Below are 71634 nucleotides of genomic sequence, written 5' to 3' on the forward strand. Positions count from 1 at the left end.
CATGTGAAGCCAACTGAGTGGGAAAATAAAACAGCAAGGAGAGCCTGACAGTAAAATAAGTCCCATGGCAACAGGACAGGAGAGAAAACCCAGCATCCTGGAACTTCTCAGTGCACAGTATCTGTGCCTTCATGGCACTGAGTTCAAGTTTAGAGGGCAAGGCCTCGTTTCTCACATGGATATGATCTTGGATCAGAGTTCTGCAAAGACCAGGAACCTCCTTGATGTGGGTGGTCCGAGACTGGGGTTTCCTCCTCTCGTGCTGAATCCCCATTTAATGCCAAACAGCTTTTTTTTTAGCTGTTTCCTTAATTTTTCTTAAACATGTTCAGACTCTTATCGTATTGTCCTCCTCCCTTTGAAAATATGTACTCTGCAGGTGCCTGAAATAATATACTGCCAGTAATTGCAGTTTTGCAAAAGTAAAGTTTATTTTATTCAGTCTAAACTCAACGGAAATTTGTTGCCCAACAAGGAAATACCAAATTTTATAAGCCGCTGGAGGGCAGCCATCATGTCGTATATGACTTTGTTATTGCCTGCCTCCTGTGCTCTCTGTCTACCTTCTCCATGTACTAATTTTAATAAGTAACTTGAATTGTTAGCAATATACTCTGGTGCCATTCTTTGACACAGAAATGTCATTTCATAATGTCTCTGCATATTCCATGTCAGGTTCACTGTAAATCACTTCTCCTGAGCTTGTTGTTAGTGTGCAGATCATTTTGCGGGCTTCTCACTTAACAGCTGAAAGTTTAATTCAAATTGAAGAAACTTACTTCAATTACAAGCAATTAAGTTAGGCTTCACTTACCTTAAGAAATATTCGAACATATAAATCAACAGGTAAGTCCTGGGAGGGTCAAATTATGCAACCAAGAGAAAGTAAGTTCTTTGCAGCTTTGGGGGCGTTGGTCTGCCGTAGTCAGGCTTTTATGGTTTTCTTTTTCTTTTTTTGGCGTCAGGTTTTTGAATGAAATAGTAAAACCAGTGCCAGATACTGTCTACTCCACCTGGTTTTGCATAATTCGAAGAAGTGATAAACTGAAAATCAGGCTTGTTAAAGAGCTAGAAAGAGTGCTGTTGCATAAGAGAAAACAAAACTAAACCATTTCTCTATTCTTTTTTAAATCATACGATTTCACAATATTCCTGTTTTCAAGTACTTGAAGTTTGCTCTGGGCACTGACTACTTTTTAAATAATTGTTTTTAAGGTGCAGTGAATAATACACATTTATCGTAGATTTAAAACATACTTAAAGTGACAAAGAAAAATCATTCAAGGTCCTGCAGCTATTAATATTACTAGTAATATTTTGAAGAACTTTTTTTTTTCTAGGTACATGCTTTCACAGAACGGGTCCATACTACACAGTTTTATAACTTGTTTTTTCCGTTTTTGTTTTTAAAATCGTATCCTGAGTACGTGAAAACTTTTAGAGGTTATGACACGTTTGTAATATCGAATAGGGTTAAAAATCGCCATCTATGGTGTGGCGTGTGCACTCTGGTGGGAAGAGAATGCTCCGGATGGGCAAGCTCGACCACTCTCCGATCCAAAGAGACTTCTCCATTCGCCCTCGGGGACTGAAGCCTGGCCAGAGTGCAAGGCGTGGGAGTAAGTGGAGGGCGATCAGGGTGACCGAGCACGAGCTCCCCGCGCGGTCCACTCTTCCCCCGGGCCAGTCTCACTGGCTGAGCCGGAGCGAGAGGGCAGCTCGCCGTGAGCTGGGCCCAGGTCCCGGCTTCCGGCCCCCACCCCCCGGGCTGGCGCCACTCTCGGGCGGTGGGGAGAGAGAAAGCCGGGCAAGGTTCTGCAAATCCAAAGCAGGGAGGCGCAGCTCCGATACCATCGCCTTGGCCGAGTCTCCAAGCATGTTTGTTTCAACTGTTTAAACTGTTTCAAAGCACCCGAACCCCAGCGACCTTCGGCAAACAACTCAATCCCACGGGCGGGGAGCGATGGCTGCATTCGCCAGAAGGGCAAACTGACAGCGGAGACCGGGGAGCTACGGGGGCCTTCCTCCGGCACTCTGCCTGCCCGCAGCCGCCCCTGAGACCCCCGCCCGCAACTCTTTCCCGCCCCAGGACGGCCAGCTTCTTGCGTCAGCCCCGGCGAGGGTGGGGGATTTTCGGAAGGTCGGCCCGGGCGGCTGGCTGGGGAAGGAAGGGCCTTGGGCTCTCGCCCCGCCCTCGCGGGGCGGGAGGCGGAGCGGGACAAGAGCCCGATCGGCGACTCCGGCCAAGTCAGGGAGAAGCGAGTTCCTAGGATCCCCCAGGAGCCGCCGCCGCCACCAGTACCGCCGTGTCCGCTCCAAGCCTCGGCAGCCGGAACAGGGCCGCCGTCGGGGAGCCTCAAAGCACCGTCCCCAGCTCAGCATGATGGACTTGGAGCTGCCGCCGCCGGGACTGCCGTCCCAGCAGGTGGTGCCAGGACGGGAGCAGGGGCGCGAGGGAGCCGCGGCCCGGGGGGAACAGCCGCATCGGCCTCTTTCCCCGTCTGTGGCCGGAGCTCGGACTGCAGCTGCCGCGCACACACCAGAGCCGCCGCGCTTGAGCTGGGGCCGGGGGAGGGGAGTGGCCACCCCAAGGGTTGCGAGGGGTATGGGGGCGCGGGGAATGGTGTGACTGACAACGCGCCCGCAGCCCCCGAGGGCGGTAGGGTTGGGGTTGGGGGGCTACGCCAGCGCGCGTGGGGGCGAAGGGCGTCTCTAACCGCGTCCCCGGTCGCCGGAGCCGAGATGCTAGAGCCGCGGCCGGCCCCCTCTCCGAGTTCGAGCGGCCGGGAGGCAACCGGGTAGGAGAGGGCGGACACTGGCGGTCTGAGCCGGCGCGGCCCGGCCCTTCCGGGGCTGCGCGGCTCCCCCGCCTCGGAGCCGGCAAAAATGTGCCTAGTCACGGGGCCACTCTCGGGGGAACTGAGGTCTCCGGGCTGGGACCCGGAACCCCTCCTCTGCCGCTGCCCCCCTGCCCAAGACCTCCGCGGGCGCGAGCCGCGGCGCTCTTACCCTGCTGAGGGTTCTCTTAGGCAGAGTGATCAATCACTCCAGCCTTGCGATCGCCCTGAGGCCGCTTGGCGAAAATGCCCAGCTCCCAGGGTGGGGGCAGGAGGAGGTCACCAAGCGCCCAGCGCACTCGGTTTCCCCGACGTACGGCGATCGAACCCTGCCCTGTGCGCCGCCTCGCCCCGAGGGAAGGGTTCGGGCTCTTAGAACTCTGAGTCGGCCCCTAGCAATACGCCGGCAAGGGCGGGTGGGGCGGTGGACTCTGAAGTTCGACGCGGCTTCGCCCCCCACCCCACCCCAGCTCCCCGGGGCTTCTCGATCCCGGCGCTGTGCCTCCCGGTGGCGCACGCCGCAAGCGTGGTCCCGGCGCCGTGACAGTGGCCGGTTGGCTGTCACGGCGGCCCTCAGTGGGCCCTTTCCTGCTTTGTAGCGTGCAAACCTTGCCGCGCCGGGGCCAAGGGACAAGTTGGAGCTGTTGATCTGTTGCGCAATTGTTATTTTCCCTAGGGCGGCTTTGTCTTTGGATTTAGCGTTTCGGAATTGCAATTCCAAAATGTGTAAGGCAGGATATTCTGTTCTCTGCTGTCAAGGGTAAGAATTTCGAGTGTATATTAGCATTTCTGTTGTTTTTAGGCTGTTATTAAATTTTGTGCTTTCATACATTGTTTCTCTTTTGGGTGCTTTATGTAGTTTTCCTTTTCTGTTTGAGAATTTGCCTCAATTGCTTTCCTAGTATGTTGCTTTTGAGAAGGGCAGAGGGTGGGACAGCTGTGTCTCATAAAGCTTTGCTAACAAGTTCTGTAAATGTCGCAAATGTGGAAACAAGTTTCTGTATATATTTTGTAGGGACTTTTTAAAGGAGTAGATAGTTTTATTTCCAATTTGTGCGTGTGAATGCGTTTTTTGGGAAAATATTTAGTTCAAGGAAATGTGTAACCTAATAGGAACGGTAAATATATTTAAGCTCTTAAACATCAAGCTTTAGACTAATCCTGAAGTAAGGTTTTGATATGTTGACAATGTAGTGATTGTGCCTTTTTTTTGCCTTTGAAGCTGTTTGTCTTGAACTTTCCCCCAGTAATGATTAAGATTGTATTCCTTCCTCCCCACGATATGAAGAAATAAATTGTGCTTTCCGATTTAGCTGCTGTTCAATCCCTATAGCCATTTCTTTAATAATCTATATGACCAAAGGATATATGATGCTAATGGACTTTAGTTTTCCCAGATTCAGGAATGTAGCCTAGAGTGTTATATTACTGAAGTTTTTATTTCTTTCTTAACTATATAATTTAACATTCCATATACAAAAGTGGGTAAACATCTTTACTGCTTTTTCTTTTAAATGTGAACTTTCCAGTTATGTTTGTTAAGGTAACTACCTTTCCACCCTTTGTAATCAGACCTCAGTTTGCATATGCGAAGAGTATAAAAGAAAATGGAACAAAATTTAGAGTTAATGTCATGCCTGTAACTAAGATTCATATTAAATCTTTGTAGTCCAGGAAGATTTGGACAGAGTCATAAGTGGATTCTAACCTTTTGTCAAAGAAACACCAGGCGTGAGGTGGTACAGGGGTAAAAGTTCTTCCCCCTTTGTGCAGAGGAGGTGTTGATGAAGAGCAGTAGAGTTTTACATTCTGAATTTCCATTAGCTTCTGGAAGGAATCATCCACCCTTTTCAAAGCTGTCTTGGAGAAAGTATTTTTGCATATGAGGAATGAAGTTGATCTTGGACTCAGTAGGTAACTTCCAAAGAAAAATAAGGCATCCCTCTCATCTCCAGAAGGTTGAGCAAAGAACAACTTGACTTTTTAGATATTTGGAAAAAAACCTCTTGAGAGATTGTGAAAGATTGTAGTAGGATAAAAACGTAACTCACATCAGTCTGCATTAAAAGTAGCATGGGTCATTTTGGACTCTTTCTTGTCAACCTGGGTTTTTATAAACAGTGCTGGGAGGGGAAACCCCAAAATCTGACTTTCTTTAGGATAATTGGGAAGAATTGAAAGCTAAATACATTATTTGTCTTTATTTTTACTCAGGACGAATTTTACTTAAAGAGCTACATGAGAAAAAGAAACCTCTGTGGGCTAGAAGCACTTTTTTTTCCCCTGGGAATTTCCTCTCTACTGGCGGAACACATTTAAAGGGGGGTTTGTGTAAATATTTCCTCTTTGATTTTTCCTTCATCTGGGGTTAACTCGTCAGTGCATATTCTTGGATTCAGGAGTTCGGCACTAAGATAATCGTAGATGAGTTATTGGACACTTACTTGTGTGCCAGGCAGTACAATAATTGCTTCACATGTATAATTTCACAGTCACCGTGTAGAAAATACTGTCTCCGGTTTCTAGGTGAGGAAAGAGGCATAAAGCAGCCAGGGTCCTGGGTCCTGGTTAAAGTGACTCAACTATTGAGTGGCAGAGGTGGGATTCAAACCCTGGTAGAAGGACCCCACTTCCGAAGTAGACCAAGACTAGTTAACTTTAAACAGAAGGAAACTCTTACACTTGAAAAAATGGACAAATCGAGAAAAACTACAAGAAGGACAGGTAGGAATTTAAAAGATTAATCTTTGCACCTTTTCCAGTTACCAAGAAATTTAATAAGTGTGTTTGTGAGGGGTAAGTTCGACCTTGAATACAGTGAAAGTAAATACAACCTGAAACTTTTAAGAAAGACTAAGAGGCCTATCGGGGTTTGATTTAGAGAGGCAAGACCATTTCTTAATTTAATGATAGTTTTTAAAATTTCTGATATTTCAGCAGTATCTGAGATTCTGCCTTACATTTTTCAGGGACTGTTTTTCAAATCTCTTAGCTCCTGGTGACTTTAATTTTATTTGCCTTTTTAGTTGGTACATTCTCCTGTTCCACTGGTTCTTTTTATCTGGAAATAGTGGTCAAAAATAAGTTTCGTAGTGAAGATGTTTGGTAGTGAATATGGTGAAGAGTGGGACAGACAGGGTTAAACCTGGTTGAAGGAAAGTGGAGAGAATGGGGAGAATTTGACTTGAAAACAACTAGTGGAAACCTGTTGGTTCAAATTAAACACTCATCTCCTGTTTCGGCATTTCTGAACTGAAGCAGGCATAAGGGCTCAAATCTGTCTAATTGAAGCCTTCTTGGGGTTTTGTGACTAGTACATTTCAAAGTTTAATACTTTATTTCTTAGTCTTTATCTTTAAACTGGAGAAGGAAATGGCAACCCACTCCAGTATTCTTGCCTGGAGAATCCCATGGACAGAGGAGCCTGGTAGGCTACAGTCCACTGGGTCGCAAAGAGTCGGACACGACTGAGCGACTTCACTTTATCTTTAAACAGGTTGTTCTCGGAATTATTATTGTCTTGTTTGTCTGATTTAAGGATGCTTCAGGGTTTTTAGGATTCAGTGGATAATTTGCCTAAAAATTAATGTGACAACTCCCAGCATATTTAAAAGCCTGGCCCAGCCACTTCTGAAAGTTTGCTGGAATCTGTTGTTGCACAGCAGGGTTGTTCGTTCTTTAGTTGCTAAGTTGTGTCCGACTTTGCGACCCCATGGACTGTAGCCCGGCGGGGTCCTCTCTCCATGGCATTTCCCAGGCAAGAATACTGAACTGGGCTGCCGTTTCCTTCTCCAGGGGATCTTCTTGATTGAGGGATCGAACCCCTGTCTCTTGCATTGGCAGGCACATTCTTTACCACTGAGCCACCAGGGACGCCCACCCAACATGGTATAGGAAGTTGAATGTACTAAAGGCAATATTCAGCCAGCTTCCTTCACCAATGGCTGTATGTTTAAGTGTACTGTAGAATGGAGACCAGAGTTTATATTCTGATAATATGATTTCTATGAGTTTTAAAATGTAGTTACCAGCTGCTTTTCAATATGCTCTAAGAAACATTTATTAAAGGGGCTCTTAAGATACAGACCAAGGCTTCTTTCATTGATAATGGTATGTTTTCTGGAAATGAGAGCAAAAAATACTTTCAAGTGTATAACATTCCCAAAAAGTATTAGCAAAATACAAGTGTTCTTATACTAACTTTCCCCGCCAAGAGAAAGCAAGATGGCTAAACAAAATCCTATCTTGCCTAAAGTTGGAGTTTTCTCTGGGTCAGCCCCTGCCACAGTAAACACTTTTAAACTATTATTATGAAGAATTTTAGGAACATTGAGGATTGGAAGCACGTTTTTAAAAACTGGAGTGTAATTGCTTTACAGTATTGTGCCAGTTTCTGCTGTACCACAGTGCGAATCAGCTACAAGTAGACATATGTGCCCTCCTTCTGGGACCTCCCTCCCATCTCACCCCTGGGTCGTCACAGATCACCAAGCTGAGCTTCCTGGCATATGTCCTATAACACCTTCAAAGCCTCATAAAATCTTTCTCTGTGCGTGAGCATGTAAGTTTATTTGGCCCAAACTGTGGTAGAAGTGAAGACAAAGCCAGGACGTAAGAGATACTTAGAGCACCAAATCCATCCTTCAAAGACCTTGTTGGTAATTGAAAGTCACTATCATTCAGCAGCAACCTGTATCTTGCTTTTGCTGTTGTTATTGTTGTTTGGGTGTTTTTGGATCTCTGGATGGCTTATGGGGATCTTCCCTGACCAGAGAGTGAACCCAGGCCAGCAGCGAAAGCCCTGAATCCTAATCACTCGGGCCACCGGGGAATTCCCAACAGCCTGTATCCTGAAGGATTAAAAAAAATGCCCTGGCAGTGCTAAGTTAGTCATTCCTTTTCTCACAAACTTCGATGATTGAGACTCCCAGCCCTGTGACATCGACAGCATACTGATGAGATCCAGCCTCTCCGTTGCTTTTCTTCAAATCAGAGAAGAATGATTGGGTAATAAAAGAAAACTGTCAGATGATTTTGGCTTTGAAGCCTTCTTCCAAACTTAAAGAGTTTATTTTCTGCATTAGGCAGTTCTCCTCAATCACTTTTTAAAATCTCCGATACCTGTCTTATATATGCAGCTGTTCTTTCCCTCTACAATTCGATTGTAAGTTCCTTGAGAGCTGGGCAGAGAATTTATATTTGTCTCTTCTTTAAATAGATTTAAGAGATGTAAGCCCCATACAGTCCACCCATTTAAAGTGGACAGTTCAGTGACTGAGTGTATTCAGACTAGTACAGCCATCACCACAGTCAATTTTAGAACATTTTCATCACCCCAGGAAGAAACAGACCCATTAGCACTCACCCCCCATTTCCCTTCAGCTCTCTTAGTTCCCCACTCATTATACTCTTATCTCTATGGATTTGTCTCCTGGATATTTCATAGAAATGAAATCATAGCCTGGCCGGTTCTGTGTGACTGGCTTCTTTAACTTAACATGTTTACATAGTTTGACCGTATTGTATCGTATATCAGGACTTTGTACATTTTATTGCTGAATACTATTCCATTATATGGATACACTACATATTATTTGTTCCCTCTTCAGTTCATGGCCATTTGGGTTGTTTCTACTTTATATATATTTTTGCTCCTGATAGCAAAAATATATGGTTCTTAAAATGTGCTATATGTTAGAGTCACCACCCGTATTTAAAATACTGATGCCCAGGCCATATGTCTCGTTAAATTAAAATCTCTGTGGGTGGGGCATCAGTATCTTTTTCAAACCTCTGAAGGAATTCCATCATGCAAGCAGATTGAGAACTAGTGTTCTGGAGGAGTTGGCACGGTTCTTGGTACCCGTGAAAGGTATGTCTGTAGGGATTTAGAAAATCTGGTTAGGATGTTGCTTAATTCATGAAAGGAAGTGTTTTTATGTTTGATCACTGACCTTCACAGCCTTAAGATTAATAACCTACATCTGAGAACTGTGTTAAAGGCACCTGGTGAATGTTTGAAATTCAGTAAATATAACTTGCACTCTGTAATCCCTCATGGAGATTTGGGTGATAATTTTAGTAGAATTCCTCTGTTTGGTCAGGAGTGTGGTGACTGATAACCTGCAGTGTAGATTATTTGGGAATCATGTAGAGAAGGCAGGGAGGACCAGTGCGAGGCACTGGGGAGGATGGAGAGCCTGGAAGCTGGCGTGCAATACTGCCTCCGCCCACGAAGCTCCGAGCTCTGCATTCCTGGGCCTCCTTATCTTCCTCCAGTAAAAAACAAAAACTTCAGTCTGGGACTCCCCTGGCAGTCCAGAGGCAAAGGCTCCAAGCTCCCAGTGCAGGGGGCCTGGGGCTAGTCCCTGGTCGGGGAGCTAGATCTCACCTGCCGCAACTAAGACCCTGCGTGCTACAGCTGAAAGATTTCTCTGTTTCAGAACTAAGACCCAGTGTGGCCAAATAAATATTCAAAAACAAGAACTTCAATCTGCAAGGCCACTTTTAGCAACTCGGCTTCTTGATTCTCTGTATATGCTTTGTAAAGTCAACTTTATATTCTGACCACAGTGGCTACCATTTGTACTTACCTGGATGGTTTCTGGTTTACACATTTGGAAACTAGGGCTAACTTCTGAATTGTTTGCGAGGTTGTGTGTGTGTGTGTGTTGTGCATCACACTCGAGGGTATGTCTCAGCCCTGCCTTGTGACAGCATGGGAACAGGCCCAGCAGGGAGTGGGTGCTCCAAGCCGGCACCCATTTCTTTCGGTCTTTGGGCTTCTCTTTTGTGCGGCCCATATCCAGTCTTTCCCGGGCCATCACCCACTGGAGGGGTACATTCAGTCTCCCTTTGAGAGCTGTCTGCTTTTCTAACTCTAGTCATCAGTAGTTTGAAATTCTTTTAATATGTCCCTCCTATTATTGCTTTAAGATTTAAAAAGCAGTACACGCTTTCATTTATTTTGTGCTGAATGACATACATATGTGTTTAAAGTATTGATACCTTAAAACAGAAGAATTTTGGTGTTAACACTTAGGCTATATGCAGTGCAGACTTGTATTTCAGTGAGTGATCCTTCCTGTTAAATGCCCTTTCCCTCCTTTGCAGGATGGAGCCGATGTTCAGGGTGGGTAATGCCACTTCACCCCTCGTGTTTGTGTGGGAGGCATGGGCACTGTTAACTGTGTATGGAGGTGGCCTGCTGAGAAACAGTATAGACATTTGCTTCACTTCAGATTTGACGGCCTTTTGTCTGCTCCGCTTCACCCGTGCAGGCAGAGCCCAGCCTATCCCCAGGGAATTCTGAGGGATTAGACTGCAGGGAGCAAGGATTGATCCGGTTCTGTGGCCTTCTGGGAACAGAATAGGAACAGAGGTGTGTCCCAGTGTCAGGAGGGTCAGCTTAAGAACATGTGCGATTTGCTGCTTGGTTTTACAGTCCTAGAGCAAGGGAGCCTTGCTACTATGGCTAGAGAGTATTGAAGGACCTTGAATTTTTTTTGACCTAGCCCCTCCAAAATTATTTTATTCATTACAATCCTGGCAATGAAAACCACCATAAATCAAAACTGTCATTTTTTTTCTTGCACCAGGAAAAACTGTCAGGTTTTGAAGACATCATTTTATTCTTGGGGCTTCTCAATGAGACGTGATTGAAACGTCCATTGAGAAACCAACTCCGGAGGACAAGAGCCGGGGCAGTGAATTTAGTGTTCGCCTGGCTCCTCTCCTACCCCCAGCTCCTATGTTTTTCCTGCTTGGGTTCCCAAACTGAGACCAGGCCGAGAGTAAGAACCAAACTGTGGGATCAGGTTTCACCATGTGCTAGAAACTTCTTTACCAGGCTGTATGTTTGGGAGGATCCTTGGGGCAGTGGAGATCCCAGGTTACCTTTCACTTGGGAAAAGGTTCTGGAAGTAAAGGCGGAGAGGTTTAAGATTCCTTGTAATGAAGAGATGCGGCTCTTTGGTCTCTTCTGTAACTCTGATTTGCTCCTCAGTGTGCACCTCGTGTTTGGGTCCCTCATGTGAGGAAAGGGAAAAGCATTTGGGACATTTACTTGTGCTGTGTTTATGCTCATTGTCTTTAGTTCTTTAAACCACCCTGTTAAGGTAGGTTTGTTGTTGTTGAGAAAATTCTTTGGAGAGGCTAAGAAGCAGTCCAGAGCTTGGTTTAAGAACTAGAAAGCACAAGTATTTCAAGCAGAAGGATTTTATATAAGAAATTAATTATCCAGGTGAGCTGAGAAACCAGCCAGCCAGCCTCAGGAAGCCACCTGCCAGTCCTGGGGCTGGAGGGGCATAGAGAACAGGCGGAATTCAAGGAGCTGGGACCACGGAGAGGGGGCTCTGCCTCCCATCCTCACCCTCTCTCCCTCTCCCAGAGCCTTGGTGGATTGTAGTTGGGAAGGGAGCCTGGGGACGGAGCAGGGGCAGGATGGGGAAGGGATCTGGAAAGTGTTAGCCGGTCAGTCATGTCCTACTCTTTGTGACCCCGTGGATCGTAGCCCACCAGGCTCTTCTGTTCATGGAATTCTCCAGGCAAGACTACTAGAGTGGGTTGCCATTCGGCAAATGACCAGAGCAATCACGTAGCTGGTAAGAACTGGAGCCGGGATGGGAACATTCTTTGCCATCAAAGTCCTTGGACTTCTCTCCAAATCGTCTAGTGCTTTGCCTTTGGGGCACCTGTCATGCCTGCTTAGGGGCAAGTGGCATGGGCATCCCGTAGACCACAGTGCCTTCTGTATTCTGACTTCCACAGCGCATTTGTGCTGTGTACTCCTTCTGGTGAGTGGAGCGCAGCACGAGTGACCACAGAGTAACTCAAAAAAATGGAACGTTGGAAACTCCTCTCAAGAGCGCACAGGTGGAGGGTCCAGTCGGGCAGTTCCCAGACTCGACAAGCATCCCACCGTTGCTGTTTCTGTGCCCCTCCCCCCATGAGGTGCCTCCGAGATGCCACGGCGGGATTGATTATATATACAAGTTTTTGGTGTTGCTGAAAGACTTGGGCCTCTGGGTCTTGAGCTTGCGGGGAGGAGGTTCAGAAAAGAGGGAAAGTATCTAAGAGCAGAGGGAACCTCGCATCTCTTCCTTTGCTCTGGATAAATGAAGCCTTTTCTCCCCAGAGAGGTGTGGGTGGATGTGGTCCCCTTTCCTCTGCCCCCTGGGACTCTGGGAAGCCTGCGGCCCGCAGGGCGTGGCGCTTGCCCTGTGCTGGGGCTTCCAGAGTTCACTGGATAACCACATGTTGTGCCTTCAAGCTGCAGTGCTGGTGTGGGTGCTGGCCAAGATGATAATGGAGACTGAGGGGACAGTCTTTCCCCCTTCAAGTCACAGTGCACTTGCAATGTCGTAAAGAGAACCCGCCTTTAGATGTTTGAAGACATCGGAATGTAGGCAACTGGCAGTTTCAGGAGGAAGAAAAGGAGAAAAAAATGAACATTTACTGAACAGCTGTTAGTACTGTACTAGGTCCTGGACACGTTCTCTCTTACCTGGTCTTGATAAATCTGTGTCGATGGCGGCTGTTAACCCTTTTACAGACAAGGAAACCTATTCCAAGAGGTAAGGTAACTTGTCCGAGGCCATGCTACTCTCGCTGGCAGGACAGGGATTTAGAAAGTGTAATCACTGCCGTCCCTCCTTTCTTTCTTTCCTTCCTTGTCTCATGATTCTGGGTGTTTTGTTAGATGCTGAAGCATGAGGGGCTGCTTTACAAAGATTCATTAGCTCTCAGGAAACCTCAGGATATTCCTTGTTCTTTGCAGGGAGGCCCACAGCCTCCTCAAATGGCAGGCTGTTCACACCTCCTTTTCTGAGCTGGAAGGGGTTAGAGAGAATGCAGAAAGTGATGAAAGTTCTAGAAACCAGAGGGACCAAGTATATTTGATTTATTCAGTGTCTGTACCAGCTCCTTTAAAACAGAACAGTTTTATTTGAGCCATTGACGGTTACCACTGATATTTACCCTTTCTCCAGCCCATGGCTGCAGGGGACTGGTCCTAAAAGATAAGCTAAACGTTTTTAAAAATTTCAACGTGACATTAAAAGTCCTATGCCATCTCTCTGGGTCTTGACTGTCTTTTCTGCCCAGTACTTTTTGAAGTAGTTTGAGAAGATAGTAAAGGAAGCTATAGAAGAGCTGAAGAGGTTGAGCTATTGTGATAGATTGATGGTTTAGAAACAAAGTCTAGAATAGGGAGGGAGGCAAGGTTGCCCACTTTCTTATCCTTTTCCTGACCATCAGCTTGAGGGAAAACAGCTTAGTGTCCTCTAAGAAAATACACTTAATCAGCATTTATATTGAATTAATTGTTATATTATCCAAGTTACAAAATTCCTTAATGCTTATTGGCGAGTCCTTTCGTATCTGTTCTCTCAAAATCAGTTTTATTGTTAACTTGAAGGAGTGTGTTTTCCAGATTCTTGAGGCATAATATTTTTGTTTTTAATCAAGTACCCAAAGAATAATTTGAAGTTGATTTTTCTGCGACTAGTAGCTGTGGTCATAAGTGATATTAAATATGAAACCTTTGTTAACATAAGTAATTCTTTAACCCCAGACACCTTAGATACACAATGAAAATGCTGAATTCTAAGCCTTACTCTAACTTACTCATTCCACAAATATTTATTAGGTGGTAACACGCCCTAGGGAACTTTCAGGGCATGAAGTTGTTTTAATCTTCCAAGATAATGTAGCAAATATATTGTCCTCCTTGAAGGACATTTGCTTCTCAAACTGCCCCTCCTCCTAATTAATCAGTCCCTTTGTTCTTTGTACACCTGGATTTTAGGGCAGGGCATGTCTCAATACTTCATGAGTATAAATTAATCTCTATCTCTCCTGATTAAGGTATGACCTCCTGTAGGGTAGGGATTGTGTCACAGTCATTTTTGTAACTGGTGGCTGGCACCATGCCCGGTGCTTATTTAATAGTAGCTGCTCAGCAAATGTGAGACCGTGTCTGTTACTGCCCTCTCGGAACTTGATATTTTTAATCTGTGGTAGGTGAAAGGACAGAGGAGAAAATGTCGCTTCCAACTGAGATGCTCAGAGGACATCCTGGAGGAAGTAGCAGTATATCTGGTTTGTTTTTTTGTTCTTTTTTTAAGCCAGTAAGATTTGTTTTGGTTCAAACTGCAGTTGGAAGCCAGAGGAAGCATGCAGGCATGAACCGGCCTGTGTCAGTGTGTTGGGTCACTAGGGCTAAAAAGATGAACGGGCTGAAGAGGGCCTTCGGTGCCCAAATGTGGTGTTTCAAATGTATATGAGGCATCTGGAAATCACCGGAGGTTTTGGAAAGGGTAGGACACATGAGCTGGATGTGGACAGGAAGTTTATTATGGCCTCTGCTGGGGCAGGTTAGGGGCGGAGAGATGCTGATGCCTTGGCATCAACCCAGAACTAAGGATCTGTAATCAATACTCGTTTGTGCCTCCTTTGTTAGCCTTTTAAGGAGAAATGTTCTAATCCCCCCATTTTAAAGGAGGGAGTCGAGTTTTCTCTTAACATTAGCTCCATCGTGAAACCATTTGTGCTCAAGTTTGCACACCCTGCAGTTCCTGGGCTTTAACAGAAACTCATCGCCAGCGTATCCATCACTCCACTGAAGAAAGGAGAGGAAGGAGTCAGAAGTTGCCGGGTTGCCTTTAGGATGGATTGTTTTCTTCCCTGGTGACACAGGGGGACAGTTTCTCTCTTCTTGCCCTTTCCCACGATCCATTTGCTGTCACCATCTTCATTCAGAGGGAAGAGCGTCATCCTTGCCTTCCAGCCCCAGGGATTAGCAGTATTCACCCAAGAATGAAAACACAGACAGTATCCTGTCTTGTCTTTTCCATGGGCTTTGCTTCTGCGCCCCCCTGAGCTAAGAGAGGTGGGCATCTTGCAATGTTGGCGAAGGCAGCTGCAATTTCTGGGGCTCTTCCCACTGCTAGCCAGGTGCTGTGTGCCTTCACATACTAATTTTGTCCTGTGGACTCCTTACTCCACCCTGTGAGGTACGGAGCCTTATCCCTGATTTGTAGGGAGAGAACCAGGGTCCAGAGAGCTTGAGTGATAGTATAGTGGGATTGCCTCAGTTTCATCATCATTAGATGTGGATGAATCTATGTCCAGTGTAGAATTAAGACGAGAACTGGGCATGAGATCTGGCCCACAGTATAGACATGGCAGCTCTGAGGATTGTTACCCTAAGTATACATCTTCATCGGGGATGTTTGAGTGTGTGGGATCTGAGATTTCCTTGGCCCAACTTGAAAAAAAATCCTTCCCTGAATCCACGCCCCTTGTCATTCTTTGCTGTAATCGTCTCATTCCCCTGTGGCTTGTTCTGGTCTCACGTCAGGGCTGATTGTTGCAGAGACAGAGGACCAGTCCGTGGCAAGGGACGCAGAGGGGCACACACTGCCCTGTCTCCTCTGTGGGGCCCTCTAGTCTGTCCATTGGATGTCCTGCTTATGTGAACCGATAAGGCATCTCTGTGAACTCTGTTGCAGACACACTCCTTCCCTGGTTGTAGAACTTCTTACTCTGGGGTTCTGAGCCTAGAAATGGAGCAGTGTCCACAGGCATGTTGTATAAACAGAAAGAGTTGGGGGGTAGGAGTGCATAAGTGGAAGGTTAAACCCAGCTGTGGGGCTTCCTGGTGGCTCAGTGGTAAAGAATCGCACTGCAATGCAGGAGGCTCGGGTTCGATCCCTAGATCAGGAAGATCCCCTGGAAGAGGGTGTAGCAACCCACTCCAGTACCTTTGCCTGGAAAATCCCACGGACAGAGGAGCCTGGCAGGCTATAGACCAGAGGGTCACAAGGAGTCAGACACAACTTCGCAACTAAGCAATAAAACCCAGCTGTGAACTGAGCTGGCCCCTGTGGCCTTGCCCTCTTCCCAGCCCCAACCCATCTTTTAGTCTTCAAAGATTAAAATACATCTTTGGTAGTAACTGCTGCCAAGTAACTCTTTAAAAAGGTGAAATGGTCAAGGGAAACACCTTCCCATGAGACACACGAGGGAGATAACATGGTGAAAACGTTGACACCTACTGCCCTTCCTTGTTGCTATGTGATGGGTAATCCTTTTTACGATATTTTTTATCGTAAATAAAAGCTTGTTGGTGATACATAAATAAGTTTGGAGCTCACCTTCTATTTTTCATAGAGTGATTAGACCCAGAAGCCTCAAAATTAGATGCCTCTTATGTTCATTTGGGCCTCCCTGATGGCTCAGCGGGTAAAGAAACCACCTGCCAAGCAGCAGACATGAGTTCGATCCCTGGGTCGGGAAGATCCCCTGGAGGAGAAAATGAAAACCCACTCCAGCATTCTTGCCTGGGAAATCGCATCCCATGGACAGGAGCCTGGTGGGCTACAGTCTAAAGGGTCTCAGTCTGACTCCACTGAGCGGCCGAGCCCCGCCCATGTTCATTTGACCCATGCAGCAGCAGTTGAACGTATTGGGAGCATTACTGCTTCACCCCTGACATGTCCCCTGTATTTTTAAGGGGCACTCACATACCTTTTCCCCACATGGAAAACAGTTCTTGTGAGGACAGGTGTTAGTCTGGGTTTTCCCTTACAGCCCAGAGCTCCCTGTATAGTTCGCCCCAGCAGGACTGCGGTGTGCAGCCTCCTTGAAGAGGCCTTGGGTATGCTGAGTAAGGGCCTCTGTTCTCTGAGTGATCCTGTAGCACAAACGGGGGGTGGATCTCGCTGTGACGAGTTCTTAGAGGCGGGTCTTTAGGCAAGATCACTTAACCTCTCCGTGCGTCAGTTTCCTTGCCCCACAAGGAGATAATAATAATACCACCTTCCTTGCCAATTGGTTTGAGTACAAGTGAGGTCATGGAGATGAGTACTTGGAAAGTACCGAACACGTAGAAAGTGCACGATAAATGCACTTACTGTTATTAGACTGTGTCACACTTGCCTTTACCTAGCTTTAGAATACTGACACTGTGATCCTTCCTTCTCAAATCCTAATGTGAAGGCTCACGAGGTAACCGACATCCTTACGTATTTATTTAGCAAGTTAACTGAAAAGATTTACCTTAAAGAAAGTTAAAGACTCCTGTATTGATTTTAAGAGAATGAAATGGGACATATATACTAATTATCATTTCCTTTTTAAGAGGCCCAAATTACTGCCTGGCAGTTGACAACAACAGTGGGTTTTGTGCATGTTCAGATGTATACATTGGAAGCAGTTGAAATGGAATTTCCAAACTTAGGACTAATTCATATCCTTGGCTGGAACAGATAGTGTTGCTGGCCAAAACCTTGGCTTTCTTTGTCCACCAAAGCCGATTCAAAAGTTGGGAGAGAGAGTTTGGAGGAAATGGGAAAGGCGGCTTTAATTCTCAGCCAGCAGAGAGGAGCACACGGTAGGCTCGTGCCCCAAGAACTTGGCCCTCTCCATGAGGAGTCCAGGGGCTTGTATAAGATGAGGCCTCGCGGTCAGGAGTCGGTGATGAGGAACAAAGGTGTTCTGACTTGTCAAAAACAGTCACAGGCTGGCGTCAGTAGCCCAGTAATTGAGTCTGGCAGATCGGTGGTGCTGCCTTTCTTTCTGATACGTACCTGCTAGGGGAAGGTGTCCTAAGGGTAAACACCAGATGCAGGATGTATTTAGCATACAGAGTCAAAGGAAGATAGGTGCGGAAGTGTAGCTCCTGCAAGGTCAGGGGGAAGGAAAGCAAACTTAGTTACAGACATGCAGAGTTAGGAGCAGTTCAAAAAAACTAGAAACGATCAGGCTTGCTCCCTGGTCTCTTTATCTTCTATGTTCTCTGGGAAAGGGAAATCAAAAAACTAACTCCTTTTTTTCCCGCTTTTCACGGCAACAATAGTACTATTACCTAAACCCCTCATTTCTACCCATTCTTCTGGATGACCTTTGCAGTAGTCTGGTAACCCTGTGGCCTCTGGACCACAAGTTGCTCTTTGATCTCAAGGTGATTGTGTAGTATTATGAGCTCTGATAGTAACTCACAGATTTGCACTCTGGTCGTGGAAGTAGCTTTTTGCAAACAATGGTTAGCAATATAAATACTACCTAGTGTCCTCTGGAAGGGTTACTGTTCCCATTGTATTCTCAGGAAATAATCTGCAGTACAGAGGAGTTTGGTTCATTAGAATTCCCCGCTAAGAAATGCGGAGGCCCCACCCTGTAGGTGCCTGAGCTGACCTGTCACTTGCCACCGGTCATTTTTGAGCACTTGAAATGGGACTTGGGTAACTGAGGGGGTGCATTTTTTGATTTTAATGAATTATGATTTAAAATTTAAAACAGAAGTACGGTAAGATATTTTTCTGTTGAACATAACTATTTTGGTGGGACCACATTTTATGTGATCATGTCATTTGATCTTTGTTACATTCATTGAGTGTTTTTGTCACTTGTAATAGCTCATTAATAATTTAAATATTTTGATTACAAAGTAAAATGATGTTTTGATATATTGGGTGAAATAAATAACATTGTTTAAATCAAATTAACTGTTTTCTTTCTTGGTAAGGCTACTAAAAGCGTATGGGGCTTCCCTGGCGACTCCAACAGTAAAGAACCCTCCTGCAGTCTAAGAAACCTGGGTTTGATCTTGGGTCGGGAAGGTCCCCTGGAGAAGGGAATGGTAACCCACTCCAGTATTCTTGCCTGGAGAATTTCATGGACAGAGGCGCCTCGTGAGCTCTAGGCCATGGGGTCACAGAGTCCGACGTGACTGAGTGACTAACACGTTCCCTTTTCTCTAAAATTGTTTAAGTCACACATATGGCTTGCGTTAGATTTATACTGGAAAGTACTGCCTTAGAGCATCTATTACAGGTTGCTGAAATTAGCTTGTTCTGAAGTTCAAAATTAGGTTCCAGGCTTACATTTTTTATTTTATGGAATCAGAGGTGTTTAGGTGAAGGGATCTTTGGACTCACCTAACCCAACCCTGTCCTTCTGCAGATGGAGAAACTGAGGTTCAAAGTTACTGTAGCATGGCACGCCCTGACCGTGGATGGGTGTGGAACTTAATGTGCTTTACAGCCTATTACGTTGCGTCCTGGGCTTCCTTGGCATTGGAAACATGGTGTGGGCGTCAGGCTGCAAAGAACTTCACCAGTTCCAGACAGAAGGATTTAAAAAGCAATTATTTTAGGCAATGAGAGAATTTTTGTACTGTCTCCCCCGTGGACAGGATGATCGATTCCATGTTTGACATGTAAATTTTTGTTGGGCAGTATAATGATACATCCATGGGGAATAGTAGCAATGAGGTACAAATAATTCCCACACTTTGTGCAAGCACTTACTTTGGAAAACTCCATACATCTGGGTTTCATATTTTCTAAGGAGTTTTTTTCCCAAAACCAGAGATTTTAAACCAGACCCACAGCTTTTGTCCTTGAGAAAGACTGAGAGCTTGACTGCATGTGTTTGTTCTTTAGGTAGCTAGCCCGAGATCATTCGGTTAAAGTTGAGGCCCGTTTTACGGTATTGTTTGCTTATTGGTAAAACTGACTTAAGGAAGAAGCCACCAAGAACTAAAATGAACACCCTTAGAGAAAACCAGAATTTTTTGTCTATTTTGAGGAACCGAGGAGGAAAGGGAGGTATGATGAGTCACTAAATGGTGATTTAATTCATAGGTCTGTCCATCAGGTTTTGAGAGGGCTGCTTCCGCTACAGACGCAGTTGACAAGTCAGATGACCTTTGATATTTAACCTTTCTGAACCTATTTCTTCATCTCGCTAATCTTCACACAGAGCAGTGTGAGAATTAATTGACACAGTCATGCAAGTGAAAGTGGTTTGTGCTCTGAAAGCATTACAAAAGGAAGAGCTGCTGTCTTGCAGGGCTTCCTTTCTCCAAGAAGATGTAGGACTATTTCTGGGGTCACCCTTGGTCTTGGTGAGCCCGTGGGTGAGTCAGTCAAGTCTGGAATGTGCATTCGGTGGGCCCATGGCCTTGACCCCATGATTTGGGACTTCTCAGGCTTCCGTGTTAATTTAAAGCACTTCCTGCTCTTGGCAGCAGAGATGGTCTGCCTGAAGTCAGGGTTAGAACTGGAAGCCCTTTAGTCCTATTGTGTTGAGTATGGGCATAGCCTTTAGACACCACCGAGGATTCAGAGATTAGGAGCAGGGAAAGGAAAGTTCTCTGCAGAAAAATGCAGGTCAAACTTTGGTCAGATGACATGGTTCTGTAGGCCAGGGTTCCATTTGGTTGCAGGATCAAATGCCACACAACAGTTGTATACACTTCTGTTCTCAAAGTAATTCCTAGCATTTCAGAAATTTAAGGACTAGAAACTGCAACTGGAAAGTCTAGTTTGAAATCTAATTTTTGTGAGTTGACCAGATGACCCTTCCTGGGTTCAGCTCGGTCAGATGAGACCTAGCATCAGTCACCCATTTAGGATCTCTGGGCTTTGGGATACTCATTTATAAACCTGGTGTTTGGCCTGTGTTCTGCAAGCCCACTGTCGGCTCTTCTTAGTTACTTGTGTGTTCAGTGTAATTTAATAGCCAGCTTACATGTTTCTGAGAGACACTTCCCTAGACAGAATACCTTGTCCTGGCCTTCAAAGAGCTAGTAGATACAGTCAGCCTGGTTGGACTTGCTTTCTCTTTTATAGCTTATACTCCATTTAAAGTTATTATAAAATATTGATGATATTGCTTGTGCTGTACACTGCATCTCTGTATCTTATTTATTTTATGCCACTAGTAGTTTGTAACTCTTACTCCTCTTCCCCTATCTTGCCCCTCCCTTCCAACCCTCTTTTCACTGGAAACCATTAGTTTGTTCTCTGTATCTGTGTTTTGTTATATTCAGTTGTATGTTTTATTTTTTAGAGTCCATATAGAGGTGGAAACAGAATTTGTCTTCCTCTACTTGACTTATTTCACCAAGCATAATACCTTCCAGGTCCATCCATGTTGTTGCAGGTGGCAGAATTTTCTCGTTTTTTGGCTGAGTGGTATTCCATTGTGTATACTGACAGCGTCTCTTCTGTGTCCATTCATCTCCGTGTGGACACTTTAGTTGTTTCCAGATCTTGGCTGTTGTAAACAGTGCTGTGGTGGACACCGGGGTGCATCTCTTTCTTTTCAAATCATTTCAAATGGTTTTTGTTTTCTTCAGATGTATACCCAACTATGGAATTGCTGGACCGTATGGTAGTTCCATTTTTATTTGACTTGGTTTTCTCTTGGGAATTCACCTTGTCTGGTAGAAGGACTGAGGCTGCCAGTTTTGCTTGTTTCACCTGTTGAGGCTGCCTCGCCTCTACCTGTGTGTACTGTGGCCTTTATGTTTCTGCAGTTTGTTTGTGGCCTGCAGTTTGTTTTACCAGCTCCAAAGGCACCAACCAAGGTTACCTTGGCTGGACATAGATTGGTGATTAAAGAAATGTTTGCTGGACAACTATGTACAGTATATTCTCTTTAGTCTTAATTTTATTGTCTTATCTTTAAAAATATTGAGAGGGCTGATTTTGAACTGAGTCTGAAATATAGGAGACCTTATATCAACAATTACTATGTATTTATTGGGTGAATACCATGTGCCAATGTGCTGCAAGGTGTGAAGGACACATGATTGGGGCAAAGAGTGGGGAAAATGGGCATTTCTCATTGTATAATAAATTAAAATGTATATACTTCTTGACCAGCAGTTCTGAGTATCTGTCTCATAGGTAATCCTCACACATTGTTGAAATGACTTATGTACAAAGATAGCCATTGTAGCATCATTTGCCCTAGCAAAAGATTAGGAATAATTTAAAAGCCCAATGAGGGACAGATTAAGTAATTAGATTAAGTGTGGAATGTTATGATTATATCCTACTTCTGTGTGTGTCTGTGAAATGTGTCAGTCCCTAAGCCATGTCCAACTCTTTGCAACCCGTGGACTGTAGCCCACCAGGCTCCTCTATCTATGGAGTTCTCCAGGCAAGAATACTGAAGTGGGTAGCCATCCCCTTCTCCCGGAGATCGTCCCAACCCAGGGATCGAACCTAGGTCTCCTTCATTGCGGGCAAATTCTTTACCACTAGCACCACCTGGGAAATATGTGCCTGTGGGTATGTGTTTAATAGAATATCTTCCTAAGGACACAAAAAACTGATGCCAGTGGTTGCCTTGGGAAAAGATAACTGGGAGATTACTTTTGTAGCTTTTAAATGTATCCTATATACAGATGCCATCTATTAAAAAAGACATTGTCATGCCCTGAAGGAGTTTGCAATTTAGTTGGGCCATTGTAACAAAGCCCAGATAAGATATACAGAGAAAGTACTGGTGGTGAATATTGGCTTTATGGGAAGGTTGATTTAAATACTAAGCTGTGCTCCGTGCAGTTGACTGGATTTGCCTAGTTGTCAGGACGGGTGGGTCTGAGCATCTGTGAGCTGGCTTCCAGCCTTAGCATCCCACCGGGCAGAGGGCACGGGGGTGAAGCAGTGTGCAGCCTTTGTCCTGTGGTGGTGGGAAGCGCCCACAGGCTGGACATCAGATCTGGATTGGGGCTCTGCCACTTGCCAACTTGCGCTTTGGGGCAGGGATGCTGGAGACCCAGAACCTAATTGTGCTCATCCATAGATGAAGATAAACCACCTGCCTCATGCTGTGCAGTGACCACTCCTGCAAACCATGAAGTGCTTTGCAAACACCAGCGGAGAATGAAGCTGCAAGAAATCTGCTGACTGGCAAGCTGGGACCAGAGGTGCAAATTTAAAAATCAGAGCAATGGAAAAATGTATCTTTTCCTCCCCTCTGCCAAATAACTGGGCAGGAGTCATAAAATTAGATGTTAAATTAGGAAAGTAGACCATAGTAGTTTTGGAATCCTTGACCTTTGATCTCAGGACAGTCATTTCACCCTTTAGACCAGTCTCCCTGTTTGAAAATGAAAGGGGCTATGTGCGTCCTCTGGGCCCCTCCAGTCACCACGTTCCGTGACAGTGTGGCATTAGCAGCAATTCCCATCTCATCTTGAGATGAGTCATACTGACTGAAAAGTCCACATGCAAGGAGGAAGTCTCTGAGAATTTTCCTTGTGCTGGAGAATCTGAGCTGCTGGGGAGAAACTGGGGGCGGGGGCGGGATTGCTGCCACAAAGAGGGCAGACCAGAAAGGCAGGGTGAGTGGAGATGGGTTGTCTTCTCCACCTCCAAAACCTCCTTTGATTTCCAGTATTCATACAGACTAGACGTTTGGAAAACCCTTGCTAAGATTACCCCTTGCTTAAGTGGGTGGGATACAATGCGCTGTGGCGGTGAGCTTTGTGGCTCCTCTGCGAGGTCTCTGCAGTTTGGGGACGCTTCCTCTGTGCTGTCTTGGCCCCTACGTGCTTTTCTCCTCACGTCTCTGAACTGAGATCAGAGACTGTCCTCTGTTGACCTCTGTGTCCCCAGCACCTAGCATAGTTCCAGGTCCCTGAGAGGTGAGCTGTGTGTTTATATTCGATGGGTTGCTGGATTAATGATCCATTTATGGACACTGATCTTATTAATCTTGACTACCACCTTTATTATAACTATCACCATTCTGGTAAAGTGACATTTCAGCCATTAGTAGCTTGTTATTTTGAGAAATATTTCACACTCAATAAAGTTAACACTAAAAAATAATTAAACAGGCCTCCCTCCACCCTTTGCAATGTTGTTTTAACAGGATGTACCAAAAAAAGCTAAGTATTTTAGACAGCCTCTGTACATTCCAATATATGCGCATCCAAGATTCATCACTGTCACTTCCACAGGCATGCACGTCTTGAGCTGGCCGCAAGTTAACAGCAGGCCTGAATCCCTGGCCCAGTTCTTACCTTTCAGAGCTAACTGTAAGCAGTTAAACCTGAAAAGGAGCTTTAAGATTAAAATAAATATTTGTTTACAATTGCAGGATCCAAAGAGGGTGAAGGATCATTAAGGGGGTTTAGAAGTGGCAGGAGTAGCTGAGAGTTCCAGGGGTTCGAGCGTGCTGGGGCACTGCCCTCCCTCACGGGGGCGGGGGGCAGAGGCAGGAGACTGAGCAAGCAGGGCTGTTTGGCCCCAAGGCGGGTATCTGATGACCTGGTTAGTTCACACTCGGTTAATGTCAGCGTGTATGTTGAGTGAAGTTAGAGTGGTTCTGTTGGTAAGAAAGGGTATGTGTGTTTTCCTATAGAATCATTCTAGTAGTGATAATAGACCTATTCACAAAGTTACTTTCATGTGTGGAGTGCAGCATCCAGAGCTGAATACCTTCATGGCTAGTTCAAAAATGGAGGTGAAAAAAAATGGCTCCTGAAATTTGCTTATCAAACGAAGCCACTCAACATAGTGACTTACCCTTGCATAAGCCATTTGAGGCCCAACAGCTGCTGCTGCTAAGTCGCTTCAGTCGTGTCCGACTCTGTGCGACCCCATAGACAGCAGCCCACCAGGCTCCCCCGTCCTTGGGATTCTCCAGGCAAGAACACTGGAGTGGGTTGCCATTTCCTTCTCCAATGCATGAAAGTGAAAAGTGAAAGTGAAGTAGCTCAGTCGTGTCCCACTCTTCGCGACCCCATGGACTGCAGCATACCAGGCTCCTCTGCCCATGGGATTTTCCAGGCAAGAGTACTGGAGTGGGTTGCCATTGCCTTCTACGGAGGCCCAACAGCAGCATCCTGCAAAAATACCACAAACAAGCAGAAATTAACTCTGCTGGCATCCAGGTGTGAAACTTCCCATGGAAAAATCAGATTCACTTTTGGAATCAGTAGCAGTGGGATCACCTGCTGTTTTGGAAATTAACTGTCCTTTCTGGTTTCTTTTTGGCCAAACACATATATGCCTCTTAGGAAAATAAACAGTCCAAATTCTTACTCTATTCACTTTCAGGCTTTGCTTTACCTTTGCATCATGCTTTGCAGTGTACAGACAAGTGTTAATAGATGAAAGTTCCAGTAAACTGGCTGGATCATGTTTCTTAGGTTGAGTCACTGCTGAGAAACTTGTGAGCAGGAAGCAGCCCATGGAAATGTACACAGTAATAAGCTGGTCTGTGAGGAAATGGGACCATTTTCTAGGTGAAAGACACAAGGGTAGGAGGATGTGTCTGCAACCCAGGGAATGGCAAATTTGTGATCTAGGATTTTAAGTCATTGAATAATTCATGTTTTGGTGTGTTTGAGATTTTTTTTTAATGCTGTTAAAAACTGCTAGTTACTGAAGACCGGGGAAATAATCCTTAGTAAGGTTACTCTAGAAGGAAAACTTGGATTGGTGGTAACTATTATTATCTATTAGGGGTCTCTGCTGACATACAAACTGGTTGCAAGGCCAGTTATTTTTTAAAATAGAGCTGTAGTTACACAGAAATTAACCCAGTGACATTTACACTTGACCTCAGTGTCTGTAAGGCCTCTTCCACCTGTAACATTCTGTGATTCCGTATAAATGTTTTTTTTTTTAACCTTTGTTTTTAACCACCTACTTCACAATTATTGTAGCAATATGTTCAGAAATTGGCAAATCAGATCAGTAGAATCAAGAGTACCTGAATGTGGGCAGACTATAAAGAATAACCAGTCATCTGCCTTCTCTAGAATTCCGAGAGAACTACTGACCTTGTCTTGTGTATCTTCTTGTAATGAAGCAGGAGAGAAGTAAATAGATAAATATTATGAAATAGAATAGTCATCAGTGAGATGTATTTTAAACACACACCTGCTTGGTGTTTTACTTTACCTTAGTGGTAAGGCGCCATACTGCAGGGTAGAGCCTTGTAAATCAAGGAGGTCGTTTACATTGTTTAATCAGTTCTTCAGGTCTGAGCGCACCCTCACTTGCTTTTGTACCTTCCTATAGCTGTTGATTTGACCTGTGTTAAGGGACAGTACGATGTGATTCATGTTCCATCCGGTTTTGCCCAAAGATATTTGTGCAGCTTCTATGGAAAAAAATATTAAACCAGATTTGGCTTTTAGGTTAATAATATAACTATCTGGGTGTGATATAAAGACTGAAACGTCTGAAAGAAAAGTATTACTGGGTGTAATTTAGACTCTGAATGCTAGTTGTTAATATTTGTCAATATCAGGAGAATAAACTTAAAAAGATTTACTATTTTCTTAGTGGAATTACATGATTTTAAGAAGGAATCACCTGGGACATTGTCTTAACACTTACACCGTGCGACTGGAAGTGAGGATCAGTTTTTATTGTTCACAGAATTATCCTTGCAATTTTTAAAAACCATTTTATTAGAGAAATGTATGTTTAGAAGGAAACACACCCCTCCCCCCCCCCCCCCCCCCCCCCGCCCCAATCACCTTCCTTCATCCTCTGGACAGAACAGAGGATGGGAGAAGGGAGAGAGGCAAACGGTTGGGGGTACTGGTTTCATTTATACATGTGAATGTATGTGATAGAAACCATTTCATTTTAGATATTTTTCTAAAGCCTTAGCTTACTGAATTGCTTTAATTTAGGAGTTCATAATACCTTTGCTTTATCTTTTCTGATTTGGGGGGAATCATCTGAGCATGATAAAATGCTAGTTTATTCAGAGCACTAAAATTAGCTTGCAAAAGACATTATTCTGGGATTCATGTTCAAGGGTTTTCTTCTTTGTTTATCCTGGAACAAAGATGTTTGTTTTAAAGTGGTCCAAGTTAATAGTCCAACTTCAGATTTCCCATAAAACGAGTAACAGATTACCCAGATGGCAAACGATGATATATATACATTTTCCAGTTATGACTATTTCCACTGGGCCAGATGGCGATTTACTGTGAACTGTCAAACATTTCTTAGTATTAATACATTGTCTTATTTTGTCGAAGCCAAGCTAGCAACGTAACTCAGGGGTCACGAAAGAACAACAGTGTGGCACGTGAAGGCTTACACCCAGTGCCACACTGCCCTCAAGAACATGCCGAACGCCCTCAGAACACTTTGAAGCTTAAGGAGATGCCTGTTGAAAGCCATACATTCCCCCTTCCTTCCCAGACCTTTCTTCTCTGCCCTGCTGCAGGGCAGCTATGCTTCCTCAGTGCCTCAGGGTGAAGTGTGCAAGAGCAGTTTCATTCTTCCTTGGCCATTTTCCTTCCACCCCGTCCATTGTCATGCTCTTGTTTGTTACAAGAACCATCCCAACAATTTCTCCTTAGATAGTTTGAGAGCTTTGCAGAGAGGTGGGTCATCTGTGGAGTAAGTCACATGCCCAGTCACAGGGCTCCTTCAAGACAGCTTACTACAGTCCTGGGGCTGCAGGGCTCCCTGCCAGTGAGACGTGTGTGGACAAACTTCTGCTGTGCTTAAATATTTGAATATTTCAAACAATAACAAATGCCCACAGATTTTTTTCTTCTGAAACTCAGGTGAAAATCTGAGTAACACAATGTATGATATATCAAGGCTATGACAAGCAACCCTTTGTTGCTGCATTCTGAATTTGATCAGAACACATGTTTAGGAATTCAAAGTGGTTAAAACTCAGCTTTTATTTTCAAGCAGATGTTTTCTTTTAGAGAGCTCTCATAGCAAGAATAAACATATAAACTTAAAAATAGAGAGCAAAACCTCTGAGAACACTTGGAAACCTGTTTTGGTGTGTGATAATCTCCATGAAGACTGCCCAGCCTGCATTGAGCAATTTGATGTTGTCACTGGCCATTTTGTGTTTTATGTTTCTGGTTTGTTGATAAAGGATCTATCAAGGTGCCCTTGCCTAATTATGTTATGGGGAGTTTTAAAACACTGAATTGGTTTGGAGCTGTGCATTGAAGGGCAGTCATATCAGAAATTGAGTAGCAATTGAGAGGGTGTTACTTGGGTACATAAGTGTGTTGTTTAATTTACAACACCCATGGCACATGCCCAGTGGTCAATTTCCGACCTTCTTTGAGAAGGAACCAAGTAGCTTCAAGACCGAGTGGTGTTTCAAGGCTCCCACTCCGATTAGGTCTGCAACTTCTTTCTTCTCCTTTGGCCTGGAGTTTGGTGTCACTTACAGCAAGCAGAAGGACTCATCCCCATTGGGAGGCATATCAGTACTTGCATATACTTTACATTTATAAAGTTCCTTCACATTTCATTTGATCCACCAAAATCTGTATTATAGGGGTAGGACGGAATAATTTATAGCTTAACTATCTGAACCCACTCAAGACATCTCATCCGATGAGGAGAGCAGGGAAAGGGAAAGAAGAGTTTTATCAAATCTTGGTGTGATTGCCACTGATAGTTTTAGAATAAATTAGAAGTTTTCCTCCTGCCCATAGTTCTGGTTTCTAGGGATACTTTGGACTCATCATATTTGTGAAGTGTTTCCAAAATAAATTCTTCAGTGCTTTCTTTTGTGGGAAAGCCAAAACTGGATACTGGTTTTTATCCTGGGACCTCTTAACAAGGAAGCCACAGGCTGTGGAAGGTGAGGGAGGGATGTGGTCCGTGGCCCCCAGGTGCAGAGACAAGTAGTGGGGTTTCTCTGTTGTGAATCTTCTGAGTTCAATGCGCTTTCCATGTTCTGTTCTTGAGAAGGGTAGAAAACTATAGAGCTCAACTGAAACTGTATGAGTACACATTTCTTTAATTTTTAGTACGAGCCTTTAGTAGGAGTGAACATGCCAACCATCTCCTTACTTAGCACCTTGTTAGCTCCGGTTTAGAGAATGGCCCAGACAGCTGTATTTAGATTTCCCCAAGAAGATATGGCCCAATCTAATTAGAATTTTAGTGTAGGTTTCTATATACCTTGGGCCTCTCTCTTTCACATGACCTTTGTGTAGACATGTCTATTGAAGCCAAAACAGTTTTTAAAATGGAAATTATTCTCATGTTTTAGTGGGGAGCCTCCTGAGAAAAGTCACATATGACTGAATGCTCCACGATTTCTGTTTTGTTGCTTGTGGCCGGGAACATAATCCAGGTGAAAAGAGTGAGTGGCTCAGTCGTGTCCAACTCTTTGCAACCCCATGGCCTGTAGCCCACCAAGCTCTTCTGTCCATGGGATTCTCCAGGCAACACTGGAGTGGCTTGCCATTCCCTCCTGCAGGGGATCTTCCCGACTCAGGGATCGAATCCATGTCTCTTACATGTCCTGCACTGGCAGGTGGGTTCTTTACCACTAGTGCCACGTGGGAAGCCCCCAATCTCTCTCTGTTCTGGCACTTTCCAGGAGTATCTAAGCCTCAGTATACTTACCTGTATAATAGGGATACATGTTTTCTTCATGTGATTTTGAGACTTGGTTTGTATATATCTGAAGTACTTAAAACAATGCTTGGCACATATAGAAAGATCTTAATAGATGTTGTCTTAAAAAAACAGGTATACCCTAGCCAGTTCTCAAGAGCTACAGATACTGCTTTAACTATACCTGCTGCTGTTGTGTCACAGAAGGCAATGGCACCCACTCCAGTACTTTTGCCTGGAAAATCCCATGGACGGAGGAGCCTGGTAGGCTGAAGTCCATGGGGTCGCTAGTCGGACACGACTGAGCGACTTCACTTTCATGCATTGGAGAAGGAAATGGCAACCCACTCCAGTGTTCTTGCCTGGAGAATCCCAGGGATGGGGAAGCCTTGTGGGCTGCCGTCCATGGGGTTGCACAGTCAGACATGACTGAAGCGACTTAGCAGCAGCAGCTGCTGTGTGTGCTTTGTACTCTTAAGTTATACTGTTTAAAGCTAGGATAACTTATCTCATGGGTGGGATTTCATAGCTTTTAAGATTCAAACGCCAACTTTCAATGAAGGCTAGAGATGGCCTCTACTCTCCAGCTAGCTGGGCTGCCTCTAGGTTGGATGATCTGTGCTTGTACTCGGTTGGGTGAAATAGCCTGACTGCTCAGCTAAGGAACTGCCATGTTGTTCCTGTCCTTTGGAGGCTGAAGATAATAGAGCTGTAAATGCACTGGGCAGCCCAGTGCTGCCGGCCGTCGTCCAAAGCTCGATGTTTGCACACTGAGTCGACTGGCCTTCAGCCCCAATTCCCTTTCTGTCTTGATTTTTCCAACCTCCATCTCATTGTTTTCAATGTAAATGATCTAGTAAATAGAAATGTTTAAATTCCCCATTCAGAATTTAACAAAAACTTAAATTTTAAATCAGAAAAAAATTGTTTTTAACATTTATAGTTAGAAAATGTGCCTAGGCTTGTTATATAAATCAGAATAACCAATTCCTCATTATAAGATTCTCCCCTTATGTCAGAATGCATCACCTTCCATTGTTCCCTGGAGCCATGTTTTTTTGGCTTGTGTTATTAACAGGATTATCTATCAGGAGTGAGCCTCGTGGGCACTACCCCTTTCGCAATTCTTCTGACAGCCTCTTGCTTTACCACACATCACAAGATTAACAGTCCCTAGGACTTGACCTTACCAACGTGGTCATACCTCAGGAGCTAAAGATCAAGAGGAAATTGTTTTTAATAAGTAACCACAGAGACAAATGTAGCAAGAAATGCTAAGCAAAAGATAATCCACTGTAGGCAAAGACCAAAAGAAAAGTAGTTTCTCCCAACTGCAAGACTGACAGTTTAACTTGCAGTTTTTTCCCCCTCTGTAAACTGGCATTTGCTAAGCAAGTTTAGGAGGAAATTCCATGTATTCAGTCATGTTCTTCAAACTCCATTTCTCATGATAAAGCATTGGCTCAGGGTGCTTGCTCTAATTTTTCTGTTCCATTAAACAAGTGTGGGGTTTCTTTTGATTCAAGAACATTAACGTGCAACATCTGTTACTTTGCTTTTAGTGATCTCTACCATCACCCAGTTAATAATCCAAGTAACTAATAAATGATAAGAATGGATAGCTGTGTTTAAGGGTGATTTTAAGAAAAATGAATACATGCAGACACTAGATACAATTACTGTGCCCTTCCAGAACACTGGATTTATGTTCCCATTCAGATTTTATTTGTAACTACCCCCTGTTATCAGCAGTGGTATAAATTATGTGTTATCTACTATTTTACAACCATTTTAACCATGGTCTCTCTCCATCCTTTTTTGTGTTAAACATAGGACATGGATTTGATTGACATACTTTGGAGGCAAGATATAGATCTCGGGGTAAGTCGAGAGGTATTTGACTTCAGTCAACGACAGAAGGAGCATGAGCTGGAAAAACAGAAAAAACTTGAAAAGGAAAGACAAGAACAACTCCAAAAGGAGCAAGAGAAAGCCTTTTTTGCTCAGTTACAACTAGATGAAGAGACCGGCGAGTTCCTCCCCATTCAGCCAGCACAGCACACACCATCTGAAGCCAGTGGGTCTGCCAACTACGAGACCGGCGAGTTCCTCCCCATTCAGCCAGCACAGCACACAGCATCAGAAGCCAGTGGGTCTGCCAACTACTCCCAGGTACACGGCGCACTCAGTTCTTGGGAAGGTGTGGGACAGGACCCAAAGAACATGGACCCAGGGGTTAATCTGAGTTCCAGCTTTGCCTTTTACTCCAAGGCCTTGTTAAAAGTCAACCTCCCAACCTCAGCCCCCTGATGAGTTCAATGCCTGACTTACCTCACCTCAGAGTATAACAATTAGGACATATATATTACAGGGAAGAGCTCTTTATAAGCTGTGAAAAACATTGTTATTGTAGGGATAACAAATTGTTATTGTTATTGTATTGTTATTGTTGGATCAAGCAGCTGCAACAGTACGGACAGTAGCAGAACTGTTGTAGTAGGGATTACTCATGGTACTGGGCCAAGTACTGTTTAAATATTGATTAATCAACACAACAGTTATATGAAATACCATTATCCTACTTTACAGATGAGCAACTGCAGCTCAAAGAGGTTAAATAACTTGCCCAGAAACTGGGCAATAAATTGAGGGGGCCACGATTTGAAACCAGAGTCTGCTTTGATTCTGTGCTCTTTACTAAATTGACTTCTGAAGAGATATTTGATTAACTAGATCGTAAACATTTTATGAACACTTAACAATTTTTTTATTCTTCTGTGTCTTTCCCTTTTGTGCAGGTAGCCCACATTCCCAAAGCAGATGATTTGTACTTCGATGACTGCATGCAGCTTTTGGCAGAGACATTCCTGTTTGTAGATGACAATGAGGTATTAACATCTGGTTAACAGCCGGTCTCCACAACTGAATCTAACATACCCTGCGTCAGTCCCTTTGGTGCAGTGGTCCCCAGCCTTCATGGCACCAGGGACCAGTTTTGTGGAAGACAATTCTTCCACGGACTGGGGAGGTGGGGACAGTTCCAAGATGATTTCAAGGGCATTACATTTATGTGCACTTTATTTCTCTTATTACATCAGTTCTACCTCAGATTATCAGGCATTAGGTCCTAGAGGTTGGGGACCCCTGCCTTGATGAATCTCTATTAAAAAGATAAAACGGCACTTTAGGAGCAATTATTTATCACGGAAACCTCAGCCTATAGGTAACAATTTGGAGGAAAAAAACCCCCAACCTTCCTCTGCCCATATAAATGCAGGACCACCAAAAATGTTTGCTCCTGCATAGCCAGAAGCATGCATGCATCAGCAAAACCATGGAAGCAAATAACTCATTTGTTACAGGTACTTAGATTTCTTTGAGTAGAAAGCAAGCTGGGTATTAAAACCAAGACGTGTTCGGTTAACAATTTTAATAATTTATTTTCTGAATCACTATACTAGGTGTTACATAGATACAAATTAAATTCTAAAGATTGTTCTTAGGCATTTTGAAGTTTACCTTCAAATGCACAGGGTAAAGCAGTTAAGCTAAAGAATAAACTTGGAGTCAGTTGGGCAAGACAAAAAAGGTTTGATCATATAGAAATAGCAGTTATGACAAATAGGGAACTGCAGCCAATTCCAACTTCAGATGTTGTGCTGGCCTTGGAGTGCACCCACCCACTGTTGGTGGCAGATTCACATACAAACGCCTTCTCAATTTTAGGTTTCTTCGGCCACGTTTCAATCACCTGTTCCCGATATTCCCAGCCACATCGAGAGCCCAGTCTTCAATGCTCCTTCTCAGGCTCAGTCACCTGAAACTCTGTTCGTTCAGGTAGCCACTGCTGATTTAGACGATATGCAGGAGGACATTGAGCAAGTTTGGGAGGAACTACTATCCATTCCAGAATTACAGGTAACTAAGATCTAGTATAATGAATACCAAAGATGCTATTTTATATTCAGGCCCTTTAAATTAGTCATTCCAGTTATTTATTATTTATATGCCACCTACTTACAGGAAGAATTGGAAGGTGCTTTTAAATTAGTCAGGATGGCCTGGGCACCATGCTCACTTCAGTGAACTTTTTAGTTAAACGGGCTGGATGTCCTGAGGATAGATCAGGTGTTAAGTATCTGTTGGAAATGGGAATAATCTCTGAATTCTGGAGGAGCTTGGTGAGAAATCGGGGTGGGGGGAGAGAACCATCGGATACGGATTATCAACTATTAAAAATAGCTTAACCTTGATTTACATAGTATAAACTTCTTTTCCACAGTGTCTTAATATTCAAAATGACAAGCTGGCTGAGACTAGTACAGTTCCAAGTCCAGAAACCAAACTGACAGAAATTGACAATTATCATTTCTATTCATCAATGCCCTCACTGGATAAAGAAGTTGGTAACTGCAGCCCACATTTTCTCAATGCTTTTGAGGATTCCTTCAACAGCATCCTCTCCACTGAAGACTCCAGCCGGTTGACAGTGAATTCGTTAAATTCAACTGCCACAGTAAATACAGATTTTGGTGATGAATTTTATTCTGCTTTTATAGCAGAGCCCAGTACCAGCAACAGCATACCCTCCTCTGCTACTTTAAGCCAGTCACTCTCTGAACTTCTAAACGGGCCCATTGATCTCTCTGATCTGTCACTTTGTAAAGCCTTCAATCAAAACCACCCTGAAAGCACAACAGCAGAATTCAATGATTCTGACTCTGGCATTTCACTGAACACAACAAGTCCAAGCATGGCATCACCAGACCACTCAGTGGAATCTTCTATCTATGGAGACACATTGCTTGGCTTCAGTGATTCTGAAATGGAAGAGATAGATAGTGCCCCTGGAAATGTCAAACAGAAGGGTCCCAAAACACAGTCAGTGTGGCCTTCTGGGGACCCAGTCCAACCTTTGTCATCATCACAGGGGAACAGCGCTGAAGCATGTGATTCCCAGTGTGAAAATGCACCAAAGAAAGAAGTGCCTGTAAGTCCTGGTCATCGAAAAACCCCATTCACAAAAGACAAACATTCAAGCCGCTTGGAGGCTCACCTCACAAGAGATGAGCTACGGGCAAAAGCTCTCCATATCCCATTCCCTGTAGAAAAGATCATTAACCTCCCAGTTGAGGACTTCAATGAAATGATGTCCAAGGAGCAATTCAACGAGGCTCAACTTGCATTAATTAGAGATATACGTAGGAGGGGTAAGAATAAAGTGGCTGCTCAGAATTGCAGAAAAAGAAAACTGGAAAATATAGTGGAACTGGAGCAAGATTTAGATCATTTGAAAGATGAAAAAGAAAAATTGCTCAAAGAAAGAGGAGAAAATGACAAAAGCCTCCATCTCCTGAAAAAACAACTCAGCACCTTGTATCTTGAAGTCTTCAGCATGCTACGTGATGAAGATGGAAAGCCTTACTCTCCAAGTGAATACTCCTTGCAGCAAACAGGAGATGGCAATATATTCCTTGTTCCCAAAAGTAAGAGGCCAGATATTAAGAAAAACTAGATTTTGGCCTCTTCTGATAGTGATTTTGGGTTTTTTTTTGTACTGTTATACTAAAAAAGCTCCTACTGTGATGTGAAATGCAGAAATATACTTTATAAGTAATTCTATGCAAAATTATACTCAACTAGTGTAGAAAATATAAAACTTTAAAAAGCATTAAAATAAGTTATCAGTATGCTGAATCAGTAGTTTCACTTTAACTTTGTAAACTCAAAATTTCTTAGACCACCATTTGGGCTAGTTTCTATATACTGTAAATACTACAAAAACTCCTTATTTATACTGTTCTTATCTCATTTGTTACATTCATAGATTTATATGATACATCTGGCTAAAAAGCAAATTGTTGCAAAACTAACCACTATGTACTTTTTTATAAATACCATATGAACAAAAAATGGCATTTTATATTAAATTGTTTAGCTCTGCTAAAAGACAATTTAGTTGAAAAGCTGGTACTAATAAAGGAATATCAGGACCGTTCTATTATTTCCTTGAAGTTCATTCACAATCTTACATGACAATATCTAGCACCACACTAAATTGGGGCCAGTGTGTATCAGATTTTTCTTTTCAGCAAGTATATTTCAACCAAGAAAAATGCTGTATATACCTTGACATGAAAACACCAGTTCTTTTATTTGTATCTGAAGGTGTGGGAGGACCATTCTATTAGCAATGAGTATTAGACACAGGAAGTTGTAAGGCTAAGGGCCTGTTTGAGGAACTATGTGGCTGAACGTGGAGTGGGAGAAAAAGTGTAGGTTGGTAAAACAGGACACAGCACAGATCCTTGTTAAGCCTTCATAACCTTGGCTTTTGCCTCCTAGAGAACTACTGGATGTGTTAAGTAGGAGTAACATCAGAGTTGAAGTCTCCTCTGCCTTGTATGTCTGTAATAGTCTCAAGAGTAAAGAAAGGTCGGAGCAGACCAATGGGGAGGCTCTGAAATGCTCGCGTGCGGCATGGTGGCTCCAATCTGGGGTTATAGCAGCGAGAAGGCAGTGGATTCTGCATGTTTCTAAGGTAGGGCTAAAAGGATTTTCCAGTAGAATGAATGCAGGGTGAGAGTGACTCAAATACTTGAACATCTGGAAGAACAGAGTTGCCCACACATGGTTAAGACTGGCTAAAAGGTCTAGGTGGGAAAATCAGTTCACTCTGGGACACATTCCATGATTAAGTATATAAATAGCAAATACAAAATTAAAGCCCTTTAAAACTTGGAGAATCTGCAGGCCACCCACACGACACCATTCACAGCACTCATCACTTCATCTAATCAAATGTCTGACTCATGTCATGTTTAAATTCAAGCGGGAAAAAAGTCATCTGAGGGTTCAGCATGTTTAGCACACGCAACAGGCAGGTTACTCAGAGCCCTGTCAATCCGTTGGGAGCAAGACAGGTCTGCATGCCCTAGAGCCAGGCTGCCTGGGCTGCTGCCATTTCCCAAGAATGACTTCCATGAGGCGAAGCACACTGCTCACTCGTCTGTACATCAGGGATAAATATGCAGTGAGTTACTCCAAGAAATAAGCACAGAGCCGAGCTAGTAGCAAGCACTCTATAAACGATCTTTTCTTTGGCCCTACATTAGCAAGAGAAAGGAACTAGTCGAATTAGCTTAGTAAGAATCTGACTCAGATGATGACAGGAAAGTTCAGCGATGGAAAACGACTAATGCTTAATCTAGGCATTCAAATGTCAACTCTGCTGGGGACTTCCCTGGCGGCCCAGATGGTAAACAATCCACCTGCGATGTGAGACACTCGGGTTCAATCTCTGGGTCAGGAAGATCCCCTGGAGAAGCGACTGGCCACCCACTCCAGTATCCTTGCCTGGGAATACCTATAAACAGGAGCCTCCTGGGGTGTAGTCCATGGGGTCACAAAACAAGTCGACGCAACTTAGTGACTATGTGACCAAAAACTCCTTCCCACAACGGTATTGAGATAGAGCCCTAGAAGATACCCCTTTCCCAACCTCCAGACAGTCTCATCTTTAGAATAAAGTAGCCTGAAATAAAATATTGGGTGAGGGTGACGGCAACAATCTTATCAGTGGCCACCATCTGGAGCACCTGGAATTAACTTTAGCATCTATTAACCACTGCCCCCCCCCACCCCCCCCCCCGCCCCAACAGCCACACACACACACTCCACTAGCAGGACAGCAGATACTTTCACTCCCATTCATTCTTTGAGTTAGTTATATTTGGAAATATTTTAAGACAACCAATCACATCTCAGTACCTAATTATTATTCTGAAGTACTATACATACTGCATTACACAGAACCAGAATTTTAAAATCTAAGTGACCCATGACTAAAAGTAGATTTCATCTCTTGATCAAGATTTGAAATGTGTTTATCACTAACTCCTCAGATTTTTAAGCTTTGCTATCTGATTGTTAAGCCTTAAACTCAGTTCCCAATTTCAAAATGTGTACCAACACCTTTCACATCAAAGTATAGCAAGCATTCCATTAGAAATCTTAATTTCATGATAATCCATTTGTTGTATAGAATTCTTGCAAGATTTCTCCTGAAGCCTGTGGTGTGGCCCCTCAAAGTACCTTAAACTTACATACCCATTCTTCTAAGTCTCAGAACATACACAAAATATTCTCAAAGATTATTATTAGGTCAATTCCAGCTTTTTAACACTCTTGAGAACTGGGAATAATTTAGACAAGAACTTTGATTCTACATGGAGGGGAAAACCTATTAGCATTAACTTTGTCACCCTCTTAAAAAAATACTTTAGGAACCATGGAACAGGTACTAGCTTTAGCTCTTTAAGTCCATTTTCAGATTTAACCTTCAGACTTACTAGATCACTAGATTACTGTTGCCAAGTATCTTAAAATGCCACTTATCCACAACTTCAAGGTTAAACTCAGCACTAGGCTTATTTGATGCCTAGACCACATACTGCTGAGTCAAACTAATTCTTGATAACCATTTTCAAAGATTTAATTCTAGTTGATGCAGACCGCTACCATCACCAAACTGCCAAAGGGAGCATGGCATATAAACTCCTAATAACTTGATCATGGTCACAGAACTATTTGAAAACTGACTGTATATTTTCCAATACTTAATGAATAGAAGGTGTTAAGACAACTGAGGTTAAATGCAAATAATCTGTCAAGAGCACTTCTGATCCAGTTAACCGAAGATTTGTTGGCAGAATGGACTAATTCAACTATATTTTTAAATGAAAATTACATGTATCTTACTTTTCAGATACAGCTAACATCTGATAATCTGTAATCCTTGTGATAAGCCTGAACTATTAATGTCTATATACATGGATGTGCTGAAATTTTATCATTTCTCATTAAGCTGTCCACATCCTTGTACGTAACATTGTTCACATTACCAATAAATTTAAAAACAGTACAGATAAATCCATTATTTCCCGAGCAGCTTTCAGTATCATGCCAGGCAAACACAGATTAATGCACCCTTGCCCCTACCTAACTGAAAAAGCCGTAAGCAAAACTGGCATTTTACACCTACTACTTTACTCTTCCCCCCAACCCTTGGGACTTCATACTCAATTCCAAATTCAACTAACCCAATGTTTTAACTGGATCCCACTTTTAACTCCAGTACATGAGAGTCTAATTTGTCTTGACTGAACATTCTGCATTTTCATTCTCAGAAAATAGCTTAACTACTCAAGCATTAAACTCAATTTATAACCTACAGCTTCACAGAATATAAAACCATTGCCATTATCCTATGAAATACTAAATAAAAGCAAAATGTATCAAAATCCTGTTAACAGCCCAGAATCCTCAAGACCATGTCAATTCACAAAGCATTTAACATGTTAATAGCTATCAATGCAGAGCCTAAAGTAAGTGTTATCTTTTCCCAACCCTTCAATGAAAAAATGCTCAATTGCCTTTCTCGAAGTCAAGAAACCAAATACTTGTGGCTTCCCTGGTGGTCCAGTGGTTAAGAATCTGCCCTGTAATGGGGGGAGGAGGGACACAGGTTCGATCCCTGGTTGAGTAAGATCCCATATACCAGAGAAACTAAGCCTGTGTGCCACAACTACTGAGCCCTTGAGAGCCTGTTTCTCAAGATTAGAAGCGCTCATTATCACTAAAGTAGCTAACCCCACTCAGCGCAACTCAAGAATGCCCACCAAAGACTTGGCACAGCCAAAAATAAAACACCCAAAGAGAGTACCTTCTAACATCTGGAATCCCGTTTCTTCTCAATTGCTTACTTACTCACATTAACTAAAATTTGTCTCCAAGAAAAGTTGATTCACTCCTCACCAATCACCTGAATTATCACTCAAAATCCTTAAGTGGCAGTAAGATTTCCCACTTATTCCTCATGTGATGTTTACCACCTTTAACTGATGTGAAGGCTCATTCCAGGTTTCCTTTTTCACTTATTAGTAATGTCCACCTATTCACCATTGAAGTCACGTGAACATTGTGAAGTGACAAAACCACACACACATTTCTAAAAATATTTTAATGAAAAAGTTCTTTCTGTAAACATTTCATTATACTACAAATAAAACATCTGAATCCATTACAGACCACCTCTTAGTCTTATAAATCAGAGTAAAACATTGAGATCTAAAAGAAATCTTGAATATTTGATATAGGCTAACAATCCTTACGTTACCCCTGCACATTAGCATGCTTACTCACTACTTTGTGACAATTATTGGAGTTCCAAGAGATACTGGCATTAGAAGTATTTCAAATTGTGACTTACATAATTAGAACTCAAAACCAATTTTATTTCAACTGTTCAACAAATGGTCCTTTTTACCAAATTTTCTTCTTTAGGACGTAAGTGTAAATTGATTCTTTAAAAAGAAATGTAGTGTGGGAAGCTGTAACCTAGGAGTTTTGACAAAAAGTTTGCCTTGACCATCTCTTGTATAACTTCTTTACTGGTGTTGTGAGTTAAGAGCATCGTATTTTTCAGAAATGACAGTGGAACTACATTTAAATAAAATCACTTTATTTCATAAAATTGATGGACTGGAAAAGAACAATGTCTTGCCTTTAAAAAAGAAAATGTTTCATTATCTTAGGAAATTTGCATCATTAAAAACCATGTTGTAAAGAAATTAAAAAGGCTATTTACCTTATTTAACACTTCTGTGATGTGTAGAAACTCAGCCCTGATTTAGTCAGAGACCCAACCAGCCATTCTCTGAAAATAAATCTGTGGCAAACTAACTACTCTTGTTTATATATAAGAACTTGACTTACAATTTAGAAACTAGTTTTAACTGTCTGTCCCCTTCCCCTAGTGTTATTTTAAAAAGTGAATTAACACCAAATCTCAACTTTTAACAAGCCCTTTTGGGGCAGCAATAATAGCCCTTATGAACAATTAGCATCTGACTGTGTAGCAATGGAGTAATATTTTTTAACTATTCTTTGGGAAAGGTTGTCTTCTAGAAGGGAGATTTAGTTTATGTAGGGCCCTACTACTTCTGGTTAACAGGTCAACAACAAAACCAAAAAAGAACCGAAAGTTTATCCTATTAGTCCAAATAATTCCCTGAAGTCATATGCAAGAGAACTTACTTATGTATGAGGCCACTTGAATGAAGACCATTTTTAGATGTTATCATCTGACAGTTTTGAAAGCTCATTCCAGATGGTTTTTTTTCCCCTAGAATGAGGATTGGAAGTGTAATGCTTCTGTTACAAGTCATGCTTGTTACAAAAATTCTTTAAAAAATCTGGTCACTCCCTTTCCAAAAATTGACTTTATCGTAAAGACACCAACAATGAATTGTTTATATCTGACTCAAGATCAACACTCATGGTTTTTGCAGAGAAAATCTTAAAACTGTTTAAAATGTGCTGGATGTGATTCCTCACGACAAAACTTTCAGCTGAACAACTTTGCCAATGTATCTAAGTTTTAAAATATGCACTAGAAATTTATGGGAAAACAAATGGTGTCATCAGGCTTTACTGTGAGCTACAAACCTTACCCAGCCAGAAACCTTCGTATTTAAGATGGTAGGAAAGACATTCCTCATTTAGGCAAGTAGGGTTCTCATTCAACCTGCAAATCAAAAAAATTACTCTTACCTTGCTTTACAAAAAATTACTCTTTAATTAGTGAAAAAATTCAAATTCAAACCTTACCTAATGCTTATTGCCCTTCCTCGCAGGTCTAAATGCTAGACCTAGTGACTGTGGCCAACTATCTCTCATTGGTGTTCCAAAAGGCGAAGAGCTCCTTCCCGCTAGACCTTCTTCGATATTTCAGTTGTAATAAGCAGATTTAACTAGCTTTTGGAAAGTTGCTCACTATCACCATAGTATTTTATGCCTTCACTTCTCTGTAGTTGAAGCTCTTGCTGCTGCCTTGTCATTCTTTATTTATGCTGACTTGTCCATACTCAAAATGCTGCTGAAGTCCTGTCTTAGTGAGTCTCGTTTGATCCACACCGTGCTTAAAAAGCACCTCTTAAGTCCTTTAAAGCTGGTTAAATCGCTCTCCTCATGGCTTAACTTTTCCACACTGTTCACAAGAACTAAGCTAACAATACAACTTATAAACAGGTCACATACACAGATTTCACCTGCTTATAGGTTGCAAACATCAACTTACTGACAGTATTTTCACTATTAAACTAGTTCCAGAACACAGAAAGGTTTGTTAACAGTACAATTAACCTCATATGTCATTAAAGGATACTGTCAAGGTTGTGTCAAAACAATTTCACAAACATAGAAACAGGAAATGTTAACCTCCCCCATTCCTTCAACCTTTATTATATGAATAAAAAAAACCTTGAGACAATTTAGCTTATTTTTAATAAAATGTTTCCCAAGCATTATTTTGACCAGGTACCCAGATTTAAGTTATGAACATTGACAGTGTCCATTTATATAACCACACTTTTAAGTTGTTAAAGACTTAACCATTTGCTGATAATTAGCCTATTTTCTACACTGCTTATTCACATATGTCCATTAACAAATGGAATGTTGTCTGTTACATTTATTGGTTTGTGAGTGTTTTCTGAAAAACTGCAGTGTCTGTGAAGACCAATTTCCATGCTGGCATGCATCCAAATATTAATGCACAGAGGCACAGAATTAGAGCAACGAGAGCATAGTCAAACACTAGCACGCCCCATCCCCCCTTTATTGCTTGTTTTGCTTAGTACTTCTTAAAACAAAAGAAAGAATCTCGAATTCAACGTTCAACTGCCAAAGAAACAATAACAACAGGGCACATACTCAGGGCTTGAATGAAATTGTAAACACTAGCTGGCGCAAAACAGTAGACATTGATTTATATATATATATATATGTGACCTTGTTATCTAAAACTCTTCTCAACAAGGATCTTCCAAACAAATTGTAAACTCATACCAACATGATTTAGGTTCAAGCATACACATGAGTAACAGTGTGTTCTTTGGGATTTTAAGTGAGTACAAGCTGACTATTCAAATTTGAATTCAGGTCTCGGGGAAGTGAAAAGCTTTTTTGTACTAAGCAACTGTGCTGCAAGTCTACTGCAGTTAAGTATCTGGGATGATTTCCATCTAGACTATCCTTGGTTTTCACCCAGTAAAATGCAGAGGGTACAAACAGGAAAGCATGCCAGCCAGTTAATGGTTCAACAATGCATGATTTTTATTCCCTTGCTCTGAGAGCTTGTATCAAAAAAATATATATTAAACCAAGGAAAATAACTGAAGATTTACGGGCCTCTTGTGCTTTAAAAAGGAAAAAAAAGATAGCCACTAATTTGCTCAGATACAGCAGGCTTAGTGGTCTTGTATTTTCAACATTTTCAGAATGTTTCCTAAGGTAGGAGGAAAGGGGAAACATTCACTACCCCTTCCCAGAATTTAAACAGAGGGCAGTAGACATTCTTTACACCCAAATAAAACTATGGCAGCAGTTCACTTGTGACCAAGGTGAATGTAGAATGGAGATGTTCTAAACACAGCTAGGACTCTCAGCAAAGCTAATACACTAAAATCATGATTACATTTTGAAAGAAAATGCACAAAAACCAAATAGAAATTTTGAGATTTTTCATTTGAAGGTAAATCTTAATGCTATTAAATTCACAAATATGCTAATTTAAATACCCAATTCTATTATCTAAAACACACATTGCAAACATACAAATATCTATTCTCTCCACATGTCAGAGCCATTCATGTCATGGTTTGGAGATGCGGAGAATAGATTCCCCTTAAACTGCAAGTCAGCAGGTGTTTCTTTACAGTTAACTTTAGCAAAATTCATACAAAATAGTAATTAACAATGATCTTCTTTACTTGTTAACTCACAAGGAAACACCTTCAAAACTGCATTTTGTTAAAGTTTCTGTACTAAAATGTAGAAAAACTGAACTACACAAATATTGAAAAGTTAAAAATTCCTTAATTTTTTATTCCTGGTACCACTACCACAATTTACAGGGCAATATACCTGATGTAATGAAAAGAAAAAGAAAAAGACAAAGCTACAACAGATAAAAGACCTCAGGAATGTACATCTAATTGACACTACATTGCATTAATCAATAGCTGCACTTTTTGCAAACTGTGGCTATGACAGTCCTGAACAAGAAGGGTTTCCTGTTTAAGCTGCAGTAACTTTTCTGACTATGGATCATCGTTCCTTCTGTGGCAGATTTTTACAGTTCCTCTAACGCATTTGGGACGACTGTCTCAAAGTAACCTGCAGCTTTCCTGACAACTCCTCGCTCTCTCTCCTGCTAAGAACTGTAGCCTGTTGAATAATACAGGATAAAAAAATTATTACACTCAGTGAACAATTCCACATATTCTTTTATCATCATTATAAAAACTTAAAAGATACCTACCCTTTTCTTCTGATTTTTTAGAACCTTCTGCTACCATATCCACCACTTCCACCACCAGATCCATAACCACCTGGAAATACACATAAAAAGATTATAAAGAAATATACATTTTTAACTTAAATGGCAATATAGAATTTTACTAGGAAAAAAATATTATTTACCACCATAGGGACTGCCCGAGCTTCTTCCACCAAAACTACCCCCTTTCATGGGTCCATAATTTGACTGCTGTTGTCCACTATAATTTCCAAAATCATTATAGTTTCCACCACCACCATAGTTACCTGAAATTAACAAAGATTTTATTTGTAGCTGACCTACAGAAGTTATTTTCCTTGTTTTTAATACGTACATGCATTGCATTATCTTTTGACAATCACGGCACCATCCTGACACACACAATCCTTTAAGATTTCACAGAACTATCAAACTCTTTCCACCAGAAAGATCTCAGACATACACAGGAGAGGAAGAGAGAGTGAAAATTGGCTCAAGAGACTAGACAGCTACCAGTCTTCATATTAAATGCTACACTCTGGAACATTCTCTTCACAACATTAAACACCATAAAATCTGAGATTCACTGTAGCTGATACAGTATAACTTCTAAGTCACTGATAAAAAGCAGTTCAAATTGACTATTAGGAAAAACCTGTTGATACAGCAATACAATTCGAAATTGAATACACTCATAATAAAGTTCTTTAAAGTATCATGGAGTATGGAGTAATGAGTCTGAAACACCACTGACATATTTTTAATCACCTAAATCCTGATAACACCTATTCAACATGTCTGCATATTCAATTTATAGTACCATCTGTCCAGCTTAAAAGTGCCTAAAGTAAAAATCCAGGCAACAAACATTACTGTTAAATGTCCTATTTCAATATGGAGAACATGTGAATACATTTTGCAAATTTACTAAATCGCAACAATGTAAGAAAATTCAGTTTAACTTTCCACTATTTGAGTATTTTCTATTACAAAACGTGAAATTTCATGTTTTAACATTTTTCTAAAATGCCTGTAGTGAACTATAACAATATTGAATAGTTAAAACAAGTGAAAGCCTACCACCTCCAAAATTTCCTCCTTCATTGTAACCATCATATCCTCCACCACCGCCACCATATCCACCACCTTGGTTTCCATATCCTCCTGGTCCACCACCACCGTAACCTCCTCTACTACTATAACCAGGACCACCGCCATAGTTGCCACCTAGAAAAACAAATTGAATGTTTAGACAAAAACAAACGTACAGTCAAGTTGTAGAATGCCAGTTTACTGTGCTTTTAAGCCCCAGGAAAACAGGCCAATTAACACACTAAATCTTGGTGATACCTGGTTAATAAATAGAGCAGCTACAATCTGGGCTATTAACCACTAACACGAAAACTTAGATCTTTTGATAGTAAAAAACTGTTCCATTTTTTTAAAAATCTAAGAAATAGAGAGTAAACAGTCTCCTCTGAGAAAAATAATTCCACCTCAATTATCCATACAATAAATCTTATCCGCCATAAAGAACAAGATAACATTAAATCTTAAGGGGAAAAAAGGTCTGGTCGTCTATAGTATTAATTTAGAAGCATACTTTAATAGTCAAGTCACACAAAAATATAGAAAATATAAAGTCGAAAAACATTACAAAACTTACCATCACCTCCAAATCCATTATATCCACCATCACCTCCTCCATAACTCCCTCTGCTGCCACCACCTCCACCACCATAGCCTCCTTAAAAAGAAAAAAAAAAAAAAGGTGCGAATTAAATGTATATTCAATTTACTAACAAATTTTAGGTAGACATGCTCTCAAAAAATAAGATAACATCCTACCTCTTCCACCAAAGTTTCCACCACGGCCAAAGTTACCTCCACCACCTCCAAAGTTTCCTCCACGACCCATAAAGTTGCCAGATCCACCGCCACGACCTTGAACACAGGCAAGAAAGATCTTTAAGAAACTTACCATCATAACTTATGTATTTCATATCCATATATGATACTACTCACCTCTTTGTGATCCAGCAGACTGCATCTCTTGTTTAGAAAGGGCCTTTTTCACTTCACAATTATGCCCATTAATAGTGTGGTATTTCTGAACTAAAATTTTTTTAATCAAACAAACAAAGAAAAGTTATTTGATGTTTCTGTAAAAGCACAAATAAATGTTATCCTTTACTGCTATATAACTTATTAAAACATCATCAAAATCGTAGTGACTTCTGAGTGGGGTTGAGTGTTCTGGGATGTGAATCACTTGATCCAGATGCTGGTTACACGTGTAGCCACTTCATGAAAACTGAACCATACACTTTTCTATGCTATTTTATACACAATACAAACTTATAAGCAATTCAGCAGTTTAAAACAAAGCAAACAAACCATTTCTTTCTCATTCAAGCTCTTCCATTCAAAGTGCTACTTACCAACAATTTTATCAACTGTATCATGATCATCAAAAGTTACAAAAGCAAATCCTCTCTTTTTCCCACTCTGCCTGTCTTCCATAACTTCTATGGTTTCAATCTTGCCATACTTTTCAAAGTAGTCTCTCAAATTATATTCTTCTGTATCTTCTTTAATACCACCAACAAAAATTTTCTTCACTGTTAGATGGGCACCAGGCTTTACAGAATCCTACAAATAAAATATATGTAAGTAAAAAAACCTCAAATTTTTACAATTTCACACCATACAACATGGTATTATTAAAATACCTCTCTAGAAACAGCTCTCTTTGGTTCCACTACACGCCCATCAACCTTGTGCGGTCGAGCACACATTGCGGCATCCACTTCTTCGACACAAGAATAAGTCACAAAACCAAAGCCCCTGGAACGTTTTGTTTGGGGATCTCTCATCACCTACAAAATAAAAAAATTAAAGCACTGAAACACACCTCTACAGGTTCTCTGCCCTCTTTTGAGAAACTTTTTTGTTATTTTAATAACTTACCACACAATCTGTAAGTGTGCCCCATTTCTCAAAATGTTCTCTTAAGCTATCATCTGTAGTTTCAAAGCTCAAACCACCAATAAACAGCTTTCTCAACTGCTCTGGTTCCTTGGGATCATGACCCTGAGGAAAGAAACCAATACATTTTATTTCGTTTAGTAGTTAAATGCAAAGAAAAATCCAAAAGACTTTTAATCCCCTACAAATAACAACAAATTCCTGTACCATTATCACTTTGTCCAGTTAAAACACTAGAGTAGAATCACACACATCAATTGATTAAAGGAATCCAAACACCAAGAAAACCTATAACCAAACTCTGAAATGCCAACATCACTTCAAAACCAAACTGAAGCCCAAGAGAATTCTAGATTCAGAAGTCCCATAATTTTGAGCTACAATAACAAATTCCTGAGGATAGATTGTTTTTGAAGTGGCTACTGAGAAACCACTTTCTAAGAAAACAGTGTTGTGAATTCAGTTATTTTGTCTATACCATTTCTCTTCCTAACTTCCCTGACTCTACACCTCCCAAAGCATTTAATTTTAAACCACAAAACCGTGAAACACAACTTATGTTACAAGTGACAAACTTAAAGGGAAATTTACCACTTTCAAGCAAATAAAGATGTTGAAATAAATATTTCTCAATGAAAGAGGAAACCAGCATTCCCCCTCACCAAAAAACCTGTGGGGGAAAAAAATCTACCACATAAAAATTTCCTATTTGCACTCCAACCACATACCCAAAATATTAAAACCAACACTTTACTAGGTCACACACCACCAGTTTTGGACTTAAGTACAGTATTCGATATAGTTTGACAAGAAAGGAGCCCAACAAAACAAAAATTTGAGATTTACAGAAAATCAACATATGGCCTAAATTGTTTTATACTTCAACTAGGTCTTTAATAAATTACACGAACAGCCACTTAATACATAAATGCATTACGATATCGTTCATCAAAAGTGCTTAAATACATTACATTCTAAGGTCTTCCTGTGTCTTCTAAAAGTAGAGACGCTAAGGCATTTAATATGAAGAGGTTGTCACATGCTAGGAAAAAATGTTAAATGATTAATAGCCTAAAGCATTAATTCACTTAATTTCACCTTTTCAAGGCTCAGTTAAATGCATCTAATTGACGACAACGCAAAGTTGATAAACAACTACAACCCACATGGAATTTTCTCAAATGAAAAATTCGACTCTGGTTGCAGGCCTGGAAAACAAATTTCCAAGGAACTACAACCAGAGCCTACCCATCAGAGAATTAAAAAATTGAAGATGAGAAAATTTTCAAATTCATATTTTACAACCACACTCAAATTTCGAGATAGAATACTTCACCCACATGGCGCGAAGTTACGTGTTAACACTAAGTACTTTAGCAAAAATGGCAGCTGAAGAAGTACTTTAAAACAGTAAACTTCAGGGGAAAAAAAAACTTGTTTTCAACCGAGTGCTGCAATATACAGAACGAGACATAAAATTCTCCACTGAGAGATCGCTAAGGCCTAGAAACGCGTAGGGAGAACATCACCGAGAGCACTAGGCCGCAAGCTTCGAGGCCATTTGCGGCATTCTCTGCTGGGCCGCCTCCTCCCTCTTCCTTCCAATCCCACGCTCTCCCCCGCGGCGGAGCCAGGCGGCGGCCATTGCGTGCCAATGCGCCATTTCGTAACGCGGCTGCGGATCAATGTCAGTGTGGCCGCCGCCCGCCCGCTCGCTCGCCCGGATGTGCCTGCTCGTCCCCTCCCCTCCCCCACCGCCTCCTCCCAACCGCTCTCGCCGAGGCCCGCCATGCCGCCCTCGGCCTCGCATCCGAGGCCGCGCGGCCAGCGGGCCAGCTCCGCTCCCGAAGTCTCCCCAGCCACACCGCGCCTCCAAGGGACCATTTGTGCAGCCCAGGGAGCCGGCAAGGCTGGCGAGAAGCCCCGAGGAGGGCTCCGAGGCCCGCTCCCCTCCCCCTCCCAGCGCCCGTCTCCACGCAGAGCGCGGGACGGCCGACCCGGTCCACCCGGCCTCCCCGCTCCCACCGAGCCAGGCCCCCCACCTTGCCGGCCACTACCCAGCAACCCCCCGCTCTCCCCCTAATACCTCCTCCCCCCGGCGGCGGCGGCGACGGCCGGAGTCGGGCTGGGGGCGACCGGGCGGCGGTTTTACCTCCATTTTGAGACCGGACTCGCCTCTTCCAACTCGAGTTCAATATGGGACCGAGAGGAAGAGGCGGAGCCAGCCGTCACGTGACGCACTTTCCGCGCGCCACCGGCCTGGTGGGGGTGGGAAGAATTAGGAAGGGGCGTGGCCACCTGGGCGCGAAGAGGGACTAGAAGAGTGGATTGGCGGGCAGAGGATGGAGGCGTGGCAGGCCCCGGGAGCGCGCTCGCCTCTCCAACTTCCAGTGCGGCACCGCCCTTGCCACTGTTCGCGCCCGGGCGGCTACGAGGACGTCACCTGGGGTTTGGCCAATGGCATGCGCCCACGTCGGGAGAACGCCTCGTGACCGCGCGTCACTGGAGAAAAAGGCCTGTTTCCCTTTCTTCTCGCGCCCCTTTCCCCTCCCCCACGTGGGCCTTTTAGGTCTCTATTACCGAATTCATTTCATTCCCGTGCTTAAATAAAACCACGTTTTTCCTTCTTGTAGTTTAGAGTTGTAAGCTCTCTCCGCCCCTCGGCGTCTCCTCGCACGTTTCCAATTGCCAAGGCCTGGTGTCAATGACTGCCACGCCCACTGCGAGGGCCCGCACTGAAAATCCATGTCACACGAACACACGTGAATCATGGGCATCTTGGAAAAGCTAACGCGGTTGACGCCGTGGAATTTCACCCTTAAAGAGCAGAAGCTAGACTGGTGGAGGGTGACTTCGCTGATGGTCTGGTAGTTAGGACCTTGTGCTTACAGCGCAGGGGGCGGGGGAGGGGGGGGTCCATCCCTTGTTGGAGAACTATAAGATTCCACCCACATGCCTAGCGATGAGACCGAAAGATTAAATAAAGTGAAAATGGGAGGAAAGCTTTTAAAAAAACTTTTAGAAAAGAATGTTAAAATGTGTTAAAAGAGTGTTAAAAATGTGCCGTCTGTAGCCCGCCAGGCTCCTCTGTCCATGGAATTCTGGCAAGAATACTGGACTGGGTTGCCATTTCCTTTCCAGTTGGTCGAAGTCAGTTAATTAGGTACTCACTCATCTCAAGAAACTTGTTGGCATTATTTTCTTAAACTACTAGTTGCTGTGCAAAGAGCTGAGGGGCCAGATTTAAATAATGATTTACAAGATTGCTAAAAGTAGGATTATAAGATACACTCGGAGAATGATTTTTACCTAATTATTTTCACTTGTGGAGTATACGAACAAAATCAGAGAGTCGTTCTAATTCTTTCCTGGCCTACCAAATGACTAACTCATTTGGCCTCACTGAGCTCTAGTTTTAGTTTTGTGGTTGTGTTTTTTTTTTTTTTTTTAATGAAAATAGGGATAAGATTTAGTGATCACCAACACCCATGACAGCTGTAAATTAATAATCTGTGGACTCCTATTTAAGCAAAGGTGCTGATAAAATGACCAGGATTGACAGGTCTCCCTACCATACTAAGGATAAGCCATATACTTTAATGCAGCAATCCATATGAACATCTCCTTTAGAATTGACCATACCCTTCCTTAGAAAGATTAGAAATCTAATCAGTTATATTCTAAGTTGTTTGAAACGCAGTTTATTAAGCAATGGGGAATGACCAGCTTGGGAGTTTGGGGGAAAATGGGGCACAAGTAATAACAATCTATTGGTGTTTATGTAGCATTGCCCAAGTGGAATAGTGTTTGACTTGGGAGACATGAACTAAATGTACTCTGTTCTGGGGCAGAAACCAGTCACTAGGCCTTAATGTAACTTGGATGAAACAACCTTCCAAACCTCCTCTGGTTACTCTGATTCTATTATCACAAGCAAATTATTACATATTCTGTTTATCAGATACTCCTGATAGCCAACGGTAGTCCTTGAGATATTGGAAAAGTTTTCTGTCCTCTGCTGATGTTTGTATCAGAAGTTTTCTTCTTTTATACTTTTTATAAAACTTTGTTACACAAAACTCTGAGCGATCAAGCTTCGTCACTGGCCCCGGATTGAATTCTTCTCTTCTGGAGGCCAAGAATCCCAGCCCCTTTTGTAGTTCAGCAGCAACCTTTCATACTGGGGGCTCCTCCAGGATTCTTCAGGACAAGGTAAGGATGCATGGAGCTCTAGTTCTTTGTTCTCCTACCATACATGTTTTCTGCAGTACTCTACTAACTCTATAGTGCACTTGTGTGAAATGAATGACTCGCCCTGAGCAAAGCAAGTAAGGAGCCCTGCTCTGTGGGTCTGCAGTGACGTCATACAGCTTATGGCAGAAACCCTCTCCGGGTTTTATACCAACCAATGGACTTCCCCGGTGGCTGAGATGGTAAATCATCTGCCTACAGTGCGGGAGACCAGGATTCAGTCCCTGGGTCAGGAAGAGCTCCTGGAGAAGGAAATGGCAACCCACTCCAGTATTCTTGCCTGGAAAATCCCAGGGACGGAGGAACCTGGTAGGCTACAGTCCATGGGGTCACAAAGAGTCAGATACTACTGAGCGACTTCACTTCATTTTCAGTTTATACCCTTAGTGTCTTGTTAATATATAAAAACTTTGTGAGTTTGAATACAAATAGTAAGATTATTTCATAAGACTATATATGAAATAGTCAAGAATAACTTGGTCAGTTCTGAGTATGCAGAAAAACTTGAAGTTAAAGACCTTAGGGAGATGGCATTCACACCTCAATACCTATGAGACACTACAAGGGTTATCAAGAAGACTGACCCCTTGGCTTCACTTTGGCATGTTTGCATGGTGTTTTCTAACCAAGTTATTTCTAATCAATAACTTGTGTTATTCTTTCTTTAAATTGTATAAAATTTTCATATTAATTTGAGAAATGTTGGGTGATATGATCTTAAGTATTTCCATCCAAGAAAATGCTATGTCAGTCTGCTTATTCAGGTCTTTTGGCCTAGAGTAAATTGTGGATTTCTTCCAGTTTAGTTGTTCATCCAGATTCTGTGTGTTTTTTAGACGTTAGCTATTTGTTACGCTTTTGTCTAAGCTTCCCCTCCAACTCCAGGGCCACATGGTGTCTTGTACAAATATCCTTGTTGGAGTTCTTGACCCTGTTGGACAGACTCAAAACTTGGCTGCTTTCTGTCCTTGTAGCCCTGGTTGTCTTTGAAATGTCTTTGGGAGAGAGAGGATGTATTTAGAGTAGGGATCAGGGGACAAGTGTCCTAGGGTTCGATGGGTTGGAAGACTGACTTTATAAATGATCTTTATCAAACTGCTTTCATATCACAACACATAGAGAAAAATGCTAATTTTTTGTGTACAGCACATTCGGTTACATGAATGAAGAGATTTAGAGGCATCTGAATGATGGTTAAAAAAAAATTTATAACCTTTTTTTTAAATTGAATAATGATAAGATAACAGTGTATTAGAGGATATATTAAACACTGAATTTGGCTAAAACTTTCAAATAAAAATTTTTGACATTTTTAAATAGCTGACTTGAATTTGTTTCTGTAAATATATTTTATATTAAGTTTTATGGTTAAAATGGATTTATTAATTTACTGATCTAGACTTTTAGTGATAAACTCGTATTCTGAATAGTAATTATAAGTGAGTAATTATAAGTAATTATATATGATCACATAAAATGTTTAAAATCAGGTTACACAATTGTACAAAATGTACAATCATAATTCTATGTAAAGAAAAACAACTCTTACAACTTTTTCCACTGACAAATATAATATTGCAATTTCATATGATAATACAAATGAATTTCAGCCCCAATAGTACATATTTATATCTGAAACTCCAGTTTTCAGAACGTGTATGCATTGTCAAGAGCTAGCTAGCCTGGGCACTATTTAAAGAGTGCACTGCTGCAAGGAGATATATGTTCAGATGGATATTAAAGGCATTGCCTGGAGCTGAGCCTGTTAGAAAGTATACTCTGCCAAGGCTCCTCTCGTATACCCTGACTGATTATCCCTGAGGCTGTGTGCTGTGCCCCATGAGGCTCCTGCATTGGCTCCAGGATCCCTGATTCATGAGGGGTGCTTGGCAGATAGATGCCAATGTGGCAGGCATCTCCTTGGCCACATGCAAACAGAACTGTAAGTGTTGGTTGTTTCTTTGGCATATACCTCAGACTGCTCTGCACAGGTACCTGAGGAGACCCAAACAAGGCTGTCCATAGCCAGCGGTACTAGCCCAAAGGGCTCCAGCAGCCCATGACCCCTCTCAACTGCCCCATTGTAGGAGGGGTCAGTTCCTCACCTACATCCAGGACACCAGCACACTGAAGTCCACCAGTTGGGAAACTTTGTCTGTATTGTGTGCCTCATTTTATGAATGAGGAAGCTATTTTACAGATCAAGGAGCTGATTTTTTTTTTTCCCCGAAACTAAGAGCAAATATGGCAGAGTCAGAACTGACAGAGAAATTGAATGCAAATATCTTGGATAAAAGGAAGGTAATGCTTAGAAAGGAAGAATATAAGCTTTCTTATCTGCCACTATATTCAGAATATGCTAATAATTTTTATTTTTAAAAATAAGCTTTATTTTTCTGAAATCTTGGTTTTTAAATGAGCATATGAAGTAAAACACAAAACAAAAATCTCTCTGCCCAAATCCTATTATACAGATTTGACCACACTCAACATAACTTAGTATATATATTCTTTTACATTTTCTTCTAGGCCTGATTAAAGTTTTGAGCCATGTGCATGCTCAGTTGTGTCCAGCTGCTTGTGACCCCCATGGACTGTAGCCCGTCAGGCTCCTCTGTCCAAGGAATTTTCCAGGCAAGAATATTGGACTTCTCCAGGGGATCTTCCTGACCCAAGCATCTCCTGCAGTGACAAATGGATTCTTTACCACCGAGTCACCAGGGAAGCCCTATGGCCGTATATACATATTTACATATACTTAAAGCTTTGATTAAGGGCCTTTCCTGGTGGTTCAGATAGTAAAGAATCTGCATGCAATGCAGGAGACCTAGGTTGGGAAAATCCCCTGGAGAAGGGACTGGCGACCCACTCCAGTATTCTTGCCTGGAGAATTCCATGGACAGAGGAGCCTTGTGTGCTACAGTCCAAGGGGTCGCAAAGAACTGGACACAACTGAGCAACTAACACTTAAACTTTCAAAGATTTGATTAGGCTTCCCAGGTGGCTCAGTGGTAAAGAATCTGCCTGCCAATGCAGGAAATGCAGGTTCTATCCCTGGGTCAGGAAGATCCCCTGAAGAAAGAAACGGACCACCCACTTCAGTATTCTTACCTAGGAAATGCCCTGGACAGAGGAGCCTGGCAGGCTATGGATGCAAATGAGTTGGACACGACTTAGAGACTAAACAACAACATATATTGCCATACGGGCTTCCCAGGAGGCGCTAGAGGTAAAGAACCAACCTGCCAGTGCAGGAGACCTAAGAGAAGTGGGTTTGAGACCTGGGTTGGGAAGATCCCCTGGAGGAGGGCATGGCAACCCACTCCAGTATTCTTCCCTGGAGAATTCAATAGACAGAGGAGCCTTGCGGGCTGTGGCCCACAGGGTAGCGGAGAGTCAGGCACAACTAAAGTGACCTAGCGAGCACACATATAGCCATATCTGTTTCATTTATAAAGAAAATATAAAACTGTCCAGGTTGATCTAAAATTTCCTTTTTACCCCCTGCTTACTAAACCAGTCATTTATTGAACTCCTCTGTGCTAGGTGCTGGAAATTCATCAGTCCCTCACATTACTGAACACTTGCACTGTTGTAAGCATCTTACGTTCCTGAATGCATTTAATTCCTCTAACAACCTTAGGAGTGTGCCCTATTATTATTGTCATTTTTTTAGGTGAGTATACTAGGACTTAAGCAGTTGAATAAACTAACCAGGGTCATATAGCCTCTACAACTAGGGAGCTGAGGTAGAATGTCATGTAATAGCTATATTTACATTTTATTATTCTTGGAAGTAACAATATTTTGTTAAGAGATTTTCTGTCATCCATTTGTCACCTGCTCTACCTTTTTCATCATGTCTCCAGAGGCTGGATGGCTCATGGTAAGGAATTCATTTATTTGTTGTTGAATAAATAAGTGACTGAACGATGAATGAAATATTTTGGGTTCCCTGCAGTGCTCTGCAGAACCTACAGCATAATTTGTGGGCATAGTGCAAAATGAAAATGTACAGCCTCTTGCTCAAAAATTATTAACAATTTTAAGATAGTGACATCTGCGCATTAAACCAAGTCAGGACCCCTCTAAACACAGGGCCTTGTATGACTCTGATGCTGGCCCTGATGCCTAGTGTAGTACTCTGTCTGAAGTAGGCTGTCAGTCTTTTTTGGATGAGTTATTCATATTTCATTTTGTGATCTACCTCCACTTCCCCATCAGCCACTCCTTTTTTAATGTGTTCATAATCTAATTTCTGCCCCAGGCTATGGAATTTCTTTCTCCAAAGTCACAAATGACTGTCTAGCCATGACATTAATTTCCCTAGTACCACTGTTCTGTTCAGTTGCTCAGTTGTGTCTGACTCTTTGCGACCCCATGGACTGCAGCACACCAGGCTTCTCTGTCCATCTCCAACTCCCGGAGCTTGTTCAAACTCCTGTCCATAGAGTCAGTGATGCCATCCAACCATCTCATCCTCTGTCATCCCATTCTCCTCCTGCCTTCAATCTTTCCCAGCATCAGGGTCTTAGAAAAGATTTTTCTTTCATTAGAAAATGAGTCAGTTCTTCACATAAGGTGGTCAAAGTATTGGGGGGGCCCTCCAAAATCACTGCAGATGGTGACTGCAGCCCTGAAATTAAAAGACGCTTTCTCCTTGGAAGGAAAGTTATGACCAACCTAGACAGCATATTAAAAAGCAGAGACATTACTTTGTCAACAAAGGTCCATCTAGTCAAGGCTATGTTTTTCCAGTAATGTATAGATGTGAGAATTGGACTATAAAGAAAGCTGAGCACAGAATTGATGCTTTTGAACTGTGGTGTTGGAGAAGACTCTTGAGAGTCCCTTCGGCTGCAAGGAGATCCAACCAGCCATCCTAAAGGAGATTAGTCCTGGGTGTTCATTGGAAGGACTGATGTTGAAGCTGAAACTCCAATACTTTGGCCACCTGATGCGAAGAGGTGACTCGTTTGAAGAGACTCTGATACTGGGAAAGATTGAGGGCAGGAGGAGAAGGGGACGACAGAGGATGAGATGGCTGGATGGCATCACTGACTCAATGGACATGAGTTTGGGTAAACTGTGGGAGTTGGTGATGGACAGGGAGGCCTGGAGTGCTGCGGTTCATGGGGTTGCAAAGAGTCAGACCCAGCTGAGCAACTGAACTGAACTGAACTGATGAGAAATGGTTAAATTCCTGATATGTTTTGATGGTAGAGCCAACAGGATTTCCTGTCAGATTGAACATGCATGTAAGAGAAAGTAGTCAAGGGTGAGTTAATGAGTTAATACACTGAAAGATAGAAATAATGAGTCTAAAATCTGAATCTTTAAACAGTTGGAGACTTTTTCAATGCGGCTGCCGAAATGAAGGGAGGAAGTCTGGAAGTCCGTAGTTTCTTTTCGCTTCACGTCACCATGAGGAAAATGCCAGCCCATGAATGAAGCCAACTGTGGAGGGAAGCAGAGCCAATACACCACACGCACAAGACCAAGTCCTGATGACATTATTTACACTCCTTGATCCAGGTAGGCTCAAGCCAGGATCTGGCCCAGAACATTTCGGTTAGGACAGCCCACGTTCTTTTTGTACTTAAACAGTTGGCTTGGGTTTCTGTTACTTGGGGCAAAAGAGCCCTGTCAAGTACAAACTGGCACTTGCTCAGGGCATTTGCCCTCTGCCTCTGCGGAGATTGAACCCTGTGCTATTGCAGCTGTTGACCTTCAGCATGCTCTGAGGAAGTTCAGGGTGGAGAATGGGGCACTCAATGCTCCAGAGAAACTGATGGAACAGGTTTTTAGATGGTTAGATATTTTTAGGAACTGGTTCCATGATCCCAATCTTTGCATCACTCCATATCTAGAAAAGCACTAAATCTCTTCACGATGACCTCAGCTCCTTGTGACTAGCAGAAAACCTCTTGTGAAGTAAGGGCTTGATTGCACTGAACTCCCCCTCCACCAAAATCTTATATATTGACCTTCCCCCACTACCTCTATGGAGCATTCTCTCAAAGCTCTCTGAGGTGCTGTCTCCTGGGCTGCAGTCCTCATTTTGCACCAGATAAAACTTAACTCACAACTCTCACATTGTTCATCTTTTTAGTTGACAGCCCCAACTAATACACCCCAGGAATAGAGCAAGGATACATACGTATCTTTCCGGTGAAAAGTGAAGCATCAAGACAATGAGGCTTTACTCCTCAGAGGATAAAGAGCCTCACCCTCTGCCCCAGGTGCTAAAGTGCCTTCAGAAAGAAAGGGTGAGAGACCACCAGGGCCTACAGAAGCCTTTCTTAAGTCTACCTTTTCATTTGAAGAGTTCTTTATTTTAGCCAAGACAGACAGAGAACCTGAAACCTGGTGGGTAGAAGGACACAGGGTTATGTAGTTTTTGGAGCTGAAGGGAGAAAAGAGCAGCGGGACAATTCCCTTCCCAAGTCTGTCCGGTTATCTTAGAGATTCCCCAAGGAGTGTCTCAAATAAATCTGCCTCATATCTTCCTTACCGTGGCACCTTGCCTTGCCTCTTCTGCCAGCCACCTCCATGAGAACATCATCCACAGAGCACTGCAGTCCTCTGAGGGGCCACCCCCAGCCCTGAGGGTGCACTCTAGTAGGCTGTGGTTTGGTGGTGACAGGCTAGGAGAATGGCCCTCGCCCCAACTCCATTATACCTGCACCAAGTTTCGCAAAGACTTTCATGATCACAGCTAAAAACCTCAATACATAAAGTAAAGTACAAGCAATTTAGCAGGAAAAATAATATAAAGATAGACTCTGTAAACAAAATCTTTAACTTTTAAATATTTTCTTAGTTGTTTCCTCCCATTTAGTCTTCTAGATAAACATTAGAATCACTTTGTCTGCTTCCCAAAACAAATTCCCAAAAATGTGCTATAAAATTGTAAGTTTCAAGAAAATTAACCTCTTTGCCATAAGAAACCTTTTCATCCAGAACATGGAACATGGATTATGTCCCAGTCAGGGACTTGAGTGTGTTTACAGGAGGAGGGAGCAGAACAGAGCATTTGAAAATGTAAGAGAAAAGAAAACTGATGGATGGAATGAGATCTTAGGGAAGGGAACAGATGGGCTCTGGGACACAGAGGGAGGGCTTAGCCTAGACTAGGGAGTCAGTTGTCCCACTAAAGAATGGATACAGTACCAAGTAAGACTGTAGGCAGAACTTCAGGACGTTGAAGTGTGGCCTCAGTTCTCTCCCTCATGAGTAAGAAGCAAGGTTATCTGCTGAGATAGTTAGGGTGGTGGAGTTTTTAGAGGAAGCGCACTGACAGAGACTGCCCACCCTGGCCAGGCACCATAGCTACCATTCTCACAAGTTGTTTTAAGACAGGAGGTTCTGGTAAGGAACACAGAACTAATAAGCCAGCACCAACTGAAGAGTTCAGGAAAGGTCAAAAGTTGACACCACATGTCCAACCATCTCCCAGAATCCTTCTCACTGGCATCCATCTTGAGCAATGTGTGCGCCATCAGGAAGGACTCTGAATCAGGATGATTGGCCAAAGACAACCCAGAAACTAATCCTATCACCATAAAACCTGAGACTGCGAGCCATGTGGCAGAGCAGTTCTCCTGGGTTCCCTTACTCTACTGCTGTCCGTCCGGATGCCCATTCCCAGTTTGTCAGCACATGTGTCTCCTTGGCCAATTCATTTCTGAGTGTTAGATAAGAGCCCACTTTCAGGCCCTGGAAGGGGTCCCCCTCCCTGCAACAGAGGGTAGTGAAATCTCTACAGATGTTGTGAAAGAACTCCTTAGGACCTTCAGAAACCCAGTTTGAGCTGGGGTGGCTTCAATCTCCTTAGCTGGATAATTTTTTCCAGTAGGTCTCAGTAGACTGTGACTAGGAACAAAGCAATCAGCCAGTCAGTTTGGTTCAAGACTGAGGAGTGGAATAGGAGGCCCCTGGGGAACAAGGGAGTTGAGAATATTGATTGAAGAGTGGTTGAGGTCAGAGGTAATGACGACAAGACAAAAGAGGTGAAGACTGTGACAGATTGGGAGAAAATTAAGCAACCAAATTAAAAAGAAGTGTGGAACTAACTGGTCAAGACAGCTAGAAGGATCAAAGGTTGTGATCAGGTGGGATATATATCAGAGGTGGAGGAGTCCTCTGTGATGACAAAGTCCATGGAAGTGGGCAGCTGAATTGGAGGGGAGATGGTGCCTTCTTGAGTGAGGGGGTTGGGGAAATGTGAAGCTATAGTGTTAGGTTAGTTGGATAAGGACATTGAATTTATCCCTGGTGACAGCCGGGCTTAGAGTAGATAAGAAACCTGTGCCACATCTTCAATTAACCTAAGAAACTGAGAAAACATCTTCTAGGCAAATGGAGGAACTAGGCAGATGGAGTGAGAGGAAGGAGATGGGAACCCCAGAAAGGAAATGGACTTAATTTTGGTGGACATATTCCACAGCACAGCATTACTTTCATGCGACTGGGGGTGCCCCAGGTAACATTTGGGATCTGGCATTTTTCACTGTGATATCTTGGTAGCTATCACTGGCCAGCCCTCAGTTTTATCTTTATTTTTCCACCTTGCCAATACCATCACTACCCCTACCACCCTAATTCTGATTTATTTTAATTGTAACATCATGCAGCAATGTGGCTTCTATGTGGCTGAGAAAGGTCAGTGCACACACAGAATGAAAATAACACAAAGTATAAGACTAAAACAAAGAATTTGGTGGGAGTTGTCGTCAGTATAGTAGGTCTCAGTTATTGTAAGAAAGTCATCTGACTGAAAGAAATGAAATTAACTCCCAAATTGACGGACAGTGTTACCGAGTCCAGGCTTCTTGCTCTGCTTACTGCACGACAGGCCAATGAATCCAGGAGAGGAGGTGTTGAGGTAAGGAAAATGACCTTATTCAGAAAGCCAGCTGACTGAGAAGATGGCAGGCTAACACCTCAAAATAACCATCTTATTGGGGCCTGGATGCCATGTCCTTTTATAGATCAGCGAGAAAGAAGCAATGAGGAACTGAAGTCAAAAGAAGAACAGAGCAGCAGAGGCAGTGGGAAAGTAAAGTGAAAAGTTCTTCTGTCTTGCAAAACATCTGCAAGGGAATGGCCAGCCTTTGGAAAGGGGTGTGTTACTCTCTTCTGTTCACAGGTGGGCGTGAGCTGAACAAAGGCACTTAAGTTTACCGTCAGGCAGAGGCGCAGGGTCACGCAGGGCTGAGCGACTATCACTTTCACTTTCTTTCCTTTTCACTACTACAGACCTTTAATTTTTCTCAGGGCTACTTTCCCTCAATCTTTTTATTATAGAAAAAAAAACACCCTAAAATACAGAGAAGTTGAAAGAATTTTACAGGATTCACCTTTATACCCAGCAACTAGGTTCCACAATTGGTAACCATTTGTCATTTATTATTTATGTATCTGTATGGAAATTGCAAATATCATGACACTTCTCCCTTAATTTACAAACAAGCAAAACATTCACATAGTAATTTCGGCCTCTCACTGCCAATACATTCTGAAAAGCTGTGGAGCTTTTGGTGAATCTTGGGCTCTGGTGTAAGGAAGAGAAGACCGCCTGGGTCAAGATAAGCCTAGGCTGACTGACTTAAAGGATAATCCCACAGGTCTACCTACAGAGAGACCACTTCCTCTCCTCTTCCCCAAATCTTTTCCACTTGTTGGCTAAAATTCCATTATAGAGTTTGCTTTGATTAATAAAATTCAAATGCAGTTGAGAGAGAGTAAGCTCTTTAAGACTAATGGGAGCATGACAAAAAAGACATAGATGCCAAATTGGGGCGATTTCTTTATTTATTTTGCTTTTTCATTGAAGTATAGTTGATGACAATATTATATAAGTTACAGATGTGCAATATAGTGATTCACAATTTTTAAAGGTTATATTCCATTTAAGTATCAAAAGGATTCCCCATTGGCGCAGCAGGAAAAGAATCTGCCTGCAATTCAGGAGACTTGGGAGAAGCACGTTCAATCCTTGGGTCGGGAAGAACTGCTGGAGGAGGGCATGGCAACCCACTTCAGTATTCTTGCTGGGAAAAGCCCATGGACAGAGGAGCCTGGTGGGCTTCAGTCTATAGGGTCACAAAGAGTCAGACATGACTGAGCTTCTGAGCATCCTGCTACCTATCTCTGGCCCTGGCTATAGTCCTATCACTTATCACTTATGTCTTATCACTTGTCACTTATGTGTGCTAAACATGTAAAAGGTAGAGAAGATTCAATTACCCTGAGTGGCAGTTATGAAATATCCCTCTTTGTAGAAAAGACAAATAATTTCATGTTGCTGTGAATATAGTAATGCTCAAGACACTGTTGATAGGATATTTAAATGACTCTGAATACTTAAAGAATAGAAAAGTCATTCAGGATTAGCAGTTACTTTTCAATAGTCCCCAACCTCTTTACATTCTATTTGCTTAGACCCACACTTAGATTTTAGAATATGTTTACTTTATTTGTTGCTTTTAATTTCCTAATATTTCCCTTTCTTCTGGTTTATCTGGTCCTTCTACCATCATTGCCTTAGTTAATATCTTGGGATATAGTTGTCATTTGCTTACCATTGTAAAATGAAAAGATCTCCGGCCATATCAATAGACAAAATATATCACGGCCATGAGTGATTTCTGGCCTCCAAAAGTAAATGAGGGCCTCCCAAACTGTGATCCAGTGGATGCTGCCACCCCCCTGTCCATGATTGCTGAGGAGCTGGGGGACTGCCAGAAGCCAGGTAAACAGGATTGGCCCCAGAGAGCTGTGGTGCGTGTGAAAGGCATGAATTCAGCAAGCCTGGAGCCTCGCATCTTCCCAAACACAGAATGCTAAATTCCTTAACTTGATACCTGTTCTTTGCTATTCAGACTGCTTGCTCCCCTTGTTGCAAACTTGTATATAGCCTGACTTCCTCTCCTGCCTCCTTGGAGCAGTTTTCTCAAAGCTCTTGAGATGCTGTCTCCCGGACTCAGAGTCCTAAACATTCACACCAAATAACTCTTACTCTCAGGTTGTGACTGTATTTTATAGTCGACACCATCATGAAACATACTTTAGTTCTCCTAAATAAAGAGCTTTGGGTCTCCTGATTGAGATAAGTCTTTCCAGGAGACAGAAATATGAAGGAGATTAGATTCTGCTAATCCTACAACTATATAAAATTATATACATCTTAGAGGAAAATATTTCATAAATTAACCAACGGGGCGGGTTTGACAGGCTTAAATGTAGTTCAGATGTTCCCTCTCCTTCCTTTGCTGTATGGAGTAGCTGAAATGGTGCCTTTCTCAGCGCAGGTTCTCTTTCATCTCGGGGCTCTGCTCAAATAAAGTCCCTCTCTGTAAAAGGAATCTTGGTGTGAGTGGCTAAGTCACTTCTCCTGCCCCCACATTATTAAATGTAAATGGAAGAAACCATGTACTAAGAAAAGTGCTTTTATTTGCAATTATTCAGCTAAGCAAACAAAACATGCTGGTTTCCACTGCAGCATGTCTGAGACACATTCTTTAACCTCCAAAAGCATACATAAAAATTAGAAAACAAAAGAAGTAGTGTAGGAAGAGACAGATGAGGCTTTAGGAGTGGGCATGACAGGAAATTCTTAAAGAGATGGAAATATCAGACCACCTGACATGCCTCCTGAGAAATCTGTATGCAGGTCAAGAGGCAACAGTTAGAACTGGACATGGAACAACAGATTGGTTCCAAATAGGAAAAGGAGTATGTCAAGGCTGTATATTGTCACCCTGCTTATTTAACTTTATGCAGAGTACATCATGTGAAATGCTGGGCTGGATGAAGCACAAGCTGGAATCAAGATTGCTGGGAGAAATATCAGTAACCTCAGATAAGCAAATGATACCACCCTTATGGCAGAAAGTGAAGAAGAACTAAAGAGCCTCTTGATGAAAGAGAGGAGAGTGAAAAAGTTGGCTTCAAGCTCAACTTTCAGAAAACTATGATCATGGCATCTGGTCCCATCATTTCATGGCAAATAGATGGGGAGACAATGCAAACAGTGAGAGACTTTATTTTTTTTGGGCTCCAAAATTACTGCAGATGGTGAGTGCAGCCATGAAATTAAAAGACGCTTTGCTCCTTGGAAGAAAAGCTACGACCAACCTAGACAGCATAATACAAAGCAGAGACATTACTTTGCCAACAAAGGTCTGTCTAGTCAAGGCTATGGTTTTTCCAGTACTCATGTATGGATGTGAGAGTTGGACTATAAAGAAAGCTGAGCACTGAAGAATTGATGCTTTTGGACTGTGGTGTTGGAGAAGGCTTTTGAGAGTCCCTTGGACAGCAAGGAAATCCAACCAGTCAATCCTAAAGGAAATCAGTCCTAAATATTCATTGGAAGGACTGATGCTGAAATTGAAACGCCAATATTTTGGCCACCTGATGGGAAAAACTGACTCATTTGAAAAGACCCTGTTGCTAGGAAAGATTGAAGGCGGGAGGAGAAGGGGACAACAGAGGACCAGATGGTTGGATGACATCACAAATGTGATGGACATGAGTTTGAGTAGGCTCTGTGCATTGGTGATGGACAGGGAGGCCTGACATGCTGCAGTTCATGGGGTCACAAAGAGTCGGACATGACTGAGCGACTGAGCTGAACTAAACTGATGACGTTCTACTCCCTTAATGGACACTTTTATGGCATTTTATTTATTTATTAGTTTATTGTGGTAAAGTATATATAACACAAAATAGGCCATTTTAACTGTTTTCAAAATACAAGTCAGTGACATTACTTACGTTCACAATGTTGTGTACATCACTGCTCTATTTCCAAAAAGTTTCTATTACTGCAGGCAGAACTTTGTACCTACCAAACAATGACTCCCCCTTCCCTCTCCTCTCAGCCCTGGTAACCTCTAATCTATTTTTTGTCTCTATGAATTTATCTGTCATTTTAAAAAGATGAACTTTGGTGACATGTAGATTGGGAAATGGCTTAAGGAAGCGCAAGAAGAATTAGCTGTTTTTCTTCAGGTAATTTAATGGGATATTTTGAAAACCATTATTGTTACTTTCTCTTTTGCTTTTCTCAGGACATATTCTTTGCTCTACTTGGCAGAGGTGTTGATCTAGCTGGCAGAACTGAGAGGGTTTGAGATGGAAAGGACACATAAAGAAAAAGCAACATGATATTCACTTCTTAAAGCCTCTGAAAGCAAAAATAGTATTATGCTTGTCTGTAGATTTGCAAGCTGAAATTTTTATCCTAAGAGAGGATTTTTCCATATTAATATTCACCAAACCAGGAGGGACCAGCTCAAAGTTCTGGAGGATAGAGAGGATAATCTTCTGTTTGTATTAACAAATCCACAAATCTTGCTGCTCAGTACCAGAAAGAGGGCGAATAGTTAGGTTAAGGATTGCCACAAGTTAACAAAAATACTTCAGATAAGAGTAGACAAGGGAGAATTCTGTTCCTTTATCATATTCCCAATGTCTTTTTAGTTTACAGGATTGTCAGTTCGAGTCTGGCATGGCATTCCCTGAGACTTGAGACTTAGTCTGCTCTGTCTAGCTATTTCTATGCTTCGTGTTAGAAAATAAATCTACATTGCAGCCAGCAGGCAGGAAGAAAGGGGGGAAAGAAGGATACATCACTTTCTTTTCAGGATACTTCCCGTAAGTTTCACACACAATGTGTGTTCATATTCCATGGGCAAAACTTAGTCACATGGCCATAACTAACTTCAAGAGGGCCAGAAGATGGGAGCTCTGTCATTATGGAAAGAGGGACATTCGGTTATTGGGATAATTAGCACTTTCTACTGCAGAAAGAGAGGTGTTTGAAGAATGAGACTTTAAGTTGGAGGGGAGTACTGAGTAGAAGCTCATAGCTGAGGGCTCTGGACAGCCCAAGGGCAATCCCATGGTGGGTTACTGAATGTCAGGAGAAGGAAGGTTAGTTCTGAGTGTGTCAAGAGGCTGTAAATGGGTCTTGCTAGCTGAAAATGTAACAGAGAGGTATGCTTGATCTTATTAATCTTGGCTAAGACTGGTCCTATCCTGTCTTTACCACTATGTGTAAAATGGCTTCTTCCTTCAGAAAATGAGTCCCAGGAGGGAGCATGATGGATATCTGTTCATCATGCTGCCTGAAGAGGCTGGAGACAGGGATAAGGGGAGTAGGAAGGCCTTCGCCAGAACCTCCGATTCAGGACGTGAACCTGTGGCCTGCTGAGCGGTCTGTCTCTTGGGAGCAGCAGCAGGTGAAGGTGTGTCCTTTGAGATGTGTTACTTCCAATGACTTCAGTTTCAGAGGAGACTCTGCTCAGGCCTTCAATTTATGACACATGTGAGTCAGACTATCCAGATTTGAACCCTAACATGACCCCTTACTATCAGGCTACTTCAATGCTCTTAACATGAACAGAGAAAATAATAATATGTACCTGCCTCATACTCTATGATGACAGGATGTAAACAAGACCAGAAATAAATTTTGTGTTATAAAGTTCAGTACGGTTGGTCCTACCAAATGGAGTTGTTTGCCTGTATCTTACAAAAAAAAAAAAAAAACAACTTTTGGGATTCTGTCTACTTTCCCTACAGCTTTGAGTAACGTGTCTCCTATTATGTCAGATTTCTTACTAATAGTCTTGTTTTGTGTTTTTTTTTCAAGGTTTTAAAATAAGGATTAAATTAATTAAAACATGATATAGAAAAAACTAAAAAAGTTAGTATATATTATGACTCATAGGACAAAATGGAAAATGGCTGAAAAAATGAAACTCTAAGGAGTCTGATTGGGCATAGAAAATAGGTGTTTATTGATTCTTCATAGATGTTGATGTAGCATGATGTAGATGGTGATAACTTATATAATCCTTTCAAAAGTTAATTGATGAATAAATATACTTTCAGTTGTGCTATCAGTTCATACAAAGGAAACAATCTTAAAACCATAGAAAATGACAGACAAAGGGGATGAAAGCTGAGTCAATGAATTATTTTTACAGTTGAGCAATATTAAATCCAAGCAATGTTATTCCACTGTTTATATAACAAATCTATGCTTATGGTTTGTCCATTGCAGCAATTACGACAACCGTAAAACTACAAGTAGATAGCAAAGTGCATTTCAGATTCTTCTTGGGAGCAGATGTAAGAGAACAAAGCAAGACCACTAAGAAGAAACCTGACACAGTAAAAGAGAATGTAAGGAACTATTGGGGCCAAGGAGAAGGAGCCTTCAGCTGTCTCTGTCTCGTCTCTCTCGCTTGCTTTTTGCGAGATGCAGGCAGTCTCCATTGGGTAGGGCTCGCCGTCTTGAACCGACAGTAATACTACATCTTCGATCTTGTTTACATCCTGTAACTTATTCATAGAGTGTGCTAAGTATATGCTGTGTGTTTACCTCATGCTTATAAAACCAACTGTGAATTCTGTTCAGTCTAAATATTACCATGATCTTTTAAGGTTGTATTTAGAGTATTTTAAACACTATCTATTAGAAATACTAATAAAGCCAAATCTGTTCAATGTTTATTTCAGATTTCTTCAATTTTTATTACTTTATTTCCATAACTCATTAAAAACTTCTTTAAATTTTAATCACAATATGTTAGAATAGTTATAATTATTTTTTTCATATGATTCATATAATATTATCTGATTTAAGGGACATCCTACCAAAACATAATTAGTTATAAGACAATATAAAAAGCAGAAAGTATTGTTTTAAAATAATAGAGCAATAAAAATATTTGGGAGTAAGGGAGGAGGGAAGGTTCAAATATACCTAATTAAAAAAAAATCATTTAGCATTAAATGTGCTAACAAAATGTGCTAACATGTTCAGAATACTTGATTCCATGTATCTGAGGAAGAATTATCACAAATTTTGATCCTCCAATTTGAAATAATTTTGAAGTTTTCTCCTTTTGACTAAAAAATGACCTTGGTTTCTCAATCTTGAAATTACGCATTCCTTAGTCTAGACCTTATGATAAGTAACAGAGACAAACTGGGCACATACTGGTATAAGTACTAAAGTTAGAATTGTATCAGGTAACTAATCTAACTCAAGTTTCTAAAGTGTGAAAAACTGACTCTCCTACAATGAGTTTTGCTATTTACTGACAGATAAAACAGTGTTACATGGTATAGCTGGTGGGAGTTGGTAATCACATCTCCAGTGGGTGCTCACTGCTCCACTGAATCAGACCCCCAGTCTCCCTGGGTCTCCAGTCTGCTTTCAGGAAGCACTTTGGGTTAATTAACACCAGGCTAGGTACTTATTCATTGTTTCCAGTAAACTTGCACCATAGAGCCTTGTAAACCAAGAGCTTGGGTGGCCCATGAAGTCCTTTCCAGTCCTGCTGGACTGGTCCTGCTGGTCAGTCCTACTGACCTCCTGTCATAGATCAAGCCAGCCCTACAGAAAGTCACTGAGGTGTATTCCCAGTGATTTTAGCCTCAGCCTTACCTTTCTTGAGTTTTTTTGGGTGGTCTAATAATTAAATTGACACAAGACTGATTGACAGGAGGAAAAAATATTAATGTGTACGTATGGAGGTCTCATAGAAATAAGATCCCCAAAAGTATAAAAACAGGCAGCTTTTATACTTATTCAATAAAGAAGCAATAAATTTGTAAAAAATTGACAAGGCCAAAAAAAAAAAAAAAAGAATTGACAAGGCAAAGAGATGTAGGCTGAATGTTTAATTAGTGAAGAATCCGTTTGCACTTGGGGTAGTAAATTAGTAAAGAAAATACAAGGTTTGTTTATATAGGCTTCTTGGCCTGAATTCCCTGTCTCTGGTGATAAGGATGTCTCTCTACCTCCAGATGCAGGGAGTGAACCTTTTACATGGGAGATTTATTATCTGTTTCAGAGGGTCAAGATGTCCTTCTGGTATTGGCTGTCGCTTAAGTAACTTTAATTCAAATAACCAGTATGCGGTGGTCCAGCGGTTAAGACTCTGTGCTCTCAATGCAGAGGGCCTAGGTTTGGTCCCTGGTCAGGGAACTAGATCCCACATGCCACAGTTAAAGATCCCACACGCCACAATGAAGATCCTGCATGCCAAAAGTAAGAACCAAAATATATAAAGTGCCGAAAATTAGTAACTCCAAAAATATAAAAGCCAAGTATGCCACATTGTCATATTTTGGGGCAACCTGCTGTGAGCCTCAACCACCAGTCTCTGGTGTTTGACATAGCAACCTAAAGGTTAATAATGTTATTGAAAGTCACTCAGTCGTGTCTGACTCTTTGTGCGCCATGGACTATGTAGTCCATGGAATTCTCCAGGCCAGAATACTAGAGTGGGTAGATTTTCCCTTCTCCAGGGGACCTTCCCAACCCAGGGATAAAATCCAGGTCTCCTGCATTACAGGCAGATTCTTTTCCAGAAAGTTTCTCTCTCTTGATATTTGATGATTTAAACAAATTTGCATTGGATTCACATGTAGCCAGGAGTGTATTACTTACTCTCTAGGGACCTCAGTTCTTTGGAGTTACTATAATTCACTTTGTAATAATGAAGTTCCATGTATATTCAAACCCACCCAAAAAGAACTGCCTGATTGGATTTCAGAAAAGATTCTATACCTTAGGTGTGGTTCAATTAGTTCATTGTCGCTATGATATTTTTCTCCTATGTTATTTATGAAATTTTATAATAGCAGAATTTAGAATATTAGGTCTGGAAAAATATTAGAAAATTTTCCAACTCTTGTATTAACTTATACCGTATTTTGTTCTTCTGATTATTGATAGAACATCCTGCAGTGGTGGCAAAAAAGGAACAGGAAAAATCAGGGACTACGTAAAATGAGGCATTTCTTGGAGAAGGAATGAAACTCAAGTGAGGCTTCATTTTATTGATTAAACTTTATTCATTTACACTATAAGTATTAACCAAATATTTATACATGAAAGAGTTTTGTTTTACTTTGTATTACTCAAATCATACTATTCACGGATCTGAAATAAGAAGATGGTTATGCTTATAGTTTCTATTGCAGCAAATAAAAGTTACTTTTAGGTGATTCTCTTATCTCCATAATTAGTTGAGCCTTGAATATACATAGATATTAAACATATCATTGATTTTGAGTATCTTTATGTAGATAAATATGAAAAACTTGCTTAAGTCTTACTGTAATTTTTGAACATTCTTCATGCTCTTTGATAAGAAGAAGCATATTTCTATAATATAATCCTTAATACTGCAGTGCTCTGATGGACAAGACACCATCTCAGCTAAAAGGAATGTGTGTTCTGAAGTCCTCAAGCTAGGGTTCCATGTTAAATACTTCAGTTTTCTTCCTGTTTTAGTGATGGTACACCTTTGAGAATTGAGGAGAGTCTTTTAGCACAGTGATGGAAAGGACAGACACCAGGCTATTTTTAGTTGCCAAGAACATCATATTCTAGCCAACACATTTTTTTTACATGATAGTATGAGCCAAGTCTGAGGGTGTTATTGAAGTATCCCTTAATGTGTGGAGAAAGATTGTTTTTAAAAAGTGTTCATAAAGTCAAATTCCTAAATAGTAAAAAAAAAAAATTAACAATAGATATCTAAAATTTTAAAAAACTCTGCTTATTTCTTTGGGAACCTGTATCACTGCTGCTGCTGCTAAGTCGCTTCAGTCATGTCTGACTCTGTGCGACCCCATAGACGGCAGCCCACCAGGCTCCCCTGTCCCTGGGATTCTCCAGGCAAGGACACTGGAGTGGGTTGCCATTTCCTTCTCCAGTGCATGCAAGTGAAAAGTGAAAGTGAAGTCGCTCAGTCGTGTCCGACTCTTGGCGACCCCAAGGACTGCAGCCTACCAGGCTCCTCCGCCCATGGGATTTTCCAGGCAAGAGTACTGGAGTGGGGTGCCATTGCCTTCTCCGACCTGTATCACTAGAGTTAAGTAATTCTCAGGTAAGAAAACCGTCTCCCCCATTCCTGGCTCTCAGTCAATTTCAGCCTTAGACTCCATGCCATTTCCTGTACCATGAGCTTAAATTTCTAGGCAATAAAGATAACAAGGTAGGAATAGGGTGGTTTCTCATTTCTACCTATATTTAAAAGCTCAGAGGTGGCTGGAAACTTATATAGCTTAATAGCTGACAACCTAGATGGGTGGGATGGGGTGGGAGGTGAGAGGGAGGTTCAAGAGTAAGGGGACATGTGTATACCTAGGGCTGCTTCATGTTGATAAATGGCAGAAATCAACAGAACATTATAAAGCAATTATCCTCCAGTTAAAAATAAAAAAAGAGCCTACTAGCTGCCAAAAGTCCTTGCATGCCTTATTTCAATTAATCCTTTTATTGGCCATAAGTAGGTTTATTATCTCCATTTTAGAGAGTAGATCTCTCTAGGTAGACCTACTAGAGAGTAGGTGGGTTGGAGAAGCTGAGTAATCTGCCTGAGATCATGTGGCCAGTAAGAGTTAGACAGGAGGAGGACAGTAGATCTGACTGGAAACAGTGTATGCCGTGAAGCGTCTCGCTCCGTAGGCAGCTCACCCGTCTTTCTCCTTGGCCCTGCCACGTGAACTGTGCAATAGTATTAGCTTAGGCAGCCCTGGACCTCTGTGCAGGAAAAAGGCAACTGCCATCTCATGGAAGCTTCAAGTTTTTGAAATAAAGGCCATGACCGGCCCAGTATACTTCAAGCAAAATGTCATAAAACATTAAAGGTATAATAATATTGAATTCCTTCTTCTGTTAGCAGTTTTATAGTGAAAATTCTCCATGTGGAGTTGATTTAGCTCCTGCTGCAGGGTCATGTGGGCCACCTGTACCAGAGCCACTTTCTCCTCCTGATAGAAGCCTTACTGGCTTTTGTGTGTGTGTGTGTGCTTTCAAAACTTTCTCCATTTGGTTCTCAATTAACAGGCAATTCATTTCTTAAGACTCAGAATCAGCTTTTGGTAAAGATATTTTTCCTCCAAAGTGGCGTGAAATTTAGATGCTAATTCTGTTTTACTCATCTAATTAGATGTGTGAGTTAAGGGGTATAAAATAAGCCACTAGCTACTTTCTTGCAAGATACAATAAATCTCTCAAATTGAAAAGCAAAATCTCAAAAACTGTAGTCAAAATAGTGTACAATATTATATCATGCCAGAAGAATGAATTACTTCCCAGGGCTCCCCCTGAGAAATTAGGCCTGGAAATTGGCTAAATCCGCAAAATCTCTCTACTTCCTCATGTGCAAGAGAAACAAAACAGGTATTGTGCAATATACACTTTAAAGTGAAGCTATAATTACCACCAAGCAACTTCTCAGCATGTAATTTCTTTTCTTTCTTTATGGTGGCACTGGATCATCGTTGCTGCATGTGGGCTTTCTCTAGTTGTAGTGAGTGGGGGCTGCTCCTCATTTCTGTGCACAGGCTTTGCATTGCGGTGGCTTCTCTTGCTGCAGAGCACGGGTTTGGAGCAGTAGTAGGGCTTCAGTAGTTCAGCACTTGGGCTCGGTAATTGTGGCTCACAGGGCATAGAGCGCAGGCTCAGTATTTGTAGTGCATGGGCTTTGTTGCTCTGTAGCATGTGGAATCTTCCTGGACCAGGGATTGAACCCATGTCCCCTGAGTTGGCAGGCAGACTCTTATCCACTGTACCACCAGGGAAGTCCTCACCATGTAATTTCTAACTATTCCTTACCACATAATTCTTCACACCATTCTGCTTTAATACTTCTTTGCTCAAAAGAATCTGCAGTATAAGACAGTGAAAGTCAATAATCAATTCCTTGGCTAGATTAAATGATAGGATAACAAAACAAAAATTGCTGCACAATACAGACTTTGATCTCTCCTCAGGAGTATGTGCAGTCACTCACCCCCAAATGCCAGTATGTCATCTTCAGTCAACCAGCAGAAATGACACTGCCCCTAGAAACTTATGGGAAGGCCTTCAGGCCCAAACAGAGCAGGGCCTATTAACTGCCCTCAACTATTTACAGTAAGATTTGCAATTCTGTGATTTTTTTCTGGGAACAACCCTCTTTCTGGG

General features: G+C 42.1%; 2 protein-coding genes across 9 annotated transcripts; one reads left to right on the forward strand and one right to left on the reverse strand.

Moving 5' to 3' along the window:
* Nucleotides 1-2252: 2252 nt before the first annotated feature.
* NFE2L2 (NFE2 like bZIP transcription factor 2) lies at nt 2253-34941 on the forward strand. 3 transcript variants are annotated; one of them, XM_052635582.1, is made up of 5 exons: nt 2253-2425; nt 30839-31177; nt 31804-31893; nt 32732-32923; nt 33288-34941. In XM_052635582.1, exons 1-5 carry the CDS (start codon nt 2381-2383, stop codon nt 34518-34520), a joined length of 1899 nt encoding a protein of 632 aa, XP_052491542.1. In that variant the 5' UTR covers nt 2253-2380; the 3' UTR covers nt 34521-34941. The 3 variants fall into 3 exon arrangements, with proteins under 3 accessions (XP_052491542.1, XP_052491544.1, XP_052491543.1); XM_052635584.1 differs by lacking the exon at nt 2253-2425 and adding an exon at nt 3046-3150; XM_052635583.1 differs by lacking the exon at nt 2253-2425 and adding an exon at nt 3522-3597.
* Nucleotides 25627-48579, reverse strand: HNRNPA3 (heterogeneous nuclear ribonucleoprotein A3). 6 transcript variants are annotated; one of them, XR_008198942.1, is made up of 12 exons: nt 48460-48579; nt 46356-46478; nt 46118-46264; nt 45827-46037; nt 45411-45500; nt 45234-45329; nt 45052-45132; nt 44466-44612; nt 43550-43672; nt 43389-43458; nt 40519-43294; nt 25627-25688 (listed from the first exon to the last, which is right to left on the reverse strand). XR_008198942.1 is itself a non-coding variant. In XM_052635586.1 (11 exons), exons 1-10 carry the CDS (start codon nt 48529-48531, stop codon nt 43406-43408), a joined length of 1140 nt encoding a protein of 379 aa, XP_052491546.1. In that variant the 5' UTR covers nt 48532-48579; the 3' UTR covers nt 39008-43294; nt 43389-43405. The 6 variants fall into 6 exon arrangements, 3 of the variants coding, with proteins under 3 accessions (XP_052491546.1, XP_052491545.1, XP_052491547.1); XR_008198940.1 differs by having other exon boundaries at nt 25678-25757; XR_008198941.1 differs by lacking the exon at nt 25627-25688 and adding an exon at nt 39008-40190.
* Nucleotides 48580-71634: the final 23055 nt, after the last annotated feature.

This window comes from Budorcas taxicolor, chromosome 2, assembly GCF_023091745.1.
Source record: "Budorcas taxicolor isolate Tak-1 chromosome 2, Takin1.1, whole genome shotgun sequence".
NCBI lineage: Eukaryota > Metazoa > Chordata > Mammalia > Artiodactyla > Bovidae > Budorcas > Budorcas taxicolor.

Coding starts and splice junctions, on each gene's coding strand:
- NFE2L2 (XM_052635582.1), top strand. CDS start 2,381: ATGATGGACTTGGAGCTGCCGCCGCCGGGACTGCCGTCCCAGCAG. Junction 31,894..32,731: donor TGTTTGTAGATGACAATGAG/GTATTAACATCT, acceptor TCTCAATTTTAG/GTTTCTTCGGCCACGTTTCA. Junction 32,924..33,287: donor TATCCATTCCAGAATTACAG/GTAACTAAGATC, acceptor TCTTTTCCACAG/TGTCTTAATATTCAAAATGA.
- HNRNPA3 (XM_052635585.1), bottom strand. CDS start 48,531: ATGGAGGTAAAACCGCCGCCCGGTCGCCCCCAGCCCGACTCCGGCCGT. Junction 46,265..46,355: donor GCACACTTACAGATTGTGTG/GTAAGTTATTAA, acceptor TTTATTTTGTAG/GTGATGAGAGATCCCCAAAC. Junction 46,038..46,117: donor AGAGAGCTGTTTCTAGAGAG/GTATTTTAATAA, acceptor TTTTATTTGTAG/GATTCTGTAAAGCCTGGTGC.